The sequence below is a fragment of the Camellia sinensis genome, chromosome 5, assembly GCF_055761805.1.
Source record: "Camellia sinensis isolate YWXY chromosome 5, ASM5576180v1, whole genome shotgun sequence".
Taxonomy (NCBI): Eukaryota; Viridiplantae; Streptophyta; class Magnoliopsida; order Ericales; family Theaceae; genus Camellia; species Camellia sinensis.
Window position 1 is genome coordinate 155,696,496 of NC_138965.1, and position 72,089 is coordinate 155,768,584.

Here is a 72,089-nt window from a genome sequence, read left to right on the forward strand (position 1 = left end):
TGCAGATCTAAAGCTAAATCCAAGGTCAATGAATTAAACCTTGATCCAGACATTAAAGATCAGCTAATCCAAGCCTTAGAAGCTGAAGAAATTTCAACTGAAGATGAAATCCCTTCTGATGATGAGCTTAACCAGTTATACTCTTCCTCCTCCGATGAAGATGATCCAGAAGAACCATGTCCCTGTAGTACCAATCAGGACCAAATATCAGAAATTAATTACTGGAAATCCATAGTGGAAATGAATGATTTACACTTAGGAGAGCCAAGTAGTATTAATGTTTTAACAGACACTCAAAAGGATATGCTTGCTGTTGCAGACCAAATCCAAGATCCAGAAATAAAAATAAAATATTTAAAGATGTGTTATGAACACCAACAAGCAACAACAGAAACCCCTCCTATACCAGATTATTCTTATAATCTTCAAACAGTCATTAACAGAATCCAGACAAAATCCATAGTAGAACAGCCTACTACCCTCCAGGATTTAAAAATGGAAATTAATATCCTTAAAACAGAAGTTAAACACTTGCAAACTGCAAGTGCAGCCGCTATCAAAGATATTAAATATCTTCATACTCAAATTCCTAAACAGAAAGCAGAAGAAACTGAACAAAAACTTGATCTTAACAAGCAAGAACCAGAATCCTCAACTCCTTATTTATTACTTGTTAATCAGGTTACTTTTCAGAAATGGACTATAGCTTTTCTGATTGAAAGTTCTCTGTTTTTATTTAAATATGAATAGGCACGAGAATAAGCAACATGCCATTCATTAAATTCTGTTTTAACTGCTTCCGGTAAAATATCAAGGGAAAGTCCGAATTTATCCCACCAAACGAGGAACCAGGAAGGGACATCGGTTTTGAGAACATCGGACGTAATACGGATAAACCAAGAATGGTTCTTGATGGGGTTCTGGTAATAGAATACCTGAGTAAAGGCATCAATATAGTCCCAGTAAGAGTATTTGGTCTGTTTGTTCCGAAGATCAATATCTCGGGTAGTATGCGGATGCCACCGTGTTGTATATAAATTGAATGAAACCTATGCTCAAGAAGCAACTCCCCTTATTATTTTTATGTATATAATAATGTTATATACTATTAAAAATTAACTCAAAACTATTACAGAAGGGAAAACAATGTGCTTTATTGAGCAGTCGAAGAACATTCTCATAAAAAAAATATAAAAAAATATATTTATGCATCACATTCATTTCAAGTATTATTCGTATTACATTAATTTTAAATGTACATTATACGCTTTCAAGATAAAAATTTAGATAAATGATTATTTCTTTTTCTTTTTTTTATCTTGGAGAAATTACGAAAGTGTTTAGATTTTTCGTCAATTTTATTTTACAGAAATAGACAAATAGTTTAGATTAAAAACAAACCAAAAGTTTAAGATTTAAATTGACAAAATTAAAAACTCATGATTTATTTTATTACAATGGTCAAGTTCTGGATTTTTTTTATTTTTTTTATTTTGGTAATTTTTCCTTTATTTTTTTTTTTATACATAAAGGGGTCTAATTTTAAGAATTCATCTTGGGTCTCAAAGATCTCAGGGCTGGCCTTAGAGTTAGTCTTACCAGTGCAAGTGGAAATTCTCTCCAGATCCGTGGGAGATTAAACGCCGTTATCTCACCACCCAACAGTCACCTCCTCATTTTGACCAATACCGGTATATTTATGAACAGATACTCGTTGAAACTGGCGCTGCTGAAATCAAGCATACTTTGCATGATGCCAACAAGACTGCCAGTCCTATTCAATTCAGTAAAATGGTAATCCGTAATATTATGCCCATTTCTACCTGGGGCATTCATCCGCATACTACCCGAGATATTGATCTTCGGAACAAACAGACCAAATACTCTTACTGGGACTATATTGATGCCTTTACTCAGGTATTCTATTACCAGAACCCCATCAAGAACCATTCTTGGTTTATCCGTATTACGTCCGATGTTCTCAAAACCGATGTCCCTTCCTGGTTCCTCGTTTGGTGGGATAAATTCGGACTTTCCCTTGATATTTTACCGGAAGCAGTTAAAACAGAATTTAATGAATGGCATGTTGCTTATTCTCGTGCCTATTCATATTTAAATAAAAACAGAGAACTTTCAATCAGAAAAGCTATAGTCCATTTCTCTATCCGTTTTAGTATTCCATGGATCTGGAAATGGGACTTTGCATGTGACTACCAGAATAAGATCCCCCGATTAAAAAGAATTTATTTTATCAAATGGTGGGATAAAATGGATCTCAAGGATCTCATTCCGAAAATCCAACAGCATACTAAGGCTTGCTGGGAATCAGTTAAACAACCATCCTTACCAACATCCTCTTCTCCAGTTACCAATCCCTTTGTTCAAATGCAAAAGGAATTAAAACAGAAATTCCCTAACCTTTCAGATAATGAATTAATCCTTAAAAGTATGGATTATCTGAAAGATCAATTCCTCCAATCTGTTAATCCTGACGATGACATCTCGATGAGGTCAGGCACCAGTCATACCCAATCCGAATCAGAAGCAGATCCAGCCGACCATGTGTTAGCAGGAGAATCACAATCAGACGATGAAGCGGAGCCCACTCTTGGAGACTTTTGGGACTCCTTTACAGCTGCAGTTGCGGACAAGATGGCCCAGGACAAAAGTAATAAAGGAAAGGGCCCCGAGCTTTAGAGCGTCGGCACAACAGGACAATTCAACTTTTCAGAAAGCAGTTGCCCCATCAGTATCAGGGAAAAAGTTGTTCCCCTCTTCCGCCAACTTTGAAGATAAGGAGTCAGGTGTAATCTGTCGGTGCAATAAAAGACTTCCACCTGTCCTTATGTAATAATTATATCTTATCTTCTTTTATCTATTTAAGGGAAGGCCCTCACCCTTGTTGAGGCACTTAGAAATTTTCAGCTTTTCTTTTATTTTTACGTTTTCTATCTCTTGTACTCTTCTTCCAAACCCCCTCTTGTAAAATATTTTACTTCCTCAATAAAAGTTTACTAAGCGTATTTCAATATGTATGCCCTCTGTTAATTTACTAGAACAGTTATTAACATATTTAAATTTCTGGCAAACCCAAAAACAGCACTATCTTAATACTCCTGTAGATCTCTATACCCAACAGTATATATCAGAACGAATTGCCGAGTGTGATCAGAGAATTGCAGAGTTGCAGGTGCTGATCAACGAGAATCTGGTGGCTTGGGCGGCCAGAAGGCCTCCGCCACCCCAACAGTAAAGGTATTATGAGATCATATATGCTCTAATTTGTTTTATTTATGTGATTATTATGTGCATATTAATTCTTGGGTTTGTGCTTTTGTAAGGTTAATTAAATGTTAGGGTTAGTGGGACGTCACCCAAGTCGCGTAGGGTTTAGGTCGTGTTGCAGAGAGTGCGTTGACCGTTTGATGCCCGTAAGCCGTTGACAGACGTGCTAAACCTACCTTTAGTGAGCACCTTTCATGGTATCAGAGCCAAGTTTTAATTGACATATAATAATAATATAAATCTAGTAAATTAGACATATATGATCACAATACAACCATGTCTGAACAAAATGAAAATACCGTAGAAATACCAGGAACTGAATCAGTAACCACAGTAGGAAATACCGTTTCCTCATTAGCCGAAGCTGCAGAATTAGTTGCCTACCAGGATGTTAAACAGGCCCTAGATAAATGGACCATACCATCCGTCGATCCATATACCATATACAGAAAAGGAAAATTCCAATTCCTCAGTAGAACAATTATCAAGACATTTGAACATGCATCTTGTATCCAGAATAATGATGAAATTATTAGATTAATTCATGTTAATGATTTTGTCCCCTTTCTGAAAGATTATAAGTACATCCATATAGGATTGGTACAAATTGCTTTTAAACCCTTGACCCTTCTTGGTCAAAATACCAGTATTCAATGCACCCTTCGTGATGGACGCTGCCTTGATTGGCGAGCTTCACTTATGGGAGCTATTGAGACAAGTTTGTCTCATGGACCAGTATATTTTGACATATATCCGAATCTTAGCATTGCCCTATGCGATGCTAACCTATCCAATGTGTTAGAACTCAGGGTTCTCACTCATGGATATAATTATAAACCAGGTACTCCACTCTTCTCTGTACATTCCAGAATTTACATTAAGGCTTTAACAACTTTAAATCCTTATGTAAAAAAGAAAACTGAAACAGGTCAGACAGTCTTAATAGAGACCAATCTTTACAGTAGCCAAGTTGCTGTCCCCAAGATGATTGCTTGGAAAGACATCACTTTTCCAGATAGGTGGGAAATTCCTAATGCCGTACCACCCAAACCGATGATTCAGCATAACATAGACGATGTTATTCAGACACAAGGAGGACATGTGTATCTCCAATTCCAGAAACCCATGCTTACCAGAAGTAATTCTTCTAATGCTAGTTTTCGAACTGCCCCTAGAAGTTTTTCTAACAACAGTTTTAGATCCGTCCCTTCTGTCCCTCCTTATCAAGTGGACTATCCAGAATCCAGTCGTCAATCTGTAGACAATCTACCATCTAGAAGACAAATAGAAAACATTCTTCAACAGATACCCTCTAGGCCTCCTAGTAGACCACCCAGTGATCCACAGGAAGACCCTATGACATCAGAAATTCAAGGAATCCGTCTTTCCCAAAATCGTATTCCCCATGGTGTTTATACTGCACCCCCAGTTCCAACACCTTCTCCAGATAGCCCTACGGCCAGTGATATGAATTTTGATATTTAATGGATTTTACACCAGGAAGTGAAAATAGAAAAATTTTAAACCAGGAATTTAACCAGCAACAATATAAAGAATTTAGAGATTGGTATTTTACCAATCATACCGTTGACCAGTTAGCTAGTTACAAAACTCATTATTACCAACATCTTGAGTTACATCAGAAATTAATCCCTTTCGTGGAATGGTATCAGATTGTTACTCAGTCCCAATTAACAGTTATTGAAGACCAGTATAAAGTCTGGACTACTACAGAAGGACAAGTAATCCATTCAATACATCCTCCTCCTCAAGCTTTGGAGCTAGTACCAAATGGAGACACAACCAGACAACCATTATCAGCCACTGCATATATAGATGCTCAATCAGGACCAAATATCAGAAATTAATTACTGGAAATCCATAGTGGAAATGAATGATTTACACTTAGGAGAGCCAAGTAGTATTAATGTTTTAACAGACACTCAAAAGGATATGCTTGCTGTTGCAGACCAAATCCAAGATCCAGAAATAAAAATAAAATATTTAAAGATGTGTTATGAACACCAACAAGCAACAACAGAAACCCCTCCTATACCAGATTATTCTTATAATCTTCAAACAGTCATTAACAGAATCCAGACAAAATCCATAGTAGAACAGCCTACTACCCTCCAGGATTTAAAAATGGAAATTAATATCCTTAAAACAGAAGTTAAACACTTGCAAACTGCAAGTGCAGCCGCTATCAAAGATATTAAATATCTTCATACTCAAATTCCTAAACAGAAAGCAGAAGAAACTGAACAAAAACTTGATCTTAACAAGCAAGAACCAGAATCCTCAACTCCTTATTTATTACTTGTTAATCAGGTTACTTTTCAGAAATGGTACATAAAAATTTCTTTTATGATTAAACCGGATTTTATCATTAAGGATGCAATTGCCTTAGTTGATAGTGGAGCAGATATGAACTGTATCCAAGAAGGTATAGTTCCGACCAGGTATTTTGCAAAAACTACCCAAAGTCTTACCAGTGCAAGTGGAAATTCTCTCCAGATCAGGTATAAAATTCCAGAAGCTTATATTTGTAATGAAGATCTCTGCCTCCCCACATCTTTTGTATTAGTCAGAAATCTTGCTACAAATATTATTTTAGGCACACCTTTTCTTTGTCTTTTAATGCCTATCCAGAAAATTGATTCAACAGGTATTTATTCCCAAATACAGGGAAAAACAGTTACTTTTGAATTTATCACTCAACCGTATAACAAAGAATTAGATCAGATTCGTGATTTAATTTCTGTTAAACAAAACCAGATAAATTTGATTCAAAAAGAAGTCTCTTTTTTAACAACAGAACAAAGGCTTAATCAATCTGCTTTTCAACAGAAAATTAAATTAATTGAAAAGGAATTTCAATCAGAAGTCTGTGGTACTGTTCCTAATGCTTTCTGGAATCGTAAAAAGTATATTGTAACATTACCATACGAACCAGATTTTGATGAAAAATATATTCCAACTAGAGCTCGCCCAAGTCAAATGAAAAAGGAATATATGGAGATGTGCAAAACAGAAATTCAAGATCTTCTTATGAAGAAACTCATCCGTCCTAGTCACTCCCCGTGGAGTTGTACCGCCTTTTATGTGAATAAAAATGCAGAGTTAGAACGAGGTGTTCCTCGCCTTGTAATTAACTATAAACCGTTAAATGATAAATTGAAATGGATTCGTTATCCTATTCCGAACAAAAAGGATCTTTTAGATCGCCTCCAGGATGCCATAATTTTTTCCAAATTTGATTTAAAATCAGGATATTGGCAAGTCGAGATTGCAGAACAGGATCGCTATAAAACAGCTTTTACAGTACCTTTTGGGCATTATGAATGGAATGTTATGCCATTTGGGCTCAAAAATGCACCTTCAGAATTCCAGCATATCATGAATGATATTTTTAATCCTTTTACAGAATTTACTTTATCTTATATTGATGATGTTTTAATTTTTTCCTCATCAATTGATCAGCATGTTAAACATCTTAATATTTTTAAGAATGTTATTATTCGAAATGGTTTAGTTTTATCAGCACCAAAAATGCAGTTATTTCAAACCACCATCAGATATTTAGGTCATAATATATCTAATGGTAGTATTATACCTATTAACCGTAGTATGGAGTTTGCATCTAAATTTCCTGATGAAATTAAAGATAAAACTCAATTACAGAGATTCTTAGGCAGTCTTAATTATATTAGAGACTATTACCAGAATTTATCTGCAGATGCTAACATCTTGTATACCAGGTTAAAAAAGAATCCACCACCTTGGTCTCCAGAACATACTTTAGCTGTTCAGAAAATTAAAGCTAAAGTCCAACAGTTACCTTGTTTAAACTTACCCAATCCTGAATGGAAGAAAATTGTTGAAACTGATGCTTCCAATGAAGGATTTGGTGGTATTTTAAAACAGTTTAATCCCAAAACTCAGAAAGAAGAACTTTTACGTTTTCATTCTGGGCATTGGAATCAAGCTGCTTTAAACTATCCGACCATTAAACAGGAATGTTTAGCCATTGTCAAATGTGTTATGAAATTCCAGGATGATTTATTAAACCAGCATTTTATCATCAGAGTTGACTGCTCTGCTGCTAGACAGATATTTAAACAGGATGTTAAAAATCTTGTTTCTAAACAGATATTCGTAAGCTGGCAAGGTTATTTATCTAATTTTGATTTTGATATTGAATATATTAAAGGAGAAACTAACTCTTTGCCTGACTTTTTGACCCGTGAATATTTGCAGAAATCAGCAAATGACCAGTAGAGGCCAAAGAGGTCGAGGTCGTGGCCGGGGTTCTAACCCTCGCTATGATCCATCAGAATATCCACCCCTCTCTAGAGGAGGTCAAACCAGTAATCCAACGGCAAGGGATGTTCTCCTAAGGCCGGAAGATCCGTACACTCCTAACAGTCTTTCTGATGAAACGGTCCTCTGGATTGAACCATCGGATGATTGTATTGTGATCATATATGTCTAATTTACTAGATTTATATTATTATTATATGTCAATTAAAACTTGGCTCTGACAAAATGAAAATACCGTAGAAATACCAGGAACTGAATCAGTAACCACAGTAGGAAATACCGTTTCCTCATTAGCCGAAGCTGCAGAATTAGTTGCCTACCAGGATGTTAAACAGGCCCTAGATAAATGGACCATACCATCCGTCGATCCATATACCATATACAGAAAAGGAAAATTCCAATTCCTCAGTAGAACAATTATCAAGACATTTGAACATGCATCTTGTATCCAGAATAATGATGAAATTATTAGATTAATTCATGTTAATGATTTTGTCCCCTTTCTGAAAGATTATAAGTACATCCATATAGGATTGGTACAAATTGCTTTTAAACCCTTGACCCTTCTTGGTCAAAATACCAGTATTCAATGCACCCTTCGTGATGGACGCTGCCTTGATTGGCGAGCTTCACTTATGGGAGCTATTGAGACAAGTTTGTCTCATGGACCAGTATATTTTGACATATATCCGAATCTTAGCATTGCCCTATGCGATGCTAACCTATCCAATGTGTTAGAACTCAGGGTTCTCACTCATGGATATAATTATAAACCAGGTACTCCACTCTTCTCTGTACATTCCAGAATTTACATTAAGGCTTTAACAACTTTAAATCCTTATGTAAAAAAGAAAACTGAAACAGGTCAGACAGTCTTAATAGAGACCAATCTTTACAGTAGCCAAGTTGCTGTCCCCAAGATGATTGCTTGGAAAGACATCACTTTTCCAGATAGGTGGGAAATTCCTAATGCCGTACCACCCAAACCGATGATTCAGCATAACATAGACGATGTTATTCAGACACAAGGAGGACATGTGTATCTCCAATTCCAGAAACCCATGCTTACCAGAAGTAATTCTTCTAATGCTAGTTTTCGAACTGCCCCTAGAAGTTTTTCTAACAACAGTTTTAGATCCGTCCCTTCTGTCCCTCCTTATCAAGTGGACTATCCAGAATCCAGTCGTCAATCTGTAGACAATCTACCATCTAGAAGACAAATAGAAAACATTCTTCAACAGATACCCTCTAGGCCTCCTAGTAGACCACCCAGTGATCCACAGGAAGACCCTATGACATCAGAAATTCAAGGAATCCGTCTTTCCCAAAATCGTATTCCCCATGGTGTTTATACTGCACCCCCAGTTCCAACACCTTCTCCAGATAGCCCTACGGCCAGTGATATGAATTTTGATATTTAATGGATTTTACACCAGGAAGTGAAAATAGAAAAATTTTAAACCAGGAATTTAACCAGCAACAATATAAAGAATTTAGAGATTGGTATTTTACCAATCATACCGTTGACCAGTTAGCTAGTTACAAAACTCATTATTACCAACATCTTGAGTTACATCAGAAATTAATCCCTTTCGTGGAATGGTATCAGATTGTTACTCAGTCCCAATTAACAGTTATTGAAGACCAGTATAAAGTCTGGACTACTACAGAAGGACAAGTAATCCATTCAATACATCCTCCTCCTCAAGCTTTGGAGCTAGTACCAAATGGAGACACAACCAGACAACCATTATCAGCCACTGCATATATAGATGCTCAATCAGGAAAACTTTCTAAAGCAGACGGTTCTATAGTAAGACAGAATAATTATACAAATCTTATCTGTCAAACCATCAGCAAACAGTTAACCCGTGTTGAAGAAGCTGTTTCTACCTTTAAGGATAGAACCCTCGCTCCACCAGTCACAGGAGTCTCGACTCTCCATCCTGTATCTATTAAACCATCATTAGACATTACTAACTTTAAGTTAAAATCGTCTAATACTGAGTTTATGGACACTTTATTACAGAAAATGCAAACTCTTAATGTTCGCCCTCCAGAACCTCCTAAACCTCCAGATCAATCTAGCAGTGGCACTATTCACATGCTCAGAGCTGAAACCAATATTGATCAGGATACCCTATCTCCAGAACAAATTCAAAATATTCAATTGAACTTTCAGGAACCCTCATCTGTAAACAAGCTAAACTATTACAGTTCCGCTAAACCAGGATTTTTACCTCATACTAGAAACTACTATTCCAGACCTACTCCCCCAGATATTCTTTATGAAGAAGCTTATCTGAATGAACAGAATAGTTACCATGGTAAAACCATTTATGAATGGAATATTGATGGTGAATCAGAATTTGGTATTTACAAAAAGCTACATCAAATGATGATGTATGCTACTGTTTGTCGCCAATACAGTAATAATGATCAGGCCATAGCTAAGTTTATTATTAATGGCTTTACCGGTATTCTTAAAGGATGGTGGGATAATATTATGACTCCCCTCCAACAAACAGAAATCCTTACTGCTATCAAGCTTGAACTTGATCCCACTACTAACCAGCAAGTCCAACAGTCTGATGTTGTTTATACCCTTATACAGACTATCATTTACCATTTTGTTGGCACCAGCACCTCTACTCAGGACCGTGGCCGTGAGCTCCTCCAGAATCTGCGTTGTCCTTCCTTAACCCATTTCCGTTGGTATAAGGATGTTTTCCTTCTTAAGGTTACCCAACGCTCCGATGCTAACAGTACTCATTGGAAAGCCAAATTTATTGATGGCCTTCCTACCCTTTTTGCCGAACGTGTCAGGAAAAAACTTCGGGATCGCCATGACCGAATGTCTATTCCTTATGAACAGTATACCTATGGACAACTTGTGTCCATTGTTACCGATGAAGGTCTTTCTTTATGTAATGACCTCAAACTCCAGTATCAAATGAAACAACAAAACTTAACAGGAAGAAAAGAATTAGGAGAATTCTGTGACCAGTTTGCTTATGAACCTGGAATCAAATATCCTAACAAAACCAGGAAGATATCCCATAGGAAATCCACTAAACCTTACAGAAAGAAGTCTTATCAAAAGACTAGCCATCCGAAACCTACCAAGAAGTTTTATCCAAAGAAATCCACCAATAAATCCAAAGGTAAATTTAAATCTGAAGTAAAATGTTACAAATGTGGCCAAACAGGACATTATGCTAATAGATGCAGATCTAAAGCTAAATCCAAGGTCAATGAATTAAACCTTGATCCAGACATTAAAGATCAGCTAATCCAAGCCTTAGAAGCTGAAGAAATTTCAACTGAAGATGAAATCCCTTCTGATGATGAGCTTAACCAGTTATACTCTTCCTCCTCCGATGAAGATGATCCAGAAGAACCATGTCCCTGTAGTACCAATCAGGACCAAATATCAGAAATTAATTACTGGAAATCCATAGTGGAAATGAATGATTTACACTTAGGAGAGCCAAGTAGTATTAATGTTTTAACAGACACTCAAAAGGATATGCTTGCTGTTGCAGACCAAATCCAAGATCCAGAAATAAAAATAAAATATTTAAAGATGTGTTATGAACACCAACAAGCAACAACAGAAACCCCTCCTATACCAGATTATTCTTATAATCTTCAAACAGTCATTAACAGAATCCAGACAAAATCCATAGTAGAACAGCCTACTACCCTCCAGGATTTAAAAATGGAAATTAATATCCTTAAAACAGAAGTTAAACACTTGCAAACTGCAAGTGCAGCCGCTATCAAAGATATTAAATATCTTCATACTCAAATTCCTAAACAGAAAGCAGAAGAAACTGAACAAAAACTTGATCTTAACAAGCAAGAACCAGAATCCTCAACTCCTTATTTATTACTTGTTAATCAGGTTACTTTTCAGAAATGGTACATAAAAATTTCTTTTATGATTAAACCGGATTTTATCATTAAGGATGCAATTGCCTTAGTTGATAGTGGAGCAGATATGAACTGTATCCAAGAAGGTATAGTTCCGACCAGGTATTTTGCAAAAACTCCCCAAAGTCTTACCAGTGCAAGTGGAAATTCTCTCCAGATCAGGTATAAAATTCCAGAAGCTTATATTTGTAATGAAGATCTCTGCCTCCCCACATCTTTTGTATTAGTCAGAAATCTTGCTACAAATATTATTTTAGGCACACCTTTTCTTTGTCTTTTAATGCCTATCCAGAAAATTGATTCAACAGGTATTTATTCCCAAATACAGGGAAAAACAGTTACTTTTGAATTTATCACTCAACCGTATACCAAAGAATTAGATCAGATTCGTGATTTAATTTCTGTTAAACAAAACCAGATAAATTTGATTCAAAAAGAAGTCTCTTTTTTAACAACAGAACAAAGGCTTAATCAATCTGCTTTTCAACAGAAAATTAAATTAATTGAAAAGGAATTTCAATCAGAAGTCTGTGGTACTGTTCCTAATGCTTTTTGGAATCGTAAAAAGTATATTGTAACATTACCATACGAACCAGATTTTGATGAAAAATATATTCCAACTAGAGCTCGCCCTAGTCAAATGAAAAAGGAATATATGGAGATGTGCAAAACAGAAATTCAAGATCTTCTTATGAAGAAACTCATCCGTCCTAGTCACTCCCCGTGGAGTTGTACCGCCTTTTATGTGAATAAAAATGCAGAGTTAGAACGAGGTGTTCCTCGCCTTGTAATTAACTATAAACCGTTAAATGATAAATTGAAATGGATTCGTTATCCTATTCCGAACAAAAAGGATCTTTTAGATCGCCTCCAGGATGCCATAATTTTTTCCAAATTTGATTTAAAATCAGGATATTGGCAAGTCGAGATTGCAGAACAGGATCGCTTTAAAACAGCTTTTACAGTACCTTTTGGGCATTATGAATGGAATGTTATGCCATTTGGGCTCAAAAATGCACCTTCAGAATTCCAGCATATCATGAATGATATTTTTAATCCTTTTACAGAATTTACTTTATCTTATATTGATGATGTTTTAATTTTTTCCTCATCAATTGATCAGCATGTTAAACATCTTAATATTTTTAAGAATGTTATTATTAGAAATGGTTTAGTTTTATCAGCACCAAAAATGCAGTTATTTCAAACCACCATCAGATATTTAGGTCATAATATATCTAATGGTAGTATTATACCTATTAACCGTAGTATGGAGTTTGCATCTAAATTTCCTGATGAAATTAAAGATAAAACTCAATTACAGAGATTCTTAGGCAGTCTTAATTATATTAGAGACTATTACCAGAATTTATCTGCAGATGCTAACATCTTGTATACCAGGTTAAAAAAGAATCCACCACCTTGGTCTCCAGAACATACTTTAGCTGTTCAGAAAATTAAAGCTAAAGTCCAACAGTTACCTTGTTTAAACTTACCCAATCCTGAATGGAAGAAAATTGTTGAAACTGATGCTTCCAATGAAGGATTTGGTGGTATTTTAAAACAGTTTAATCCCAAAACTCAGAAAGAAGAACTTTTACGTTTTCATTCTGGGCATTGGAATCAAGCTGCTTTAAACTATCCGACCATTAAACAGGAATGTTTAGCCATTGTCAAATGTGTTATGAAATTCCAGGATGATTTATTAAACCAGCATTTTATCATCAGAGTTGACTGCTCTGCTGCTAGACAGATATTTAAACAGGATGTTAAAAATCTTGTTTCTAAACAGATATTCGTAAGCTGGCAAGGTTATTTATCTAATTTTGATTTTGATATTGAATATATTAAAGGAGAAACTAACTCTTTGCCTGACTTTTTGACCCGTGAATATTTGCAGAAATCAGCAAATGACCAGTAGAGGCCAAAGAGGTCGAGGTCGTGGCCGGGGTTCTAACCCTCGCTATGATCCATCAGAATATCCACCCCTCTCTAGAGGAGGTCAAACCAGTAATCCAACGGCAAGGGATGTTCTCCTAAGGCCGGAAGATCCGTACACTCCTAACAGTCTTTCTGATGAAACGGTCCTCTGGATTGAACCATCGGATGAACAGTGGATGACAGATCCGTGGGAGATTAAACGCCGTTATCTCACCACCCAACAGTCACCTCCTCATTTTGACCAATACCGGTATATTTATGAACAGATACTCGTTGAAACTGGCGCTGCTGAAATCAAGCATACTTTGCATGATGCCAACAAGACTGCCAGTCCTATTCAATTCAGTAAAATGGTAATCCGTAATATTATGCCCATTTCTACCTGGGGCATTCATCCGCATACTACCCGAGATATTGATCTTCGGAACAAACAGACCAAATACTCTTACTGGGACTATATTGATGCCTTTACTCAGGTATTCTATTACCAGAACCCCATCAAGAACCATTCTTGGTTTATCCGTATTACGTCCGATGTTCTCAAAACCGATGTCCCTTCCTGGTTCCTCGTTTGGTGGGATAAATTCGGACTTTCCCTTGATATTTTACCGGAAGCAGTTAAAACAGAATTTAATGAATGGCATGTTGCTTATTCTCGTGCCTATTCATATTTAAATAAAAACAGAGAACTTTCAATCAGAAAAGCTATAGTCCATTTCTCTATCCGTTTTAGTATTCCATGGATCTGGAAATGGGACTTTGCATGTGACTACCAGAATAAGATCCCCCGATTAAAAAGAATTTATTTTATCAAATGGTGGGATAAAATGGATCTCAAGGATCTCATTCCGAAAATCCAACAGCATACTAAGGCTTGCTGGGAATCAGTTAAACAACCATCCTTACCAACATCCTCTTCTCCAGTTACCAATCCCTTTGTTCAAATGCAAAAGGAATTAAAACAGAAATTCCCTAACCTTTCAGATAATGAATTAATCCTTAAAAGTATGGATTATCTGAAAGATCAATTCCTCCAATCTGTTAATCCTGACGATGACATCTCGATGAGGTCAGGCACCAGTCATACCCAATCCGAATCAGAAGCAGATCCAGCCGACCATGTGTTAGCAGGAGAATCACAATCAGACGATGAAGCGGAGCCCACTCTTGGAGACTTTTGGGACTCCTTTACAGCTGCAGTTGCGGACAAGATGGCCCAGGACAAAAGTAATAAAGGAAAGGGCCCCGAGCTTTAGAGCGTCGGCACAACAGGACAATTCAACTTTTCAGAAAGCAGTTGCCCCATCAGTATCAGGGAAAAAGTTGTTCCCCTCTTCCGCCAACTTTGAAGATAAGGAGTCAGGTGTAATCTGTCGGTGCAATAAAAGACTTCCACCTGTCCTTATGTAATAATTATATCTTATCTTCTTTTATCTATTTAAGGGAAGGCCCTCACCCTGGTTGAGGCACTTAGAAATTTTCAGCTTTTCTTTTATTTTTACGTTTTCTATCTCTTGTACTCTTCTTCCAAACCCCCTCTTGTAAAATATTTTACTTCCTCAATAAAAGTTTACTAAGCGTATTTCAATATGTATGCCCTCTGTTAATTTACTAGAACAGTTATTAACATATTTAAATTTCTGGCAAACCCAAAAACAGCACTATCTTAATACTCCTGTAGATCTCTATACCCAACAGTATATATCAGAACGAATTGCCGAGTGTGATCAGAGAATTGCAGAGTTGCAGGTGCTGATCAAAGAGAATCTGGTGGCTTGGGCGGCCAGAAGGCCTCCGCCACCCCAACAGTAAAGGTATTATGAGATCATATATGCTCTAATTTGTTTTATTTATGTGATTATTATGTGCATATTAATTCTTGGGTTTGTGCTTTTGTAAGGTTAATTAAATGTTAGGGTTAGTGGGACGTCACCCAAGTCGCGTAGGGTTTAGGTCGTGTTGCAGAGAGTGCGTTGACCGTTTGATGCCCGTAAGCCATTGACAGACGTGCTAAACCTACCTTTAGTGAGCACCTTTCGTGACTTTCCCTTGATATTTTACCGGAAGCAGTTAAAACAGAATTTAATGAATGGCATGTTGCTTATTCTCGTGCCTATTCATATTTAAATAAAAACAGAGAACTTTCAATCAGAAAAGCTATAGTCCATTTCTCTATCCGTTTTAGTATTCCATGGATCTGGAAATGGGACTTTGCATGTGACTACCAGAATAAGATCCCCCGATTAAAAAGAATTTATTTTATCAAATGGTGGGATAAAATGGATCTCAAGGATCTCATTCCGAAAATCCAACAGCATACTAAGGCTTGCTGGGAATCAGTTAAACAACCATCCTTACCAACATCCTCTTCTCCAGTTACCAATCCCTTTGTTCAAATGCAAAAGGAATTAAAACAGAAATTCCCTAACCTTTCAGATAATGAATTAATCCTTAAAAGTATGGATTATCTGAAAGATCAATTCCTCCAATCTGTTAATCCTGACGATGACATCTCGATGAGGTCAGGCACCAGTCATACCCAATCCGAATCAGAAGCAGATCCAGCCGACCATGTGTTAGCAGGAGAATCACAATCAGACGATGAAGCGGAGCCCACTCTTGGAGACTTTTGGGACTCCTTTACAGCTGCAGTTGCGGACAAGATGGCCCAGGACAAAAGTAATAAAGGAAAGGGCCCCGAGCTTTAGAGCGTCGGCACAACAGGACAATTCAACTTTTCAGAAAGCAGTTGCCCCATCAGTATCAGGGAAAAAGTTGTTCCCCTCTTCCGCCAACTTTGAAGATAAGGAGTCAGGTGTAATCTGTCGGTGCAATAAAAGACTTCCACCTGTCCTTATGTAATAATTATATCTTATCTTCTTTTATCTATTTAAGGGAAGGCCCTCACCCTTGTTGAGGCACTTAGAAATTTTCAGCTTTTCTTTTATTTTTACGTTTTCTATCTCTTGTACTCTTCTTCCAAACCCCCTCTTGTAAAATATTTTACTTCCTCAATAAAAGTTTACTAAGCGTATTTCAATATGTATGCCCTCTGTTAATTTACTAGAACAGTTATTAACATATTTAAATTTCTGGCAAACCCAAAAACAGCACTATCTTAATACTCCTGTAGATCTCTATACCCAACAGTATATATCAGAACGAATTGCCGAGTGTGATCAGAGAATTGCAGAGTTGCAGGTGCTGATCAACGAGAATCTGGTGGCTTGGGCGGCCAGAAGGCCTCCGCCACCCCAACAGTAAAGGTATTATGAGATCATATATGCTCTAATTTGTTTTATTTATGTGATTATTATGTGCATATTAATTCTTGGGTTTGTGCTTTTGTAAGGTTAATTAAATGTTAGGGTTAGTGGGACGTCACCCAAGTCGCGTAGGGTTTAGGTCGTGTTGCAGAGAGTGCGTTGACCGTTTGATGCCCGTAAGCCGTTGACAGACGTGCTAAACCTACCTTTAGTGAGCACCTTTCATGGTATCAGAGCCAAGTTTTAATTGACATATAATAATAATATAAATCTAGTAAATTAGACATATATGATCACAATACAACCATGTCTGAACAAAATGAAAATACCGTAGAAATACCAGGAACTGAATCAGTAACCACAGTAGGAAATACCGTTTCCTCATTAGCCGAAGCTGCAGAATTAGTTGCCTACCAGGATGTTAAACAGGCCCTAGATAAATGGACCATACCATCCGTCGATCCATATACCATATACAGAAAAGGAAAATTCCAATTCCTCAGTAGAACAATTATCAAGACATTTGAACATGCATCTTGTATCCAGAATAATGATGAAATTATTAGATTAATTCATGTTAATGATTTTGTCCCCTTTCTGAAAGATTATAAGTACATCCATATAGGATTGGTACAAATTGCTTTTAAACCCTTGACCCTTCTTGGTCAAAATACCAGTATTCAATGCACCCTTCGTGATGGACGCTGCCTTGATTGGCGAGCTTCACTTATGGGAGCTATTGAGACAAGTTTGTCTCATGGACCAGTATATTTTGACATATATCCGAATCTTAGCATTGCCCTATGCGATGCTAACCTATCCAATGTGTTAGAACTCAGGGTTCTCACTCATGGATATAATTATAAACCAGGTACTCCACTCTTCTCTGTACATTCCAGAATTTACATTAAGGCTTTAACAACTTTAAATCCTTATGTAAAAAAGAAAACTGAAACAGGTCAGACAGTCTTAATAGAGACCAATCTTTACAGTAGCCAAGTTGCTGTCCCCAAGATGATTGCTTGGAAAGACATCACTTTTCCAGATAGGTGGGAAATTCCTAATGCCGTACCACCCAAACCGATGATTCAGCATAACATAGACGATGTTATTCAGACACAAGGAGGACATGTGTATCTCCAATTCCAGAAACCCATGCTTACCAGAAGTAATTCTTCTAATGCTAGTTTTCGAACTGCCCCTAGAAGTTTTTCTAACAACAGTTTTAGATCCGTCCCTTCTGTCCCTCCTTATCAAGTGGACTATCCAGAATCCAGTCGTCAATCTGTAGACAATCTACCATCTAGAAGACAAATAGAAAACATTCTTCAACAGATACCCTCTAGGCCTCCTAGTAGACCACCCAGTGATCCACAGGAAGACCCTATGACATCAGAAATTCAAGGAATCCGTCTTTCCCAAAATCGTATTCCCCATGGTGTTTATACTGCACCCCCAGTTCCAACACCTTCTCCAGATAGCCCTACGGCCAGTGATATGAATTTTGATATTTAATGGATTTTACACCAGGAAGTGAAAATAGAAAAATTTTAAACCAGGAATTTAACCAGCAACAATATAAAGAATTTAGAGATTGGTATTTTACCAATCATACCGTTGACCAGTTAGCTAGTTACAAAACTCATTATTACCAACATCTTGAGTTACATCAGAAATTAATCCCTTTCGTGGAATGGTATCAGATTGTTACTCAGTCCCAATTAACAGTTATTGAAGACCAGTATAAAGTCTGGACTACTACAGAAGGACAAGTAATCCATTCAATACATCCTCCTCCTCAAGCTTTGGAGCTAGTACCAAATGGAGACACAACCAGACAACCATTATCAGCCACTGCATATATAGATGCTCAATCAGGAAAACTTTCTAAAGCAGACGGTTCTATAGTAAGACAGAATAATTATACAAATCTTATCTGTCAAACCATCAGCAAACAGTTAACCCGTGTTGAAGAAGCTGTTTCTACCTTTAAGGATAGAACCCTCGCTCCACCAGTCACAGGAGTCTCGACTCTCCATCCTGTATCTATTAAACCATCATTAGACATTACTAACTTTAAGTTAAAATCGTCTAATACTGAGTTTATGGACACTTTATTACAGAAAATGCAAACTCTTAATGTTCGCCCTCCAGAACCTCCTAAACCTCCAGATCAATCTAGCAGTGGCACTATTCACATGCTCAGAGCTGAAACCAATATTGATCAGGATACCCTATCTCCAGAACAAATTCAAAATATTCAATTGAACTTTCAGGAACCCTCATCTGTAAACAAGCTAAACTATTACAGTTCCGCTAAACCAGGATTTTTACCTCATACTAGAAACTACTATTCCAGACCTACTCCCCCAGATATTCTTTATGAAGAAGCTTATCTGAATGAACAGAATAGTTACCATGGTAAAACCATTTATGAATGGAATATTGATGGTGAATCAGAATTTGGTATTTACAAAAAGCTACATCAAATGATGATGTATGCTACTGTTTGTCGCCAATACAGTAATAATGATCAGGCCATAGCTAAGTTTATTATTAATGGCTTTACCGGTATTCTTAAAGGATGGTGGGATAATATTATGACTCCCCTCCAACAAACAGAAATCCTTACTGCTATCAAGCTTGAACTTGATCCCACTACTAACCAGCAAGTCCAACAGTCTGATGCTGTTTATACCCTTATACAGACTATCATTTACCATTTTGTTGGCACCAGCACCTCTACTCAGGACCGTGGCCGTGAGCTCCTCCAGAATCTGCGTTGTCCTTCCTTAACCCATTTCCGTTGGTATAAGGATGTTTTCCTTCTTAAGGTTACCCAACGCTCCGATGCTAACAGTACTCATTGGAAAGCCAAATTTATTGATGGCCTTCCTACCCTTTTTGCCGAACGTGTCAGGAAAAAACTTCGGGATCGCCATGACCGAATGTCTATTCCTTATGAACAGTATACCTATGGACAACTTGTGTCCATTGTTACCGATGAAGGTCTTTCTTTATGTAATGACCTCAAACTCCAGTATCAAATGAAACAACAAAACTTAACAGGAAGAAAAGAATTAGGAGAATTCTGTGACCAGTTTGCTTATGAACCTGGAATCAAATATCCTAACAAAACCAGGAAGATATCCCATAGGAAATCCACTAAACCTTACAGAAAGAAGTCTTATCAAAAGACTAGCCATCCGAAACCTACCAAGAAGTTTTATCCAAAGAAATCCACCAATAAATCCAAAGGTAAATTTAAATCTGAAGTAAAATGTTACAAATGTGGCCAAACAGGACATTATGCTAATAGATGCAGATCTAAAGCTAAATCCAAGGTCAATGAATTAAACCTTGATCCAGACATTAAAGATCAGCTAATCCAAGCCTTAGAAGCTGAAGAAATTTCAACTGAAGATGAAATCCCTTCTGATGATGAGCTTAACCAGTTATACTCTTCCTCCTCCGATGAAGATGATCCAGAAGAACCATGTCCCTGTAGTACCAATCAGGACCAAATATCAGAAATTAATTACTGGAAATCCATAGTGGAAATGAATGATTTACACTTAGGAGAGCCAAGTAGTATTAATGTTTTAACAGACACTCAAAAGGATATGCTTGCTGTTGCAGACCAAATCCAAGATCCAGAAATAAAAATAAAATATTTAAAGATGTGTTATGAACACCAACAAGCAACAACAGAAACCCCTCCTATACCAGATTATTCTTATAATCTTCAAACAGTCATTAACAGAATCCAGACAAAATCCATAGTAGAACAGCCTACTACCCTCCAGGATTTAAAAATGGAAATTAATATCCTTAAAACAGAAGTTAAACACTTGCAAACTGCAAGTGCAGCCGCTATCAAAGATATTAAATATCTTCATACTCAAATTCCTAAACAGAAAGCAGAAGAAACTGAACAAAAACTTGATCTTAACAAGCAAGAACCAGAATCCTCAACTCCTTATTTATTACTTGTTAATCAGGTTACTTTTCAGAAATGGTACATAAAAATTTCTTTTATGATTAAACCGGATTTTATCATTAAGGATGCAATTGCCTTAGTTGATAGTGGAGCAGATATGAACTGTATCCAAGAAGGTATAGTTCCGACCAGGTATTTTGCAAAAACTACCCAAAGTCTTACCAGTGCAAGTGGAAATTCTCTCCAGATCAGGTATAAAATTCCAGAAGCTTATATTTGTAATGAAGATCTCTGCCTCCCCACATCTTTTGTATTAGTCAGAAATCTTGCTACAAATATTATTTTAGGCACACCTTTTCTTTGTCTTTTAATGCCTATCCAGAAAATTGATTCAACAGGTATTTATTCCCAAATACAGGGAAAAACAGTTACTTTTGAATTTATCACTCAACCGTATACCAAAGAATTAGATCAGATTCGTGATTTAATTTCTGTTAAACAAAACCAGATAAATTTGATTCAAAAAGAAGTCTCTTTTTTAACAACAGAACAAAGGCTTAATCAATCTGCTTTTCAACAGAAAATTAAATTAATTGAAAAGGAATTTCAATCAGAAGTCTGTGGTACTGTTCCTAATGCTTTCTGGAATCGTAAAAAGTATATTGTAACATTACCATACGAACCAGATTTTGATGAAAAATATATTCCAACTAGAGCTCGCCCTAGTCAAATGAAAAAGGAATATATGGAGATGTGCAAAACAGAAATTCAAGATCTTCTTATGAAGAAACTCATCCGTCCTAGTCACTCCCCGTGGAGTTGTACCGCCTTTTATGTGAATAAAAATGCAGAGTTAGAACGAGGTGTTCCTCGCCTTGTAATTAACTATAAACCGTTAAATGATAAATTGAAATGGATTCGTTATCCTATTCCGAACAAAAAGGATCTTTTAGATCGCCTCCAGGATGCCATAATTTTTTCCAAATTTGATTTAAAATCAGGATATTGGCAAGTCGAGATTGCAGAACAGGATCGCTATAAAACAGCTTTTACAGTACCTTTTGGGCATTATGAATGGAATGTTATGCCATTTGGGCTCAAAAATGCACCTTCAGAATTCCAGCATATCATGAATGATATTTTTAATCCTTTTACAGAATTTACTTTATCTTATATTGATGATGTTTTAATTTTTTCCTCATCAATTGATCAGCATGTTAAACATCTTAATATTTTTAAGAATGTTATTATTCGGAATGGTTTAGTTTTATCAGCACCAAAAATGCAGTTATTTCAAACCACCATCAGATATTTAGGTCATAATATATCTAATGGTAGTATTATACCTATTAACCGTAGTATGGAGTTTGCATCTAAATTTCCTGATGAAATTAAAGATAAAACTCAATTACAGAGATTCTTAGGCAGTCTTAATTATATTAGAGACTATTACCAGAATTTATCTGCAGATGCTAACATCTTGTATACCAGGTTAAAAAAGAATCCACCACCTTGGTCTCCAGAACATACTTTAGCTGTTCAGAAAATTAAAGCTAAAGTCCAACAGTTACCTTGTTTAAACTTACCCAATCCTGAATGGAAGAAAATTGTTGAAACTGATGCTTCCAATGAAGGATTTGGTGGTATTTTAAAACAGTTTAATCCCAAAACTCAGAAAGAAGAACTTTTACGTTTTCATTCTGGGCATTGGAATCAAGCTGTTTTAAACTATCCGACCATTAAACAGGAATGTTTAGCCATTGTCAAATGTGTTATGAAATTCCAGGATGATTTATTAAACCAGCATTTTATCATCAGAGTTGACTGCTCTGCTGCTAGACAGATATTTAAACAGGATGTTAAAAATCTTGTTTCTAAACAGATATTCGTAAGCTGGCAAGGTTATTTATCTAATTTTGATTTTGATATTGAATATATTAAAGGAGAAACTAACTCTTTGCCTGACTTTTTGACCCGTGAATATTTGCAGAAATCAGCAAATGACCAGTAGAGGCCAAAGAGGTCGAGGTCGTGGCCGGGGTTCTAACCCTCGCTATGATCCATCAGAATATCCACCCCTCTCTAGAGGAGGTCAAACCAGTAATCCAACGGCAAGGGATGTTCTCCTAAGGCCGGAAGATCCGTACACTCCTAACAGTCTTTCTGATGAAACGGTCCTCTGGATTGAACCATCGGATGAACAGTGGATGACAGATCCGTGGGAGATTAAACGCCGTTATCTCACCACCCAACAGTCACCTCCTCATTTTGACCAATACCGGTATATTTATGAACAGATACTCGTTGAAACTGGCGCTGCTGAAATCAAGCATACTTTGCATGATGCCAACAAGACTGCCAGTCCTATTCAATTCAGTAAAATGGTAATCCGTAATATTATGCCCATTTCTACCTGGGGCATTCATCCGCATACTACCCGAGATATTGATCTTCGGAACAAACAGACCAAATACTCTTACTGGGACTATATTGATGCCTTTACTCAGGTATTCTATTACCAGAACCCCATCAAGAACCATTCTTGGTTTATCCGTATTACGTCCGATGTTCTCAAAACCGATGTCCCTTCCTGGTTCCTCGTTTGGTGGGATAAATTCGGACTTTCCCTTGATATTTTACCGGAAGCAGTTAAAACAGAATTTAATGAATGGCATGTTGCTTATTCTCGTGCCTATTCATATTTAAATAAAAACAGAGAACTTTCAATCAGAAAAGCTATAGTCCATTTCTCTATCCGTTTTAGTATTCCATGGATCTGGAAATGGGACTTTGCATGTGACTACCAGAATAAGATCCCCCGATTAAAAAGAATTTATTTTATCAAATGGTGGGATAAAATGGATCTCAAGGATCTCATTCCGAAAATCCAACAGCATACTAAGGCTTGCTGGGAATCAGTTAAACAACCATCCTTACCAACATCCTCTTCTCCAGTTACCAATCCCTTTGTTCAAATGCAAAAGGAATTAAAACAGAAATTCCCTAACCTTTCAGATAATGAATTAATCCTTAAAAGTATGGATTATCTGAAAGATCAATTCCTCCAATCTGTTAATCCTGACGATGACATCTCGATGAGGTCAGGCACCAGTCATACCCAATCCGAATCAGAAGCAGATCCAGCCGACCATGTGTTAGCAGGAGAATCACAATCAGACGATGAAGCGGAGCCCACTCTTGGAGACTTTTGGGACTCCTTTACAGCTGCAGTTGCGGACAAGATGGCCCAGGACAAAAGTAATAAAGGAAAGGGCCCCGAGCTTTAGAGCGTCGGCACAACAGGACAATTCAGCTTTCTATGAAATTCCAGGATGATTTATTAAACCAGCATTTTATCATCAGAGTTGACTGCTCTGCTGCTAGACAGATATTTAAACAGGATGTTAAAAATCTTGTTTCTAAACAGATATTCGTAAGCTGGCAAGGTTATTTATCTAATTTTGATTTTGATATTGAATATATTAAAGGAGAAACTAACTCTTTGCCTGACTTTTTGACCCGTGAATATTTGCAGAAATCAGCAAATGACCAGTAGAGGCCAAAGAGGTCGAGGTCGTGGCCGGGGTTCTAACCCTCGCTATGATCCATCAGAATATCCACCCCTCTCTAGAGGAGGTCAAACCAGTAATCCAACGGCAAGGGATGTTCTCCTAAGGCCGGAAGATCCGTACACTCCTAACAGTCTTTCTGATGAAACGGTCCTCTGGATTGAACCATCGGATGAACAGTGGATGACAGATCCGTGGGAGATTAAACGCCGTTATCTCACCACCCAACAGTCACCTCCTCATTTTGACCAATACCGGTATATTTATGAACAGATACTCGTTGAAACTGGCGCTGCTGAAATCAAGCATACTTTGCATGATGCCAACAAGACTGCCAGTCCTATTCAATTCAGTAAAATGGTAATCCGTAATATTATGCCCATTTCTACCTGGGGCATTCATCCGCATACTACCCGAGATATTGATCTTCGGAACAAACAGACCAAATACTCTTACTGGGACTATATTGATGCCTTTACTCAGGTATTCTATTACCAGAACCCCATCAAGAACCATTCTTGGTTTATCCGTATTACGTCCGATGTTCTCAAAACCGATGTCCCTTCCTGGTTCCTCGTTTGGTGGGATAAATTCGGACTTTCCCTTGATATTTTACCGGAAGCAGTTAAAACAGAATTTAATGAATGGCATGTTGCTTATTCTCGTGCCTATTCATATTTAAATAAAAACAGAGAACTTTCAATCAGAAAAGCTATAGTCCATTTCTCTATCCGTTTTAGTATTCCATGGATCTGGAAATGGGACTTTGCATGTGACTACCAGAATAAGATCCCCCGATTAAAAAGAATTTATTTTATCAAATGGTGGGATAAAATGGATCTCAAGGATCTCATTCCGAAAATCCAACAGCATACTAAGGCTTGCTGGGAATCAGTTAAACAACCATCCTTACCAACATCCTCTTCTCCAGTTACCAATCCCTTTGTTCAAATGCAAAAGGAATTAAAACAGAAATTCCCTAACCTTTCAGATAATGAATTAATCCTTAAAAGTATGGATTATCTGAAAGATCAATTCCTCCAATCTGTTAATCCTGACGATGACATCTCGATGAGGTCAGGCACCAGTCATACCCAATCCGAATCAGAAGCAGATCCAGCCGACCATGTGTTAGCAGGAGAATCACAATCAGACGATGAAGCGGAGCCCACTCTTGGAGACTTTTGGGACTCCTTTACAGCTGCAGTTGCGGACAAGATGGCCCAGGACAAAAGTAATAAAGGAAAGGGCCCCGAGCTTTAGAGCGTCGGCACAACAGGACAATTCAACTTTTCAGAAAGCAGTTGCCCCATCAGTATCAGGGAAAAAGTTGTTCCCCTCTTCCGCCAACTTTGAAGATAAGGAGTCAGGTGTAATCTGTCGGTGCAATAAAAGACTTCCACCTGTCCTTATGTAATAATTATATCTTATCTTCTTTTATCTATTTAAGGGAAGGCCCTCACCCTTGTTGAGGCACTTAGAAATTTTCAGCTTTTCTTTTATTTTTACGTTTTCTATCTCTTGTACTCTTCTTCCAAACCCCCTCTTGTAAAATATTTTACTTCCTCAATAAAAGTTTACTAAGCGTATTTCAATATGTATGCCCTCTGTTAATTTACTAGAACAGTTATTAACATATTTAAATTTCTGGCAAACCCAAAAACAGCACTATCTTAATACTCCTGTAGATCTCTATACCCAACAGTATATATCAGAACGAATTGCCGAGTGTGATCAGAGAATTGCAGAGTTGCAGGTGCTGATCAACGAGAATCTGGTGGCTTGGGCGGCCAGAAGCCCTCCGCCACCCCAACAGTAAAGGTATTATGAGATCATATATGCTCTAATTTGTTTTATTTATGTGATTATTATGTGCATATTAATTCTTGGGTTTGTGCTTTTGTAAGGTTAATTAAATGTTAGGGTTAGTGGGACGTCACCCAAGTCGCGTAGGGTTTAGGTCGTGTTGCAGAGAGTGCGTTGACCGTTTGATGCCCGTAAGCCGTTGACAGACGTGCTAAACCTACCTTTAGTGAGCACCTTTCATGGTATCAGAGCCAAGTTTTAATTGACATATAATAATAATATAAATCTAGTAAATTAGACATATATGATCACAATACAACCATGTCTGAACAAAATGAAAATACCGTAGAAATACCAGGAACTGAATCAGTAACCACAGTAGGAAATACCGTTTCCTCATTAGCCGAAGCTGCAGAATTAGTTGCCTACCAGGATGTTAAACAGGCCCTAGATAAATGGACCATACCATCCGTCGATCCATATACCATATACAGAAAAGGAAAATTCCAATTCCTCAGTAGAACAATTCTCAAGACATTTGAACATGCATCTTGTATCCAGAATAATGATGAAATTATTAGATTAATTCATGTTAATGATTTTGTCCCCTTTCTGAAAGATTATAAGTACATCCATATAGGATTGGTACAAATTGCTTTTAAACCCTTGACCCTTCTTGGTCAAAATACCTATGGACAACTTGTGTCCATTGTTACCGATGAAGGTCTTTCTTTATGTAATGACCTCAAACTCCAGTATCAAATGAAACAACAAAACTTAACAGGAAGAAAAGAATTAGGAGAATTCTGTGACCAGTTTGCTTATGAACCTGGAATCAAATATCCTAACAAAACCAGGAAGATATCCCATAGGAAATCCACTAAACCTTACAGAAAGAAGTCTTATCAAAAGACTAGCCATCCGAAACCTACCAAGAAGTTTTATCCAAAGAAATCCACCAATAAATCCAAAGGTAAATTTAAATCTGAAGTAAAATGTTACAAATGTGGCCAAACAGGACATTATGCTAATAGATGCAGATCTAAAGCTAAATCCAAGGTCAATGAATTAAACCTTGATCCAGACATTAAAGATCAGCTAATCCAAGCCTTAGAAGCTGAAGAAATTTCAACTGAAGATGAAATCCCTTCTGATGATGAGCTTAACCAGTTATACTCTTCCTCCTCCGATGAAGATGATCCAGAAGAACCATGTCCCTGTAGTACCAATCAGGACCAAATATCAGAAATTAATTACTGGAAATCCATAGTGGAAATGAATGATTTACACTTAGGAGAGCCAAGTAGTATTAATGTTTTAACAGACACTCAAAAGGATATGCTTGCTGTTGCAGACCAAATCCAAGATCCAGAAATAAAAATAAAATATTTAAAGATGTGTTATGAACACCAACAAGCAACAACAGAAACCCCTCCTATACCAGATTATTCTTATAATCTTCAAACAGTCATTAACAGAATCCAGACAAAATCCATAGTAGAACAGCCTACTACCCTCCAGGATTTAAAAATGGAAATTAATATCCTTAAAACAGAAGTTAAACACTTGCAAACTGCAAGTGCAGCCGCTATCAAAGATATTAAATATCTTCATACTCAAATTCCTAAACAGAAAGCAGAAGAAACTGAACAAAAACTTGATCTTAACAAGCAAGAACCAGAATCCTCAACTCCTTATTTATTACTTGTTAATCAGGTTACTTTTCAGAAATGGTACATAAAAATTTCTTTTATGATTAAACCGGATTTTATCATTAAGGATGCAATTGCCTTAGTTGATAGTGGAGCAGATATGAACTGTATCCAAGAAGGTATAGTTCCGACCAGGTATTTTGCAAAAACTACCCAAAGTCTTACCAGTGCAAGTGGAAATTCTCTCCAGATCAGGTATAAAATTCCAGAAGCTTATATTTGTAATGAAGATCTCTGCCTCCCCACATCTTTTGTATTAGTCAGAAATCTTGCTACAAATATTATTTTAGGCACACCTTTTCTTTGTCTTTTAATGCCTATCCAGAAAATTGATTCAACAGGTATTTATTCCCAAATACAGGGAAAAACAGTTACTTTTGAATTTATCACTCAACCGTATACCAAAGAATTAGATCAGATTCGTGATTTAATTTCTGTTAAACAAAACCAGATAAATTTGATTCAAAAAGAAGTCTCTTTTTTAACAACAGAACAAAGGCTTAATCAATCTGCTTTTCAACAGAAAATTAAATTAATTGAAAAGGAATTTCAATCAGAAGTCTGTGGTACTGTTCCTAATGCTTTCTGGAATCGTAAAAAGTATATTGTAACATTACCATACGAACCAGATTTTGATGAAAAATATATTCCAACTAGAGCTCGCCCTAGTCAAATGAAAAAGGAATATATGGAGATGTGCAAAACAGAAATTCAAAATATTCAATTGAACTTTCAGGAACCCTCATCTGTAAACAAGCTAAACTATTACAGTTCCGCTAAACCAGGATTTTTACCTCATACTAGAAACTACTATTCCAGACCTACTCCCCCAGATATTCTTTATGAAGAAGCTTATCTGAATGAACAGAATAGTTACCATGGTAAAACCATTTATGAATGGAATATTGATGGTGAATCAGAATTTGGTATTTACAAAAAGCTATTCATTAAATTCTGTTTTAACTGCTTCCGGTAAAATATCAAGGGAAAGTCCGAATTTATCCCACCAAACGAGGAACCAGGAAGGGACATCGGTTTTGAGAACATCGGACGTAATACGGATAAACCAAGAATGGTTCTTGATGGGGTTCTGGTAATAGAATACCTGAGTAAAGGCATCAATATAGTCCCAGTAAGAGTATTTGGTCTGTTTGTTCCGAAGATCAATATCTCGGGTAGTATGCGGATGAATGCCCCAGGTAGAAATGGGCATAATATTACGGATTACCATTTTACTGAATTGAATAGGACTGGCAGTCTTGTTGGCATCATGCAAAGTATGCTTGATTTCAGCAGCGCCAGTTTCAACGAGTATCTGTTCATAAATATACCGGTATTGGTCAAAATGAGGAGGTGACTGTTGGGTGGTGAGATAACGGCGTTTAATCTCCCACGGATCTGTCATCCACTGTTCATCCGATGGTTCAATCCAGAGGACCGTTTCATCAGAAAGACTGTTAGGAGTGTACGGATCTTCCGGCCTTAGGAGAACATCCCTTGCCGTTGGATTACTGGTTTGACCTCCTCTAGAGAGGGGTGGATATTCTGATGGATCATAGCGAGGGTTAGAACCCCGGCCACGACCTCGACCTCTTTGGCCTCTACTGGTCATTTGCTGATTTCTGCAAATATTCACGGGTCAAAAAGTCAGGCAAAGAGTTAGTTTCTCCTTTAATATATTCAATATCAAAATCAAAATTAGATAAATAACCTTGCCAGCTTACGAATATCTGTTTAGAAACAAGATTTTTAACATCCTGTTTAAATATCTGTCTAGCAGCAGAGCAGTCAACTCTGATGATAAAATGCTGGTTTAATAAATCATCCTGGAATTTCATAACACATTTGACAATGGCTAAACATTCCTGTTTAATGGTCGGATAGTTTAAAGCAGCTTGATTCCAATGCCCAGAATGAAAACGTAAAAGTTCTTCTTTCTGAGTTTTGGGATTAAACTGTTTTAAAATACCACCAAATCCTTCATTGGAAGCATCAGTTTCAACAATTTTCTTCCATTCAGGATTGGGTAAGTTTAAACAAGGTAACTGTTGGACTTTAGCTTTAATTTTCTGAACAGCTAAAGTATGTTCTGGAGACCAAGGTGGTGGATTCTTTTTTAACCTGGTATACAAGATGTTAGCATCTGCAGATAAATTCTGGTAATAGTCTCTAATATAATTAAGACTGCCTAAGAATCTCTGTAATTGAGTTTTATCTTTAATTTCATCAGGAAATTTAGATGCAAACTCCATACTACGGTTAATAGGTATAATACTACCATTAGATATATTATGACCTAAATATCTGATGGTGGTTTGAAATAACTGCATTTTTGGTGCTGATAAAACTAAACCATTTCTAATAATAACATTCTTAAAAATATTAAGATGTTTAACATGCTGATCAATTGATGAGGAAAAAATTAAAACATCATCAATATAAGATAAAGTAAATTCTGTAAAAGGATTAAAAATATCATTCATGATATGCTGGAATTCTGAAGGTGCATTTTTGAGCCCAAATGGCATAACATTCCATTCATAATGCCCAAAAGGTACTGTAAAAGCTGTTTTATAGCGATCCTGTTCTGCAATCTCGACTTGCCAATATCCTGATTTTAAATCAAATTTGGAAAAAATTATGGCATCCTGGAGGCGATCTAAAAGATCCTTTTTGTTCGGAATAGGATAACGAATCCATTTCAATTTATCATTTAACGGTTTATAGTTAATTACAAGGCGAGGAACACCTCGTTCTAACTCTGCATTTTTATTCACATAAAAGGCGGTACAACTCCACGGGGAGTGACTAGGACGGATGAGTTTCTTCATAAGAAGATCTTGAATTTCTGTTTTGCACATCTCCATATATTCCTTTTTCATTTGACTAGGGCGAGCTCTAGTTGGAATATATTTTTCATCAAAATCTGGTTCGTATGGTAATGTTACAATATACTTTTTACGATTCCAAAAAGCATTAGGAACAGTACCACAGACTTCTGATTGAAATTCCTTTTCAATTAATTTAATTTTCTGTTGAAAAGCAGATTGATTAAGCCTTTGTTCTGTTGTTAAAAAAGAGACTTCTTTTTTAATCAAATTTATCTGGTTTTGTTTAACAGAAATTAAATCACGAATCTGATCTAATTCTTTGGTATACGGTTGAGTGATAAATTCAAAAGTAACTGTTTTTCCCTGTATTTGGGAATAAATACCTGTTGAATCAATTTTCTGGATAGGCATTAAAAGACAAAGAAAAGGTGTGCCTAAAATAATATTTGTAGCAAGATTTCTGACTAATACAAAAGATGTGGGGAGGCAGAGATCTTCATTACAAATATAAGCTTCTGGAATTTTATACCTGATCTGGAGAGAATTTCCACTTGCACTGGTAAGACTTTGGGTAGTTTTTGCAAAATACCTGGTCGGAACTATACCTTCTTGGATACAGTTCATATCTGCTCCACTATCAACTAAGGCAATTGCATCCTTAATGATAAAATCCGGTTTAATCATAAAAGAAATTTTTATGTACCATTTCTGAAAAGTAACCTGATTAACAAGTAATAAATAAGGAGTTGAGGATTCTGGTTCTTGCTTGTTAAGATCAAGTTTTTGTTCAGTTTCTTCTGCTTTCTGTTTAGGAATTTGAGTATGAAGATATTTAATATCTTTGATAGCGGCTGCACTTGCAGTTTGCAAGTGTTTAACTTCTGTTTTAAGGATATTAATTTCCATTTTTAAATCCTGGAGGGTAGTAGGCTGTTCTACTATGGATTTTGTCTGGATTCTGTTAATGACTGTTTGAAGATTATAAGAATAATCTGGTATAGGAGGGGTTTCTGTTGTTGCTTGTTGGTGTTCATAACACATCTTTAAATATTTTATTTTTATTTCTGGATCTTGGATTTGGTCTGCAACAGCAAGCATATCCTTTTGAGTGTCTGTTAAAACATTAATACTACTTGGCTCTCCTAAGTGTAAATCATTCATTTCCACTATGGATTTCCAGTAATTAATTTCTGATATTTGGTCCTGATTGGTACTACAGGGACATGGTTCTTCTGGATCATCTTCATCGGAGGAGGAAGAGTATAACTGGTTAAGCTCATCATCAGAAGGGATTTCATCTTCAGTTGAAATTTCTTCAGCTTCTAAGGCTTGGATTAGCTGATCTTTAATGTCTGGATCAAGGTTTAATTCATTGACCTTGGATTTAGCTTTAGATCTGCATCTATTAGCATAATGTCCTGTTTGGCCACATTTGTAACATTTTACTTCAGATTTAAATTTACCTTTGGATTTATTGGTGGATTTCTTTGGATAAAACTTCTTGGTAGGTTTCGGATGGCTAGTCTTTTGATAAGACTTCTTTCTGTAAGGTTTAGTGGATTTCCTATGGGATATCTTCCTGGTTTTGTTAGGATATTTGATTCCAGGTTCATAAGCAAACTGGTCACAGAATTCTCCTAATTCTTTTCTTCCTGTTAAGTTTTGTTGTTTCATTTGATACTGGAGTTTGAGGTCATTACATAAAGAAAGACCTTCATCGGTAACAATGGACACAAGTTGTCCATAGGTATACTGTTCATAAGGAATAGACATTCGGTCATGGCGATCCCGAAGTTTTTTCCTGACACGTTCGGCAAAAAGGGTAGGAAGGCCATCAATAAATTTGGCTTTCCAATGAGTACTGTTAGCATCGGAGCGTTGGGTAACCTTAAGAAGGAAAACATCCTTATACCAACGGAAATGGGTTAAGGAAGGACAACGCAGATTCTGGAGGAGCTCACGGCCACGGTCCTGAGTAGAGGTGCTGGTGCCAACAAAATGGTAAATGATAGTCTGTATAAGGATATAAACAGCATCAGACTGTTGGACTTGCTGGTTAGTAGTGGGATCAAGTTCAAGCTTGATAGCAGTAAGGATTTCTGTTTGTTGGAGGGGAGTCATAATATTATCCCACCATCCTTTAAGAATACCGGTAAAGCCATTAATAATAAACTTAGCTATGGCCTGATCATTATTACTGTATTGGCGACAAACAGTAGCATACATCATCATTTGATGTAGCTTTTTGTAAATACCAAATTCTGATTCACCATCAATATTCCATTCATAAATGGTTTTACCATGGTAACTATTCTGTTCATTCAGATAAGCTTCTTCATAAAGAATATCTGGGGGAGTAGGTCTGGAATAGTAGTTTCTAGTATGAGGTAAAAATCCTGGTTTAGCGGAACTGTAATAGTTTAGCTTGTTTACAGATGAGGGTTCCTGAAAGTTCAATTGAATATTTTGAATTTGTTCTGGAGATAGGGTATCCTGATCAATATTGGTTTCAGCTCTGAGCATGTGAATAGTGCCACTGCTAGATTGATCTGGAGGTTTAGGAGGTTCTGGAGGGCGAACATTAAGAGTTTGCATTTTCTGTAATAAAGTGTCCATAAACTCAGTATTAGACGATTTTAACTTAAAGTTAGTAATGTCTAATGATGGTTTAATAGATACAGGATGGAGAGTCGAGACTCCTGTGACTGGTGGAGCGAGGGTTCTATCCTTAAAGGTAGAAACAGCTTCTTCAACACGGGTTAACTGTTTGCTGATGGTTTGACAGATAAGATTTGTATAATTATTCTGTCTTACTATAGAACCGTCTGCTTTAGAAAGTTTTCCTGATTGAGCATCTATATATGCAGTGGCTGATAATGGTTGTCTGGTTGTGTCTCCATTTGGTACTAGCTCCAAAGCTTGAGGAGGAGGATGTATTGAATGGATTACTTGTCCTTCTGTAGTAGTCCAGACTTTATACTGGTCTTCAATAACTGTTAATTGGGACTGAGTAACAATCTGATACCATTCCACGAAAGGGATTAATTTCTGATGTAACTCAAGATGTTGGTAATAATGAGTTTTGTAACTAGCTAACTGGTCAACGGTATGATTGGTAAAATACCAATCTCTAAATTCTTTATATTGTTGCTGGTTAAATTCCTGGTTTAAAATTTTTCTATTTTCACTTCCTGGTGTAAAATCCATTAAATATCAAAATTCATATCACTGGCCGTAGGGCTATCTGGAGAAGGTGTTGGAACTGGGGGTGCAGTATAAACACCATGGGGAATACGATTTTGGGAAAGACGGATTCCTTGAATTTCTGATGTCATAGGGTCTTCCTGTGGATCACTGGGTGGTCTACTAGGAGGCCTAGAGGGTATCTGTTGAAGAATGTTTTCTATTTGTCTTCTAGATGGTAGATTGTCTACAGATTGACGACTGGATTCTGGATAGTCCACTTGATAAGGAGGGACAGAAGGGACGGATCTAAAACTGTTGTTAGAAAAACTTCTAGGGGCAGTTCGAAAACTAGCATTAGAAGAATTACTTCTGGTAAGCATGGGTTTCTGGAATTGGAGATACACATGTCCTCCTTGTGTCTGAATAACATCGTCTATGTTATGCTGAATCATCGGTTTGGGTGGTACGGCATTAGGAATTTCCCACCTATCTGGAAAAGTGATGTCTTTCCAAGCAATCATCTTGGGGACAGCAACTTGGCTACTGTAAAGATTGGTCTCTATTAAGACTGTCTGACCTGTTTCAGTTTTCTTTTTTACATAAGGATTTAAAGTTGTTAAAGCCTTAATGTAAATTCTGGAATGTACAGAGAAGAGTGGAGTACCTGGTTTATAATTATATCCATGAGTGAGAACCCTGAGTTCTAACACATTGGATAGGTTAGCATCGCATAGGGCAATGCTAAGATTCGGATATATGTCAAAATATACTGGTCCATGAGACAAACTTGTCTCAATAGCTCCCATAAGTGAAGCTCGCCAATCAAGGCAGCGTCCATCACGAAGGGTGCATTGAATACTGGTATTTTGACCAAGAAGGGTCAAGGGTTTAAAAGCAATTTGTACCAATCCTATATGGATGTACTTATAATCTTTCAGAAAGGGGACAAAATCATTAACATGAATTAATCTAATAATTTCATCATTATTCTGGATACAAGATGCATGTTCAAATGTCTTGATAATTGTTCTACTGAGGAATTGGAATTTTCCTTTTCTGTATATGGTATATGGATCGACGGATGGTATGGTCCATTTATCTAGGGCCTGTTTAACATCCTGGTAGGCAACTAATTCTGCAGCTTCGGCTAATGAGGAAACGGTATTTCCTACTGTGGTTACTGATTCAGTTCCTGGTATTTCTACGGTATTTTCATTTTGTTCAGACATGGTTGTATTGTGATCATATATGTCTAATTTACTAGATTTATATTATTATTATATGTCAATTAAAACTTGGCTCTGATACCATGAAAGGTGCTCACTAAAGGTAGGTTTAGCACGTCTGTCAACGGCTTACGGGCATCAAACGGTCAACGCACTCTCTGCAACACGACCTAAACCCTACGCGACTTGGGTGACGTCCCACTAACCCTAACATTTAATTAACCTTACAAAAGCACAAACCCAAGAATTAATATGCACATAATAATCACATAAATAAAACAAATTAGAGCATATATGATCTCATAATACCTTTACTGTTGGGGTGGCGGAGGCCTTCTGGCCGCCCAAGCCACCAGATTCTCGTTGATCAGCACCTGCAACTCTGCAATTCTCTGATCACACTCGGCAATTCGTTCTGATATATACTGTTGGGTATAGAGATCTACAGGAGTATTAAGATAGTGCTGTTTTTGGGTTTGCCAGAAATTTAAATATGTTAATAACTGTTCTAGTAAATTAACAGAGGGCATACATATTGAAATACGCTTAGTAAACTTTTATTGAGGAAGTAAAATATTTTACAAGAGGGGGTTTGGAAGAAGAGTACAAGAGATAGAAAACGTAAAAATAAAAGAAAAGCTGAAAATTTCTAAGTGCCTCAACAAGGGTGAGGGCCTTCCCTTAAATAGATAAAAGAAGATAAGATATAATTATTACATAAGGACAGGTGGAAGTCTTTTATTGCACCGACAGATTACACCTGACTCCTTATCTTCAAAGTTGGCGGAAGAGGGGAACAACTTTTTCCCTGATACTGATGGGGCAACTGCTTTCTGAAAAGTTGAATTGTCCTGTTGTGCCGACGCTCTAAAGCTCGGGGCCCTTTCCTTTATTACTTTTGTCCTGGGCCATCTTGTCCGCAACTGCAGCTGTAAAGGAGTCCCAAAAGTCTCCAAGAGTGGGCTCCGCTTCATCGTCTGATTGTGATTCTCCTGCTAACACATGGTCGGCTGGATCTGCTTCTGATTCGGATTGGGTATGACTGGTGCCTGACCTCATCGAGATGTCATCGTCAGGATTAACAGATTGGAGGAATTGATCTTTCAGATAATCCATACTTTTAAGGATTAATTCATTATCTGAAAGGTTAGGGAATTTCTGTTTTAATTCCTTTTGCATTTGAACAAAGGGATTGGTAACTGGAGAAGAGGATGTTGGTAAGGATGGTTGTTTAACTGATTCCCAGCAAGCCTTAGTATGCTGTTGGATTTTCGGAATGAGATCCTTGAGATCCATTTTATCCCACCATTTGATAAAATAAATTCTTTTTAATCGGGGGATCTTATTCTGGTAGTCACATGCAAAGTCCCATTTCCAGATCCATGGAATACTAAAACGGATAGAGAAATGGACTATAGCTTTTCTGATTGAAAGTTCTCTGTTTTTATTTAAATATGAATAGGCACGAGAATAAGCAACATGCCATTCATTAAATTCTGTTTTAACTGCTTCCGGTGGGATAAAATGGATCTCAAGGATCTCATTCCGAAAATCCAACAGCATACTAAGGCTTGCTGGGAATCAGTATATTTTTTTGTATTTTTATGTATTTATTAATTTTTAAAAATATTTTTTCACAAATTTTTTACTTTTTAGATACATCTGAGTAAGGTACATCTAAAAAAGTAAAAAAAAATGTTTAAAAATTTAAAAATATTCACTAAAAACAAAAAAACACGAAAATAAAAAAACTCAGTTTTCAAAAAATTTAATCCAAAAAACTCAAACCAAACGCGTTTTTTTTTTTTTTTTTACAACCAACAACAACATGCAAATGTAAAGGGAAAAAAATTATACCTTCAACTTCAAACAACACCGATGGAAATTCAGTACTACAACAGATGGAAATTCAGCACAAAAAATAAATACAGCATAGCAAGTTGAAGGAAATTCAACCTTTCTCATAATAACATGAGCTGGAGAACATCTACATATATATAAAAGTCTTAACCATTCATCAACCATTCAATCATTCAACTAACATTCAACCATTCAACTAACAAAGTCTAACATATAATCAAAGTCCAACAAAATATTAATAAAAGTTCAAATAATGTGTCCAACATAAAATTCCAACATACTCAATATTAATAAAAGAAAAACAAAATTGTCCAACACAACAACCCACAATTAATAATAAAAGTCTTAAACATGAAATAATTAGGAAATTCAGAAAGAAAGAAAAAAAAAACTTCATAGACAATTATCCGCGATAACCTATGGTGGTCTTTTCCATCTCAATCTCCAACTTCAAAAACCTTAATCGAACTTCATCCATAGGAAGGGTCATGAAACACTCACGACACTTGTCTCTTAAGAACAATCTGGCAGCCCACACATACAGCTCATCATCCGGGGACACACTAGGGATGCTTTCCAACTTCGCCAAACATTCTGTAATTGAAGGATATCTTGATGAGCTCTGTGTTGAAGTTGCTAAAGATGACTCAGTCACATTGACTATACAACCAAGTGTCTTGTTAAGTAGAGCTGCACCAGTAAATTTCTTCTTTGTCTTGCTCTTGGTTGATGAACCATCAGTGTTTGATAAACGTTTTTTATTTAACTCGGAAGGATGAACCACCTCTAAATCATCATCATTTTGAAATTCCTCTAGAGTCTCATTGGTGTGAGGCATAACCCCTAACCTAGGAGTGTATGTCCATTCTCCTATAACAGCTGCATCTGAGAATAGTATGTCTAAGTCTTCAGTGAATTACTACGGCATATGCTGGAATTTAGCAGCATCAGGATACCTCTTACAAAGGAAAATTTCACAATTTCAAGTAACAAAATTTGGTCTGTTTAAACAAAAAACAAACAGAATATGTACATTAAGCAATTCACTTACCTCAAATTTCTTAGTCCACCACTCATCAGATGCAGATATAGCTCCAGTGAATGTATCACAACCTAAGTCTGTCTCACCCCTTAACATATTATTTCATAAAAGCCAATCTTTTTTCAATACATCGCAATGGTTTTTTATTTGTATTCGTTGGTATGCTTTTTCAGTCATAGTTTTAAACTTAGTTATCACATTTTCCCATCCGAACCTATCTAAGTGTGTACCAGGTTTGTGTCCAACCTTTACTTGCTTAACACAAAGCTTAATAAAAATTTCATTTGATTTTGCATCCCAATGAGCCTTAACAGATGGTTCTTGAGAGGATTTTTTTCTTGTTCTTCCTATTTTCAGATTGTGTTTCCTCTTGGGTACTCATTCTATGAAAGAAAAAAAAAAATTCTTTAGCACATACTCATTCATCATTGTTTGCATCAAAACATAAGATTAGTACAAAATAACCATACATGGCAACTACGATAGACATATTAACATTCATTGGGTACACAGCTTAGAACAAAAATACCTGATCTAAAAGCCACCTACAATCATTTGAAGAGTAATGAAACTGACAGAACAATACAAATTGTGAGCAAACCCACAACAAGCTGCTTCATGAATGTTAAGGATTGCTCAAGCATTTGGTTCTTAACTTTTAGTCCTACAGTCTCAACGTTTTGATTTTGATAAAGATTTGTCTCGTTCCTCTGCCTCTTTACCATTATCACAGATTTTGGGGTACACCACCTCCAAAATTGACAATTTCTCTTCTCAAAAATGACATACAGTCTTTCTTTTGATGGCTTGTCAAACTCGATAACCCTTATGGCAGCTCTTACACCACACTCATATTTCGAAGCCTCATACCTCAAGTCCAAGGCCTCAGCACTAGAAGAATAGTTACTAGAGAATGACATGCCTTTGCATTAATTAGGAAGAATTGAATCGAAATCCTCTAAAATTGATTAGGAAGTTAAAGATGTTATACATGACCACTGTCTTTAATTCTTGACACTATTGTGCACTTTGGTCTTAAATTCCCATCAAGACAATCAAACAAACAAAATAACTAGCATATAGTGGAGAGCATGCTTAGTGATGGGGAAATCAAAGTCCCAAATAGTATAAAGAATGGGCTTGTTTCTCTCAATTTAATAAATCAACATCCTACTCTGTTGTTCTACAGTTACAAAGAATGAAATAAACAAACAAATAGATGCACGATCAAACAAATCCCAAACCCCATGACAGATTACACTTGAAAGATTTCCTAAAGAATTGAGATTCATGACCCTAAATTGAACAAGGCTTGAACCAACTTTTCATAATAGATTGGGGCTATAGAAGTCCTATGATTCCATGTCTAATTATATAATTTACGTGTGTCAATTTTCACTCAAATATGCAGTAATTTTAACCAAGATTATCAAGAACAATATTATAGGCATTTTGATCATTTTAATGGGTGAGAAATGGACTTTTTGCAAAGATATTTGTGGAGCTAACATGTGACATACAAGAATAGTTAAGTTTGATGGAAAATTTTGCATTTTAGTCAAAAAAATCACATTGGGGTTATATGGTTATATTTGAATGTTAGGGGGTCATCTACACATGACCAAACCACAAGGGGATAGAATAAATTTTGCCTTAGTTTTTAAAAATGCCTATCAAACTAAGGAAGATAATGAAGAACTTGGAATGACACTTGGACCTCAACACAAAACATATGAAGATGTTACCAGGTTATTTACTTGCCACAGACAGTAATTAAATCTACATAAATAAAATAAAATACAAATAAATACTCACTTATATTTGATTTTTCCACATGTTCAGTTATAGACCTATTTATTTAAAACCCTCTGGATTCTAGTGCCTCTCTTCAAACTTCTAGTTTACCATTCATCTTACATTTGTTTAAATTTACTAAAACAAAAACTGCCAAGAACATCGCACAAATATTATTTGATAGCTTTATTTGATTTTTCAATCATTTTTCACTATAAACACAAGAGATGCATGACAAATACACTCTTTCATACTGTATTCATGTTCTTCAAGGATGAATTTTCACAACAATTGACAAAGCTTAGGTTTGGAGCTCAATGACAGTTTGCTTACTTTTTGGAAAATTAGATTTCAATGTCAGAAAATACCAGACTAAACAATTCCAATAAGAGAGAAATCAAAACCCAAAATGCATAATCCACTCATTAGCCTATCAAGAAAATGAGGAGAAAAAATTACACTCAAAATTACCAGCAAAAGGTTTCGAGTTTGGATCAACAAGTTACGATAAATAGAGTTGTCAAAAGTAAAAAATAAATAATAATAATAATAATAATAATAATAATAATAATAATAATAATAATAATAATAATAAAGGGCAACACAGTAAAAAACCAAAAGTGAACAAGAACACTGAACCAAATAGGCAAGGACATGCAATTGAGCAGAAATTTTGATTTAACACTACAAATCTACTCACATCCAAACAACCACCATTATAAATCCTTCCCAAGTATTAAAACAAATAAAAGACCTCTGACAAGTATCCATTGATAACAGAGAGTGTAATCTGATCTCTGTCCGGTGTAAACCCTAACTTGATGTGTGTATATATATATATAACAAACAAAATGCATGAACTTTTACCTTTTTGGTATAAATCAACGGAAAACAGGGAGGAAAGGAGTTTGATCTACTGATCTAGAGATATAGAGGAGTTTGATCGGTTGATCTTGGAGATGTGGAGGATCGTCTTTGGTCTCCAAGAGAGAAGATGAGAGGAGAGTGTGTGAGGAGAGGAGCAGCCTAGGGCAACGAAGAGGGTTTATATAGTGACAATTTCGTAATTGTTGAAGTTTTGGAAGGGCATTTAAGTTATTTCATCCCCCTCCAATCAGCTGCGCATTTAAGCTATAATTCTAAAGCATCCCCCAAGCAGCTTCCAAATTTACGCTAAAAATAGCTTTAAATAAGCTATAATACGATAATTTAAGTTGTACCAAACACAATATTATAGCTTAAATTAAGTCAAAAGCTAAAATAAACAGCTTTTAAGTTCTACCAAACAGGCACAATATCTTATTTTTATTCTCATGTTGGTTCCATGGGTATATGTGTATTTGCTTTTGGTGTGTGCGGGATGTAAGTAGAGGACTATCCATCTGGGCCTCCAAAAAGGCCAGAGGTTCATCCTCCTCAACAGCATCGCTGCCACCATCACCATCACCACCATCCTCGTCATTACCACCGGTTAAGTTGCCACGATCGGAGTGGGCTTCACGCCTACTTCACAAGCTCATACAGTTCAAGCTCAACTATTTTTAGAATGACCCAGTTACCTCTTGGGTCGTTAAGCAGCTCCGCCTCCTGCAATAGTTGGGCCTTTGCACTGTTATCGCGCTTACTTATCCTCATCTAGTATGGCTCTTCTACTAGAACATGTACGAGTCACTCACTGAAATAGGACTGCTGTCCACTGTTGATGGCCACCTTGTCAACATCCCAAGTGTTAGGGTTCTTTTCCAAGATGGATCAACAGCCCTTCCCGGAAGTTGAGGACCGACAATCAATACACAGCCTAATCTAAGAGTACTACTCGGCAACGGCACCAAAATTTGATGGGTCGTTTCACACACCAAAAATAAATATTAAACTATACCAAATTCATTTAAAATAATGAAAAATCCAGGTATTGATCCACAGGGACAAACGGGAAATTAAACTAACTGAATTGTTAAATTCCTAAATTAATTTTGATTAAAGAGATTGATGGGTATTATGACTAAGCAAGAATGAAATGAAATTAAGAAATTAAATTGACAATTAAACATAGAGTTTGAGATATTGATTTTTGGAAAAAATCCTAGGGCAAAGAATTCATCACTTACTACATAAATAAGATTTAACATCGGCCATCAATTGAAATTCAGTTTGAAATATCCAATATTTCACAACTATAAGTTTGAAATATTGTTCAAGAGGGTTGTTGCATTCAACGTACAGGCACAAATCATCTCAAGTAGCATGAGTCGTTTGCTCTAAACTATGATAGCAACATGACCCGTCTCTCATAGCATGACTTGTCTTGTACTTTGAACACAAACACAAAGAAAACCGATGTATGGAAAGTATTAAGCAATCACAGAGAGTAAAATGCTTGAAGAGATAAAAAGACCAATTATTATGAACTTCTAAATCATCCATACATTTATTCTCACCGTTTTACAATCAAAGCTTAAGAGAAATCCTTTTACATGGCTAGGGTTTCATCAAAACCCTAGAAAAGAAGAGCCTAGCCACTCATGGAGAAGTGGGAATAAGTGAAAGAGATGGAACCCTCCATAGGAATTTGCTTTGAAGATTGAGAATCACCTTTTTCCAAACCCTAGCCTTCTCTTTCTCCTTTAAAATTTTAGAACCCTAATCCAACCTATTTTCTGCCTTTTTTTATCCTTTTGCTCTCTTTCAAATAGGTTCAAAACAGCGGCACAAAATTCGAGGTACGACTGCATGTGCGGGAGTGGTCACCACACGTATGAGAAAGGGTGTCGCACGTGCGGGAAGCTAAGGCTTTGTTTGGCTGCAAGGTAAAGGCTACACATACGGGAATGGGCCTTCGTATGTGCGGGAAAGAATTTCCTGCTCATTTTATGCTCCTACTGTGTACAAACCTAATTGATATTAATCAGGCATAAAATGATGTATAGTTTGTCAAGCAAGTAAAGTTAAGAGATTCTAATTAACGGCCTTAGTGTTGCACAATTCGGCCTTAATCAGTTGAGGGCTCATAAGTTGATGGTTGATAATGATTAGATGGTAGATGTAGCATATGGAATGCATAACCATGCTCCTACTAAACATTTTGAAGCCCATTTATTTGCAGGGAGATTATCTGAGGAGGAAACATCATTATTAGTGGATATGTCCAAAAGCACGGTCAGACCAAAAGAGATTTTTGTTACCTTGAAACAAAAGAATGCTTTGAATGTAACCACTATGAAAACCATTTACAATGTACATTATATGAATAATGTTATTGAGAAAGCTGGGAGATCACAGATCCAATAGTTGTTTGGTGAATTAGAAAAGCATAATTATATTGAGCGGCATAAGTGTGACAACAATACGATGATTGTGACAGACTTGTTTTGGGTACATCCTGTCAGTTTAGATTTACTCCGTTCATTTCCAAAGGTGTTGATCATGGACTACACATATAAGAGAAATCGATATCGCCTTCCTCTTCTTGAGATAGTTGGTGTGACATCCACTGATATGTCATTCTCCGTGGCCTTTGCATATCTCCAATTTGAGTAGATTGATAACTACGTTTGGGTGTTAACTAGATTGCATAATCTCATGGATGACATTGCTATTCTTGATGTGATTGTCATGGATAGGGAGCTTGCTTTGATGAATGCTATTGGCAGGGTATTTTCTACATCTCGACATTTATTATGCCGATGGCATATTAGTAGAAATGTACTGGTGAAATACAAGAAAATGTTTAAGAGTAAGGAGAAATGGAACAAGTTTATCCAATCATGGAATTTCTTAGTACTTTCCTCAACTGAGCTTGAATACAATGAACACCTTGCTAGGCTACTTGCAGATTTTGATACATATCCTAAGGCAGTGCAATACGTCTTACAAAGTTGGTTAATTCCATATAAGGATAAGTTTGTTGCTGTATGGACAGATAGTTGTACGCACTTCAGGAATGTTACAACCAACTGGTAATATATATTTGTCTACCTTACACTATTAGTCATTATGATTTTGATTATTTAAACTTAATTATGTTAATTGTTTCCATTGTACACAAGGCTGAAAGTGCGCATGCAAAACTTAAACAGCAACTTGGTTCTAACCAAGTCAATTTTGAGTGTTCTTGGACCAAGATCCATAGTTTGCTTGAGTTGCAGCATGTTGATATTAAGGCATCGTTTGAGAAGAGTTTAACTGTTATACAACACCAGTTGAAACCATCCCATTTTAGAGAGTTCCGAAGCAATATCTCTATTATTCCATTAGATCATGTCTTAGCAGAGAGTAAGCGAGCGGATAATGTTGCCATTGATGCTTCAGTATGTGGATATGTTGTTCGACGAACACACGGGTTACCTTGTGCCCATGAGAATAGGGATTACATCCGACAAGATCATCCAATACCACTTGATAGCATTAACCCACACTGGAGGACTCTTGAGATAGTACAAAAGTTAAAAAATGATAAAGTGGAATTGAGTTATAAACCAAAGTTTGATCTCATACTTAAGTGATTCAATGCATCTGATTATACTATGAAGTTGAAAATTATGCATAAGTTAGGACAGATTGCAAATCCGCAAAGTACTTTTCTCATTGAGCCGGATGTGAAGCCCAACTCTCGAGGTGAGGGACATAAGAAGATAGATGTATCTACGCGTCAAGACCCATGTGCATTTGAGTTGGTTCAGTCTGGACATGATAGCCACTCTCCTATGGGCACCCAGATCCCCACACAAGATTCTGTCAAAGTAGATAAAAAATGGCCTACCAAAGAGAAAGTACATGTAACCATTTTTTACTTACATTTTTGTTGATGATAAATTATATGTTTTGTTGTTCATGTGCTAATGCCTTCCCTGTTGAATAGGCATATCGAACTCGTACAACTACGACTTATTCATATGTTGATGCCCTCCCAGTTGGATTGAAGCCATACATACGTCTTATCAAGGATGTAGATGCAGATGGCAATTGTGATTTTAGAGCCATTGCTGGCTTGATGGGGCTTACAGAGGATGAATGGGGTCAAGTCAGGCGTGATCTCCTACAGGAATTGCACACACACATGGCCCATTACACTCATCTATATGGTTCACATAATAGGATTGAAGAGCTAACCCATATTCTATCATACTTTGAGCCCAATCCAGGGTATCACCGTTGGATGACTATGCCTGACATGGGTCATCTTATTGCATCTTGTTATAATATGGTGTTGTACCACTTATCTGCACAACAATGCCTTACATTCCTTCCCCTACGATCAGTGCCAATATCACAAGTTCAACGGGCGTGAGATTGCTATTGGGTTTGTTAATGGGAATCATTTTGTCCAGGTATAGCATTTAGATTTGTGTAATACATTTATCATTTTGTACTGCATCACTCTCATACTTAAAGCTATGTCAATGTAGGTGTTCATGTTACCGGGTCATCCAGTTCCACCGATAGTTACCAATTGGTGCAAGTTTCATCATTCTTGTGCGGCTGGATGCGGTACTGCATATAGTCGCCGAATTGAGCATTTTAAAGAAGTTGTTCATTCAGGGGTAGCTACTAGAGAGAGATTTGATTGTATTAACCTTGATGAGTAATGATGTATGTGAGTTAAGTTGTAGTTATGCAATTCAAATTATTACCGATACATTTTTTTTGCGAATTAGCATTTAAATAGTTGAGTTGGATTAGGCTTTGAGTTAATTTAATGCACATGGTACTACTTGCTCATTGTTGTGTATCAAACGCATTGGCATAGTACTTCCTATTCAAGACCAAAAATACAAACCATGAAAAGTTGTTCATTACAAAATATTGGTAAAGTAATTCTTGTTCATTACAAAACAAAAAAAAAAAAAAAAAAAAAAACATCAAAAGAGTACTCATCTTCCATTACAAAATAACAAAACAATATTACCACAAAACCAACTACCTATCATCTACTCGTCTTTTACGATTGTATGTTCTAAATGGAATAGAACTAGGTCCAGCCTCATCGATTTGTTGACCCGGAAGAACACGTGTCATCCTCTCAATGGCCTCATATAACCTATCTGGCTCACGAACACTAGCATCATGGCCTGCCTCGATGATAGGATGCGTAATCTGTAGTACGTGTTCAATACGTTGCATTAAGAACAAATACGATTGTAATTAGCTAAACGTCTTTAAAAAGTTTAAACAATGTGTGCGCAATATTGTCATACCTCAGCATCTTGCACATCAGATCGACTATTGTGTGCACGTAGGTTAAAACTAGACCGATGTGTGGGGTGCTGGATATATAAGTGTGTGATACTTGTATACCACTGCATGTAACCATCAACACAATCAGCTGGACGTCTTACTACGGTACTCCTCCTTCGAGTAAATAAAACATGATTATCCCAACTCTCTCATATCTAATCAAGATACTGATACATCACTCTATATCGGCCTGTTGTGACACCTCTAACAGCACGAACAGGGTCGAGTGGCGCAGTGGGATGGTTTGAACCCTACCAAACTGTCTAAGAATCCTTTCAGGATGAGAGGGTTCAACTACATCCAAACACTTCAAACAACCGCTGTAGAATGTGATCTTATGACATGGGTGATGTTGACGGCAATCTCGATATGGATCCCAAGTAACCTATGAGAGAAACACAAAACAAATCTAGATAAGTGACATGTAATAAGAAAACCTAATTAAACTAAGAGTAATTGGTATACCTCATCAAATGCCAATCTGTCAAGCTCCTCCCGTAATGCCTGTAGGTGTGATACTGTTGAACCAGCTTCCTGACAAGGAGTCCATCAGTTGCTTCAGTATCATCAACTCCTAAGGCAGCTACCACAAGTGCTTGTGCCTAGGGGTGGGCAACGGTTTATCCGAACCGCTCAAACCGCCCAATCCGCCCAACCCGCATATAAATGGGCGGTTTCGCAAACATAATGCGGGCGAATGCGGTTTGAAATATGACAAATTTGCGGGTTGCGGTTTAAACCCGCAACCCGCAAAAACTGCCCGCACTTTAATTATTATTATTATTTTTTTTTTATATACCAACTTTGTAACTTTTACAGGAGCACCATTATATTCTCTATGACACTAGGATCCTTATTTTTAAGTATTTCTCAACTTTCTTAATGCCGTAGTCCTAAACTTGGTTTATTATATGATTTTCATTGGTGATTCATCCACTTTTTCCTAATAAAATTTTCCTTCTAATGGTCGATAGAACTTATAGTTTGATTATTGATTACTGAACTGGCAATTCTAATTGAGTACAACCTTTAATGCATTGATATACATTTTTTTCATGGCAAAAATGCTAATGTAGGGTCTCTTTGTTTTGGGTACTTTCATTTAATGCATTGATATTCAATTTTTATTTGTAAAATCATCAAAAAATTGTTATCACAAATATATAAAATGAATCTGATGCCTAAATTCGCTGGAAAAAAAAAACTCGAAAATTAATTTTTAAAGAAAAAAGTGTAAACCGCAAACCGCTTGCAACCGCCCGCACATTTGCAAACCCTATCCGCACAAACCGCAAACCGCACTGCGGGCAGTTGTGGGTTGACTTTTTCCCAAACCGCATAGATGCGGGCGGGTCAAAACCGAACCGCAAACCGCACAAAACCGATCCGCGAACACCCCTACTTGTGCCTGTTAATCTGTCAAAGTTGCAGCACTAACTGATCTACCTGTGATGGGGATCCCCAAGATGGTACCCATATCATCCAATGTCATTGTCGTCTCACCAACTGTCAAATGGAAAGTATTTGTCTCTGTTGCCATCGCTCAACAAATATAGATATGACAATCCTATTCACGAATTGATATGTGCAATGGACCAAAGAAGATAGGCCTAACTGTTGCACAATGTCTCTAAACCTTCTATTGTCGGTTCTTGACCACCACCGCCATTCAAGAATCTTGGACGCATGATTATAACACCTAAAGGGATTTCTTTCCTGCAAGGTAAGTAATAATTTACATAAATAATTTGGTTCAATAAATAATTAAATGAATCAAACATGGAAAACAGTATATATTACCTTTTGCTCCCATATAGTTGCTGTAATATGTGCCTTGAAGCTTTTCAGTACTGATGGATCTGATGGCCCCCCGGGAAACGAACCAGTGAGTACCTTCTCAGCCTAATCAACATCAGCAGCATCATCATCATCCCCTGAACCATTATCAATCACATCCTCTTCCAAGATTTGAAGTGCTTCCTCCAACACAATATCATCACCCCGACCTCTACCCTGACCCTGATCTCGACCTCAACCTTGACCTCGGCCACGAGCAGGATTTGTTAATGCACAATGTCGTCTCTTTGAGGCAGTGGATGGAATACGCGAAGGGTCATCCATTTCTAAAAATGAAACGGAAAACAATAAAATTAATAGAAGGAACACAAATCATTTATGTTAAAATACTCACAATCATTCAAATTATTGTTTGTTTAAGTTTGAAATAACCCATCATTTTTACTTTTATGTAGAAACAATTTTTGAAAATGTAGAAGACAGCAAACTGTTTAGTCTTTTAAAAAGATGTGAGTTGTGTTGGGAAAATACTCCTAAAACAGCTAACATAAGGGCACAACATTGATAGTAGGAAAATAAAGTTCAAAAATTGTTTAGCTTCAAGAGTTTATTCTTCTTTTGAGCCCTGCTTGTCAAAGAAAACAAAAGAAGCTTTACTTTCCAAATTTCCTAGTTCTCACTTGGTTTGATTTAGTTTGGTTTCTAAATTTTTAAAACCACAAGATTGCTGCAATTTTTAATTCAACAATCTCAACTAAGTTTCTATGAGGATAGACCATTCCAATGAAAAATGAAACATCTCATATGGTAATAAATATTTCTCTGTTAATCTATTGATTGGCTGCATAGCTGGTGCAGCTGCTCGTAGATAAATTATACACTGCTTTTTAGAAATTGAGCATCTGCAATTTCTAGGAATTCCTTCTCTTTTTCTTTTTTTTTCCTTTTGTTTTTTGGGGTGAAGAATGTATAGTTGTCTTTGTTAGTTACCCTATAAATAACAAATAAATTATTTATTTATGGCATGCTGATGAAACATCAAGCTATAGAAGTCTACAATCACTAGTTCATTTACTTGTTAGTGATATAAATCTGAATCATTTCTGTGTGAACTAGATTATGCAACTGGGACCGTTGGTCTAGCTATTTTCTGATCAAGTTCTCACAAAGTTTTGTGAAGATTCAAATATTGGAATTCCTATTGTCTAGGTTACTTTCTTTTCTTTTCTTTTTTTCAAATTTTATATTCCCGACTATCTCTTATTATGGATACCTCTGATCATTATTGGAACTGCCATTCCAGACCATGAGAAAAGTGTAGTACTCTTCTGTGTGGTTGTAGTATATTCTTCAGCTTTACTTTGTTCCACTGTTTAACCAAATATTGCAGTGTTCAGTTTTGTAGTGTTCAATTTTGGATATGGACGTAGAACACCTGTGTGCTTTACATATTAAAACATAGAGACTAGTTCCATTTCATCAGAGGAATAGATCTGGCCCTCTAACTACTGTTCACAACAAATAAATCAATAAGACAGAAAAAAAAAATTTGTAGTGTTCAATAGTACAACATCGAACATGTTGTTAGTGTTCGACATTCTACATCTGAATTAAATATCAGATTTGACGCTAAAGTGTCGAACATGTTCGACAATAATAGACGGAACAAAATGAAATCGTTCAAAAGTCAAGTGTCGAACCACATGTTGTTCACCAGAAATCGACCGTACAGATGTTTGGGGTTCGAAATTCCAGTGTCGAACGGTTCGGAAACTAAATCATGCAAATACAAATTTCATGGCAATGGAAAAAACTACATAAAATCCTAAAATCTAAGTCAAATGAGAACTCACTTACTGTATCTCCAATGTGAGTTGTTTCTAACTGTGTTGAGCACCATAGACGACGTCTTTGACTAGGAAAAAAGTGTATTCAGCAAATGGGTCTTCATCGGTTTAAACAGAGAATTGAGGGGGAGATGGAACATCGTAGATGGGTGGGTGGGTAGGGTGTGTGAGTGAGAGTAAAGACGGAAGATTGTGAGTAGATTGTGAGTAGGGTGTATGAGTGAGTGAGTGAGGATAAAGATGAAAAATTGTGATGTGTATTGAACAAAATATTTATTTATTAAATTATTAAAAGTGACCTTGAGTAATGGTTTACCTTGAGATAAAATGTGGTATGTGAATATAGGCTCCCTTTAATTAATTTATATCCTACGCTAGTAATTTACGTGTAAGTTCCACGTGCAACTTACATGGGAATTTCAATAATTTTTCACAAAAAAGATAAATAAAAAAGTTATACTAATAATTCTCATAGTTTTTTTTTTATTCCTTTTAAATTCCAATTTGCTCCTCTAGTTTTAACGTATTATTTTGACCTCCAAAATGTGTGACAACTAAAAGAAGGAACATATATTTGAAAAAAAATTAAAATTGTGAGATTTAAATTGATAAAATTAAAATCATAAAAGCCAAAGTAAAAAAAAAGGAACAAAAAAACAAAAAACAAACCCAAACAAAAATTTCAAACTAGACGGAAAAATATTGTATTACTCTCGTAAATATGTCTTGAGAAAGGCTTATGAAAAAGATACTGGTCTTGATTTATAAAATTTACTTTTAGCTTTAAAATGTTTTAGATATTATCTAATAGGTCTGCTACTTTTCAATTCCGTTGAAACCCATGTAACTATTTACTCCTATTTTTTAAGATTTTTTTTTTTTTTTTTTTTAATTTTAAGGTGGGCACATATAATAACTTCCAATTTTTATTTGAGATCAATAAAAATGTTACACAAGGCTGCTTTTTTTTAAAAAAAAAAAAATCAATAACTTCCAATTTTTATTTTAACTAAAAAAAAAAAACAATCAAACCAACACAACCTAACAAATAAAATAAAATTAAATTAAAAAAAAATTGAACAGTCAATTTTATTACCCAATCAGTCCAACCCAACTCACTTGCAGAATATCTAATTTTTTGGCACACCCCTATACATAACCACCCCTGCAAAAAGAAAAGAAAAGAAAAGAAAAGAAAAGAGAGGGAGAAAAAAAAAAAAAACCAAACTAACACAGCTTTAGGGGAAAAAAAAATTTTGAATTCGAGGTAAATTCGAGGCCTCAAGCATTATACATATATATATATATATATATATGTCCATCATCATTTTATTTGAACAAAATGTTACACAAGGGGTGTTTTTTATTTATTTATTTATTTTAAATTTGAATGTTGCACACTGGTTGATAATTACGAATATGATAGTAATATAATTTCAACATGAATTTTGTTGAGAAATTTAAATTTAATAATATGTTGAGACCCATTATAACTAAAGAATAAAATAGTATAATTTTATATTTTCTGAGTTATAACTAAAAAAATATATATATACTCAAATATTATGTGAGGCATAACTAAAAATCTTATGAGTCATAATTAAAGAAAAAAATAATATAATTAGAAGTGCATGGTAAGCTACTTTCAAGGGGTGTGTATAATAAAATTTCCCCATAACTAAAGATGTGAAGTGATGTATTTGTTTAGGGCGGCTTATGTTTACAATATAATTTTTGAGACAAAAATAACTTAAATAAATTAAAAAAAAATGATATTCATAAAAAATATTGAAAAAGAATACTATTAACTTCTATTATTTTTTACAATGGTGTTACATGTATCAATTAATATATCAATTAGTGTACCAACATATACTATGACATTATTATTGACCCTACCCATTATACAAATTACAAATATCCAAAATTTCTAAAATTATGTTATATCATCTGTAAATATATTAATTGGTATACCGATTGATCCAAATAATATTATTCTATTTTTTTATTATCAACTTTTGACTTAGGAAAGATTACACTAAATAAATCCTAAATTAATTTTTTTTAGGGTGAATTACACTAATAGTCCCTAAAGTTTGGTGTTTGTGTCACTTTGATCCCTAACTTTTCAATTGTGACACATTTGACCCTGAATTTTAAATGTTGTTCCAAATAAAGACAATTGAAGATATCATTAGATTTTTCAAGGGTAAAATCGTCAATTTGATAAAATATAAACTAATTTGACAAAAATAAAAATCAAACATATATTTTTGAATTTTTTAAAATTTTTCTGCCCACTAAAAATAAAATTATGTAAAATTGATAAATTTTTTAGACATTTATTTATTTTTTTATCAAAATAATTTTTATTATGTATTTGGATAATGATCATGTAAAATTAATTTTTAAAAATTAATCTTGTAATTTTTATTAATTTTTATCAAGTTTACATAATTTTATCATTGGTGGATAAAAATAATTTTTTTAAAATTAAAAATATTTTTTTGACATTTACTTTTATCAAATTAGTTTATATTTTAGTAAATTGACGATTGCCCTTCAAATTTAACAATGATATCTTCAATTGTCCTTATTTGAAACAAAATTTAAAATTCAGAATCAAATGTGTCACAATTGAAAAGTTGGGGACTAAAATGACGCGAGTCTCAAACTATAGGGACTGATAGTGTAATTTATTTATTTTTATTAAAAAAAAAAAAAAAAAAAAAAAAAAAACTTCTATAACCACTTGTGAGGCCTCGTTGTTATTATTATTGTCGGTCACATGGTAGGTCCAGGCCCAAGAAGGGAAAAAAAAAACCATAGAAGACTTAATAATGGTCTTGTCCCTCAAGAAAAGGAAACATCATAAAATAAAATTAAAAAATTTCATAAAAGCAAATACATTTCTTTGTAGTTGTAAATTTATTAATTAATACTCTTATTATATATAGAATTTTCATAATAGTGTGTGTCAGGTAACCCATAAATATTGCATTCGCAACATCTTTCAATGTGCAAATTAATGTCAAGTACAAATATTATATAAAGGGAAGCCGTGCAATTCGGACCGATTTAGTTAGATCAGTTCTATTGATAGTTATCCAACTCCAACTTAGATTGGGTGGTTATTTGGGCTCAACTTGAATTATATTGATTGTTATTGAACCCTGACCTGAAATCCGAGTTTGTATGTCCAAAGTCAATCAAACTCAACAAATAAACTTGGGTAGAATTACTCACAAATTTGAGTTGAGTGTTTTATTTTTTTGCAACTAAACTGGTTGATTAGTTAAAGTTGGACCCTACTAATATTTTTTTTTGGACAAAATAAAAAATAATATTAAAACAAATAACCTACAACAATAATTAACACAGCAAATTAAAAAAAGAAAGAAAGATGCTTGTGTCTAAATGTGGGGTTTCTAGCTCTCACATGTAAAACTATGTGAGTCCGGATCCTCTGCCATTGTTTCCTGCCATGTTTCTTGTCGTGGTACTAAAATGGCGTCATTTTGGCCTTCTTTCTTCTTCTTTTTTTTTTCTTTTCCTTTTCTCCTATTTTCTTCTCTCTCTAAGCTCTCCAACGAGAGAGACGATAAGAATCCTAACCAACTTGAGCATGAACAACAGAAAAATCAAAAAAGAAAATAAAATTGAATCAGTTCTCAATCATTTTTACCCCACCACACACACACACACACACATATATATATATATAGAGAGAGAGAGAGCGAAGTAGATCGAAGAAAAAGAAGAGAAGAGGATTGTTGGGCTTTCTCTTGATTGGGTTTTGTTTCTAGGTTTTAATTGGTTTTTTCAGGTTATCAATGCAAATCGGTGGTGCTGTTTTGCTTTAGAAAATTGATGTGTTGGTTTATCTCTTGATTCAAATTGATGTTCAAAATGTCAAAGTTTGTGTGTTTAGTTTACAGGTTCAAAAAATCCAACCAAACGAAAGATCAAAACACAAATCTGAGATTATTTTCTTTGTTTCAAAAATCTGAGATTCCAATTTCTATTCATCAATTTTCACCAATATCAAACCAAAAGGGAAAAAGAAAGTAAACCCAAAATTACAAACAAAAAATCAGTAGAGGTTATTGGGAAACTTCTTTATCGCGGCAGAGGAAATCGAACCTCTTGGTTTAGAGGCTCCCAGAAAAGTTACCAAACTTCCTGTTTGGACTATTGGGCCTCCTCTCCCTCCAACCATGCTTAAGCTCTACTTCTTCTTCTTCTAATATAAAATCATTAAATATTAAGTCAACAGTGGAAACGAATGTGAAATATCTCAACAAAAAAAAAATGCCTTGAATGGCTAGACTTGCATCCACAGGGCTCTGTTCTCGACATTTTATTTGGGTCACAGAACACGATCAGTGCTTCCCAAATGATGGAATTAGCCAAAGGTTTGGAAGATAGCGGAGAGAAAAGGCTCTGCTGTGAAAAAAAAAAAAAAAAAAAAAAAAGTCAAAACGACGCCGTTTTAGAACCACGGCATGAAGCATGGCAGGAAACAATGGCAGAGGATCTGGACTCAAACTATGTATCACATAGGAGCTATGGACCATTGTTAAAATTTACATTAATGCAATTTGTCAAAGATTTTTAACAGCTTGTCATATGCTCAATGGAACACAGTTGGTGGATCATACAAAAAATATTTTGAAATTCATCCCGAAATTAATTATATGATGTAAATTGAAAGTTGATGAGGTGCGAGTTCCATCTAAAATGATTATGATATATGTTTTTGTGAGTAACATTATAAAGAATTTTTCTAAATTTGTAGTATTATTGACAATTAATTTCCAACTACATGCCAAGGGTAGCTAGAACATTAGGATATTTTCTTGTTGTAAGTTGTTTGTATACATGGGATGGAGGACCACTAACAAAAATCATAAGTGAAATCTATTAATGCGTGCATTAGGTACATTCTAAGAGAGACTTGTTGAGAAAGGGTAGCTAAATGCACGAGATTCACGCTATTGTTTGTATTGTGCAAAAAATTAGATGCCTTTAAAAAAAAATGAATAAATAAATAAAATAAAATTGTAAAGGAAGAAACAAAACTAAAAAGGAAAGTTGATGATTTATTACTTTTATTTTATAATTTTATAATTTTTTTTTTGGTAACATTGGATTGCCAAGAGAAGAGTTGGAACAAAACAAACTAACACAACTAATTCTTACTATTTTTAAAAGCTTTGTTTTAGATATAAATTTCGATTAGGAATTATTTGTTTTTAGTGTCACTCGTTTTGAAATGTTTCCAAAACCAAATTGCATTTCAATTTGGATTTATGACTCAAATTTGTTATTTATTAATTATTAATATATTTTTTTAAAATTTTCATGTCTAGCAAGAACTTAGCTTAGTTATTTTCTAATTGATCTGATTTGTCTTTTGATGTACGCATTAAGACAAAAATAATTTTTAAAAATGAAATGAAGTTTTCTTATGTAAGAATTTTTTTCTTTGCCTGGTGAATTCAAGACTGTTTCTGGTGGATTTGTTATTGTTTTGTTTAGTTAAACGATATCTAGTATCTATGTGATATTTCACTGTTGAATTTGTATGGTTACAATGATGTAATGTAGTTCTTTGTGATGTCATGGAATTCAAGAACACTTCTATATTTGATTGATATTGGTTGGATAATATGACAATTCAAATAAAAACATATGAGTATAATTATCTGTCTGCCTTGATCAATTGCTCAATACCTCTTGTGGCATTGATGACATTATGGGAAACGGGGTCATTGTTGTTGTGTGTTTGATGAGGCTCGTTTTAGGTACTAATTCAATGATTTGAATTTTCTAAATTTTAAAATACATTGTACACATCTTATCCATAAAAAGGTAAGTTGGTCATTTCGGATGCTAATTTGAAACCTGATCGAGTATATTATGCTCAATGTTTTTTTTAAAATGAATAATTTAAATTATCAAATCAAATCTGGAATGATCCCGTCAAACACACCACAGTGGCACATCAATCACTTCTCTTCATTTGTATGGATTTCAAACAAGACTCATACAAATAAATGCGAAAAATTAATTTGTTATATTGTTACAATAGGCAACAACTCATGGTCTACCCGAGTATCGGCAACACATAGTAGAGCCAATACTAATTACTTCTCCAAACACACGGATGTCTTAAGGGTAAATTATACTTAGCACTCTCGTATTTTTACTAAAATTTTATTTTAATTATTTCACTTTTAATAATAACAGTTAACCTTTTACAAGCAATCTCAACCATCCATCCATCTAACATTAGTAAGGTTAACAAAAATTTTAAATTGTGGAACTAAAATTCAATTTTGGTAAAAATATAAGGATCAAAATGAGATTTTAGTAACAATGTAAAGGTGATATTCTGACGAGAAAAATGTCACATAAGCTTCCAATAACGACAGATAGACGGAAATGTAATATTGTAACTTGACTTAAAATATAAGAGATTGATTATTATAATTAAAAGTGAAAAAACAAAGTAAGATTTTATAAAAATACAATAGTGTTAAATATAATCAACCCTAATCATAATTGAAATGGAACAACCCCTATTCATCAATGGCAACTAATGACCCTTTGTGTTTTATCATTCTTTTGAATGGGCCAATAATTAAATTCCATAAATGACCTCCAACTAATTTGACAAGGTCCATACAAATATGTTGGGTCCTTTAGAAATATGAAATCACATAGACAAGTTTGTTTATAATGTGCTATTGGCCAAATTTGTACTAACATATTTATTATTGATGACTTTCTTAACATAATTGATATGGAACAACCCCTATTCATCAATGGCAACTAATGACCCTTAGGGTGTGTTTGATTGGGGGGATAAGGGGGGTGGACTATCCACTGTTTGGACTCCATGTCCGGCCTCCCTCCTTATCCGTCGTTTGATTTTTTTTTAGTCCGGCGGACTCCATGTCCGGCCGGACTCCATGTCCCCCATATGGGGGACTATCCTATCCCGGGGGGGGGGTGGGATTGTTTTGGGGGGACTAATCACTGTTTGGATTAGATGCGAAAATGACAATTTTGACCCTCTACTATTTAATTATGTATTATATTTAATAAAATTTAATAAAATTTAAATGTCTCAATTTAAAAATAAAATAATTTTATTTAACTTTTTATTAATGTTTTATTTATTTAATTTTTTAAAATAATTTTTTATAGATATTTTATTGATGTTTTATTTTAAAATTTTGTTTATGTTTTATTTAATTTCATTATTTAAATTTAATACATGTTTTAATAGATGTTTTATTTAAACAATTAAATGTTTAATTTCAACAATAAATAATTTCATTTATTTAAATTATGTTTTATCTAAACATTTGTACATCAACATGTTTATTAAATTATTTCAACATCTGTACATCAACATGTATATTTATTTAACATCTATTAAATTATGTTTTAATACGTCAACATTTGATTACATCTACATTTGTTAATTGTTAATTACATCAACATTTGTTAATTGTTTAAACATAATCTGTACATCAACATTTATTTAATTGTTAATTGTTAATTGTTTAAACATAATCTGTACATCAAAATAATTTCAATGTTAATTGTTTAAATAAAAATTTAAACATTTAACCATTAGTATGTTTAATTTCAACAATAAATTTTTATTTGTTTAAATAAAAATAATCTGTACCAGTCAAATTTTTTTATCAATATTAGTATGTTTAAATATCTTTAAACAAAATTTAACCATTAGTATGTTTAATGTTTAATTGTGTAAATAAACAAACACAGTAAAGTTTTGCATGTAAAAAAATAATGATTTGTTATACAGTAATGATTTAAAACAAATTTTATTGATATTTTATTTATTTATTTATTTAATTTTAAAAAAACGAATTTATTTAATTAAAAATAATTAAAATATTAAAGATATGTTTAATATTGCTATTACTTAGAAAACAATTGAAAAGGGTAAAATAGTCTTTTGTTCATTTATCCTATCCAGTCCGTCCAACCAAACGTTGGATTCACTGAAAATAGTCCTATCCAGACATCTAATCCCATGAAAAAACAAACACAGGATACATATCCAATCCGACCAAATAGTCCGGGGGATTCACAGTCCCAGGACTCAAGTCCGATGGATTCTAATCCCCCCTTTTCCAGTCCGTCCAATCAAACACACCCTTAGTGTTTTGTCATTCTTTTGAATGGGCCAATAATTAAATACCATAGAATGACCTCCAACTAATTTGATAATCCATATAAATATGTTGGGTCCTTCAGAAATGTGAAATCATATAGTTTGTTTATAATGGCCCTATTTGACAGAGATATGGGAAAGTGATTATAATTTATAACTTAACAGCTTATAACTTATAACTGTGACCATAAATTGATTTTTGACTTATAAATTAAGCTTCTCCTCCCTCATTCAAAGAATAAATTGATTTTTGACTTACAAAAAGCTATAAGCTGTATTGTTAAGCTGAATCAAACATATCAAAATAGCTTAAATTAAGATAAAAGTTGAAATAAGCTGAAAATAAACCCTACCAAACAGGACCAATGTGCTATTGGCCGAATTTGTACTAACACATTTATTATTGATGACTTTCTTAACTAATTTGATAAGGTCGATATATAATATGTTGGGTTTTGTCTCAAAAAAAAAAAAAAAAAAAAAAAAAAAAAAAAAAAAAAAAAAAAAAGGGGTTGGGTGACGATTCTTTAGGTATGACCTCTATAATGATAAGAATTAATTCTTAAATATTTTTATAACAAAATTTTTACATATTTTTGATAAAAAATATTTGGTCCCTAAAATCATTAGATATTTGGTCCCTAAAAATATTTGGTCCCTAAAATCATTTGACAGAACCAGAGTAAAATTTTACTTTTATACAGAGTAAAATTTTACTTTTAGCTTCAGAGTCTTACAGTTTACTTATTTTTCAGAGTAAAATTTTACTTTTATACAGAGTAAAATTTTACTTTAAGTTTCAGAGTGTAAAATTTTACTCTCATTCATAGTAAAATTTTACTTTTATACAGAATAAAATTTTACTTTCATACAGACTAAAATTTTACTTTCATACAGAGTAAAATTTTACTTTTAATTTCAGAGTGTAAAATTTTACTTTCATACAGAGTAAAATTTTACTCTGAAATACATAGTGAAAATGTCTTAATAGGAGAGCTGATAGATATGGGGTAATATAGTAAAAGAAACAAATTTTAAAATATCAGGAGATTTTGAAAGTACTTATATAATTTTTATCCTTTTAAAAGAGAAATTAGATAGTGAGAGGACTATGACCAAATTCCCTTTTAAATTATCAAAACAAAATCAATAACAAACCATTGCGAGTTTACCAATCCTCTCTAATCCGGTCTGGACGGAAGAAAAGCGAGTCCCTTTGTAGAATGAGTCCGGATTCTCGGCCGCCCTACCCGGAAGCCCCCAAAACGACGTCGTTTTGGGGGCAAATTTTCAAAAAAAAAAAAAACGCAGAGGAAGAGAGAGAGAAAGGAGAGGATGAGGGAGGAAGGAGGAGGGAGGAGGAGGAGGAGGAGGAAGGGAAGTAGGGGGTCATAACCAGTGGGGGAGGAAGAGGAGAAGGCGGCGGCAGAGGCGGGGCTGGAGGCGGACGGCGGTGCAGCTGCTGCGACGAACTGGATCGGGCGACAATCGGACGGCTGCGACGGCCGGCGACGAGGCGACGAGCTGCGATGGCGAGCTCGCAGCCTCCTCCCTCCTCCTTTCTCCCTCTTCTCCCTCTCCCTCTCCCTCTCCCCTCCCCTCTGATTTCTGCTCGAAGAGAGAGAAGGCAAGAACGAAGAAGAAGAAAAGAAAAAAAACAAAAAACAAAAAACCCCCAAAACGACATCGTTTTGGGGGCTGCCGGGGAGGGCGGCCGAGGATCCGGATTCTTGTAGAATTAGTCATGGACGGTACCACTATTAGGCCCCGTTTGTTTTGGGAGATAGAATGGAGGGAATTGATAGTGAGGGGATTAATAGTGAGAGGATTGTTAGTGAGGGGATTGATAGTGAGGGGATTAATAGTGAGGGATTGATAGTGAGGGGATTAATAATAAGGAATTGTTAAATTATTTTTATATAAAATAATAAAACAAATAAAAAAATATAAAAATTAAAACATTATATTTAAAAAAAAATTCCAGTATAAAAAAAATAAAAAAATTTCTAATCCCCTCACTATTTTCTAATACCATCTCTACCTCCTCCTTACCAATCCCCCTTCCAAGGGTATTAGTAATACCAAGGGACTAATAGTTCCAAAGCTATCTCTGCAAACAAACAAGAGCATTAATAATACCTTGGTATTACTAATCCCAATATCCTCCCTATAGTTTAAAACAAACGGGGCCTTATAGGTGTGAATTCTGCCTTTTGAACGTAAGCCGTAAACGACAGAATTTACGGACAACAAGTTAAATGGCGACACGTCAACAAAACTGTGGGTCCTATCAAAATTTCTCTCTTCAAAATATACGCCCGTCCTTATGCAATCTCTTCCCTTCCCGTTTGTCCCCAACTTTTCTGCCTTCCCTCTTTCTGTATCTTCAGTGATTGCCGGAGAACCCATCCTCCATCATCCACCCTCTCACAGTGCAAAACGGACAAGTGGTTATTAAAATGCTCAGAATTTACAACAATACTGTTAAATATTATGTAAATGATCTAAACCCCTCATGTTCTATTGTAATTTGCTATTGGCTTCAGATTCAGACTACTCTTAAAATCTCTCCTGTCTAAATAGAATAGTTATTTCCAACACACTCCTTTCTGGGTTTCATGGATATGGTGGATGTAAACCCATTTCAAACATATTGATTTTTCATATAATTTAAGACTCTGTTTGATTTATGAAATTAGGAAAGAATTTAAAAAAGAGAAAAGTTTAACAGAGGCCGTGGGAAGAGGGAATGAGAAGGTAAGTGATCACATGGTTAAGGGTGTATAATCAACAATGATACATCCCTCTAAAATAAGAATTCTAATTGAACTCTAGTGAGTTAAAAAATTTAAAAAAAAACACAAAAGAAAAAAAAAATACACAAAGCCAAAATATCTTATCAGATAGGCTCCACACCCACATTAGAGCTATTAAAGCTTATAAATTAGAACTCCAAAATATTTTTGGTGTATGAAATAGGAGTGATGAGATTTTTTTGGGGTTCATAATTTTAGGCTTCGTTTAGGAAGTTGTTATTTTAGTAGGTTATTTTAGTTTTTGACTATTTTAGTAGCCTAAAATTTTTGTGTTTGGAAAGATGATTGGATTTTTTTGTGGTTGGATGTGATGTTTGTGAGAAAAAAAGTGAAATGATTATGGGATTGATGTGATATTTTGTCTTATTAACTATTTTAGTCTATTTTATTTTTTTGTGAATTTTAGCCTGAATTAGGCTTTTTTTTTTTTCTTGCCAAACACCCCTTAGTGAGGTGGCTTCATTTGATTTGTTGTCCGTTAACTCAAAGGTATACCGCAGCGCCGTATATAATGTACACTCTCATACTGACAACGCCATTTCAAAACATGTGTTAAAGGATAAATTTTGTAGTTTAAATGATCTGAAATTGTTAAAATGATCTTGTTTTACATCGTTTTGCATTTAAAATGATGTCGTTTGGAGTGTTTTGAGCCATTCGAGCCATAGAATTTAAAATGATGTCGTTTTGAGTGTTTTGAGCCATTCGAGCCATAGAATTTATGGTCATCTAGAATTGCTGGTGTTAAAATCTATAATATTAGGGTATGTTTGGTTGTTAGATTTGTGAAAGATTTTTTTGGAGAAAAAAAATAGAAAATTTCACTTGCCTTTTAAATTATCACTTAAAAATTAATTTAATAATTTTACACTTAAATTATTTGATTTTGACTTTTTTTTAAAAAATTATTCGGTTTTGAATCATTTGTAATCACACTGTTAAACTACCGTTTATAATTAAACAAAAAATTGTTGATCTAGCACAAAAACTTTATTTTAGTCCTCAAACTATTCTTAAAATATCAATTAAACCTTTGAATATTAAAAAAATTAATTTAAATATTTAATAATAATTTTTATCTAAAAAAGCTTGACAAATAAAATTTACAAAAAATTATGCTTCATTTAAAACTACCTTGAGTGGACTAAAAAAATTTGTTAAGCTCAAAATTCCGAGTCTACTCTGTCACTCACAACAATCATAGATAACTTATCTTTCAAATTAATTTCAATAGGTCTTATTGATCAGCAGTAGGTTGAAAACCACGTAGATAAAAATATATTAAATGATGAAGATGAATATCTCAAAATCTCATCCAACAAAATTGGCGTTAGTAATAGTACCTTTATGGTTAGGGGACCAAAAAACTATGAAAAATACTCAATAATAGAAATACTTAAAAATCCTTTTATTTAAAAAAAATTTCTCACTTTTTTGGTTGAAATTATTATTACATATTTAAATTTTTTTTTTTATATTTTCAGGAGTCTAATTGATATTTTAAGGATAATTTGGAGAGTAAATGAAATTTCACGAATTTTGTTGTTATGTCAACAACTTTCATTTGATTATAGATGACAGTTGATGATGAATGTAAAATTGATCCAAATGAGTAAGGGTTGAATTGATTTTTGAATGATAGTTTTGGGGTTTCTTAAAAAAAATTAAAAGAAAAAAAAGAAAAGATGTAGAAAATACTTATTATTGTTATTGTTGGATTGATTAGAAAAATGAAATAAAACGAATATATATTTGTAATTTTCTTTTCTTTTTTGGATTAACTACTGAAATTAATATGTGTATATAATTTTATTTTCCTTTTCTTGAATAAATCCCAAATCCAAACATGTACTTCTTGTGTAACAGAAAAATACTCTACATGACTACAAACTGAAACTAACAATTCTTTACTAACCTTTTACATGCTTTCATGAAACTTTGATGATTAAAATAGAATAATACTATGAGCACAAAAAATTTTACAGAAAAAATAATGTGACCTAGTTTTATTTTGAATATGATTCCAATTACTTTTTGACTAAAATATGAGTTTAAAAAAATTAGTATATTGAGATATTTTTAGTTTTTTACGAAAAAATGTGCAAGAAATATAGTGAAAAATGAATTTTTGACTTTTTAATATAGTTTGTTACATTTTTAATTTTTTTAGTGACTTTTTAACTTTTAGGCTAAAAAGTAATGTTCTCAAATAAGATCTAGAATGAATAAGTATAACATTTTTTTTTTTTTTGCACTTTGTATAAAAAGTAGCAATATTGAAGATTCGTTCAGAAATTGTTTTTTTAAGTGATTTTTTTTAACTTTTTGTGAAAACATGTTTAAAAAAAATATAAAGAAAAAGTTAGGTTGCGTTTGGTAGAGTTTTGTAAATATGATTTGAGAATATGAGTTGTATTTTGAGTTTATGAGTTGTAGAATTATGATTTGAGTGTAGAAAATTTATTTGGTTATGGTTTTTGAAGAGAGTGTTGAATTGAGTTTTGAATTAAGTATGAAATTGAATTTTGAAAGTTTGATTTGATATGTGAAGTAAAAAAAATTATTTGGTTATGAGTTTTGAAAAGAGTTTTCAAAACTTAATTCAACTTGTTATAATTCAAAACAAAACACACTACTTTCATACTATTGAAAATTCTGATCAACACTCTTAACCAAACTCTTTTTAAAATTCAATTAAAAAAATTTATTATTAACAGAAAATAACATTAATCAATTTTTTAATTGAAAATACTACAAATGAAATAATTTTTTTTCTTCAAAATAAATATTCAAAAAATCTAAATCATAAATATTTAAATAATCTAAAAAATCTAAAAAATTTAACAAGTAAAAAATTAAAATAAATATTCAAAAAATTTAAATCGTAAAAATTTAAAATATTCAAAAAATTTAAATAATTGAAAATGTTAATATTTTAAATTTAAAAACAACTCTACACTCAAATCGTAACCAAACACATAAAACAAAACTCAATTAATAAATTATTTTTAAAACTCATAACCAAATACATAATTCGAAACTCCATATTACTTTCACAACTTTACACTCAAATCGTAACCAAATACATAACAAAAAAAAATTAAAATATTTAAAAATATATTTATAAAATAGAGTTTGAATTTATTTTTATAAAATATTTTAAAATTTAAAAAATTAAAATCGTAATATTTTGAAATTAAAATATTTAAAAATATTCAAAAAATTAAAAAAGTAAAAAAATCGTAACATATTTAAATATTAAAATATTTAATATCTTAAAAAAATTAAAATATTTTTAAAATATTTAAAAAAATTAAAATATTGATTTAAATTGAGTTTTGAAAAGAGTTTTGAATTATGTGTTTGGTTATGAGTTTTGAAAAGTAATGATTATGTTTTGAATTAAGTTTTAAGAAATGGGTGTAGAATTATGATTTGAAAACTCAAAACAAATAATACACTCAAATCAATGGAATTCAAGAACACTTCTATATTTGATAATATCTAGTATCTATGTGATATTTCACTGTTGAATTTGTATGGTTACAATGATGTAATGTAGTTCTTTGTGATGTTATGGAATTCAAGAACACTTCTATATTTGATTGATATTGGTTGGATAATATGACAATTTAAATAAAAACATATGAGTATAATTATCTGTCTGCCTTGATCAATTGCTCAATACCTCTTTTGGCATTGATGGCGTTATCGGAAACGGGGTCATTGTTGTTGTGTCTTTGATGAGGCTCCTTTTAGATACTAATTCAATGATTTGAATTTTCTAAATTTTAAAATACATTGTACACATCTTATCCATAAAAAGGTAAGTTGATCATTTCGGATCCTAATTTGAAACCTGATCGAGTATATTATGCTCAATGTTTTCTTTAAAATGAATAATTTAAATTATCAAATCAAATCTGGAATGATCCCATCAAAAACACAACAGTGGCACATCAGTCACTTCTCTTCATTTGTATGGATTTCAAACAAGACTCATACAAATAAATGCGAAAAATTAATTTGTTATATTGTTACAATAGGCTGTTGGACAATCTTCACTGTATTTAAAAAGATTAAATTCTGTTGTGTACAAAACAACAACAAGAATAAAAGAAATAGAGAAAAAGAGAGAATTTGTTTGATTACAAAAATCAAACTCGAAATAAAAATAAATAAATAAAACCACAGATTTTATTTTGTTACAAAAATAAAAAATAAAATCTGATTAAATAAACAAATAAAAAGCAGAATAAAATTAAACAACTTACTTGGTTAATTTATTTGAATAACTTTTCTGATCAAGTCCAGTGTTTAACACTGTGTCCTTAAGACAGATTCGTTCTCTCTACGGTGCTTTCAGAATTTGGACGTCTATCTCCCAGGATGAAATGATCTTACCACAAACAATAGCAGCACTACAAATTGTTTGCCTTACGAACACACTAAGTGTTTACACTCTTTCTTTCGGAAATAAAATGCAGCAAGATGAAGAATATAATTTGCAGAGTATGGAGTACGAAAATTGGAATGAAATCCAAATGGGAGGCTAGTCTATTTATAGATGTAAAGGTGGCTTATGGTTTTGAATTGAACAGGTATGAAACCTGTTAGATTCAAATTTAAACAGATTTGAATCTGTTTATTCAAACAGATAGAAACGGGAAGGGCTCTGTTTGGATGAGCAATAAACCCAAAACAGTTTAATTCTGTTTGAAAAGGGGAAGGGCCCTGTTTGGATGAGCAATAAATCCAAATCAGTTTAATTCTGTTTGAAAACGGGAAGGGCCCTGTTTGGATGAACAAAAAATCCAAACCAATTTAATTTGAATTCTGGATTTTATTTTAATAAAAATAAAATTAAATTCAAATGTTTTTGGCCCAAAAAGATTAGAAACCCAACCACGCCCAAGCCCAGCCGGACGGACGGCGGCGGCGGCGCGCGCGCGTGTGTGGTGATTTTTGGGTCCAATGGGCCTAGCCCATTTTGCCCATAACCTCTCCCTCTAAAACACTTGGGTACCCCTTGGGGCACACCCCAAGTATCTCACCCTAAGCCTTATAAACCCTTTCAAAACTTCCCACCAAATCAATGTGGGACAAGCCAATTTACCACCTTAAGTAATTTCCACCAAAACTCCATTTCCATAGAGCACACTTTGGCTTCAATTTCCCATTCACTCGGTAATGGTTTTAAGCAACCAAATATACCACGTGAATCACAACGCGGCATAGAACGCGTTACCACTTTGACCCGAGTAAATCGACACTCGGGGCCCACCTAAAAAATAGACCGAACTTAGGAAAAAATTCTGGTTTTATCCAGAATTTTATAACCATTTCCAACAATCCCCCACATGAATGGAATTTGATGACAACGGAAATGCAACAATATGCAGACCTTAACGAAAGAGTATAAGTCGAAAATATCTTGCATCAGGATAGGTAGTTTTCGGCTTTGAACCTTCCCTAGTGATAACCTATCGGACTTACTGGCTAACCAATGGACGCGATGCCTTGAATTGTTCAGCCGTTTGTGTAAGCCAAGACAATAGATTTCACACAAAATATCTTCTAACACGTCGTGGTTCTCACTGTTGTGTTCATTTTGGCCTTGAACGCACCTGGTTTTCATAAGTGTTTCTAGAGAATTTAGCCTCTTCATTCTCGTAGAACCGGCCCCAGTTCAACACTCATATAGGTGATTCTTATTGTGAGTATCTCCTTATACTCATCTTGATTTTATGTCTTAATCAAGATATAAGTAATCATTAAAAGCAAAGCTTATCCTTATACCCCTGCAGACAACATATGTTGCAGATATCACTCTCACCATAGGAATGGGCAGGAATTCTAATCCCTTGGTGATTTCTGGCGAGCCATACATAACTTAGTTGTCCCTTTGAACTTAGTTCTTGGGATCTCCAGTCATATAAGTAGGGTTACCATTATGACGACTCTTATGTAATAGGCTTTAATCCCATCCCCTTCGATGAACTATACACTAGCTCTTTTGTCAAACCTTTTGTTAACGGATCCGCAATATTCTCTTTAGATTTTATATAATCTATTGAGATTATTCCGTTTGACAACAATTGCCTTACGGTATTATGTCGATGACGTATATGTCGTGACTTACCGTTATACATGTGATTCTGTGCCTTGCCTATTGCAGATTGACTATCACAATGAATGCAAATAGCTGGCACAGGTTTTAGCCACATTGGAATGTCTTCTAAGAAGTGACGAAGCCATTCTGCTTCTTCACCTGCTTTGTCTAAAGCAATGAACTCGGATTCCATTGTGGATCGTGCGATGCAAGTTTGTTTCGTGGACTTCCAAGAAACAGCAGCGCCTCCTAGAGTAAAGACATATCCACTAGTGGATTTTGAATCTTTAGTATCCGATATCCAATTTGCATAATAACCTTCGAGTACTGCTGGATATCGCGTAAAGTTCAAACCATGATCACGAGTAAATCTTAGATATCTAAGAACCCGAATGATCGCTTTCCAATGGTCTTCTCCAGGGTTACTAGTGTACCTACTCAATTTACTTATAGCATAAGCTATATCAGGACGAGTACAATTCATTAGGTACATTAGGCTTCCAATGATTTGGGAGTATTTTAACTGAGACACTGCATCACCTTTATTTTTTGATAAATAAAGACTGATGTCTACAGGTGTTCTAGCTAAATTCAAATCATCCCTGATAAATTTATCAAGAATTTTCTCAATATAATGAAATTGAGATAATGCATATCCGTCAGATGTTTTAGTAATTTTCATTCCTAATATAACATCTGCGACCCCCATATCTTTCATATCAAATCTTTTGTTAAGCATCTGCTTAGTTGATTTGATCATGTTTTGACTGCTTCCAATGATAAGCATGCCATCCACATAAAGACAAACTATGACATATCCTTGGTCAGTGTTTTTAACATAGACCCATTTGTCACATTCGTTTATCTTAAACCCATTAGTAAGCATTGCATGATCAAATTTTTCATGCCATTGCTTAGGTGCTTGTTTTAATCCATAAAGGGATTTTACAAGTCGACAAACTTTCTTTTCTTGCCCTGATACTACAAACCCTTCGGGTTGTTCCATATAGATCTCTTCATTTAGATCACCGTTTTAAGAAAGCTGTTTTAACATCCATTTGATGTATTTCTAATTTAAACAACGCTGCTATAGAAATAAGCATGCGAATGGATGTTATTCTTGTCACAGGGGAATATGTGTCAAAATAGTCCAGACCTTCCTTTTGTCTGTAACCTTTAACAACAAGTCTTGCTTTATACTTGTCAATTGAACCATCTGCTTTCATTTTTCTCTTGAATATCCATTTATATCCAAGAGGTTTAGAACCTGGTGGAAGATCTACCAATTCCCAAGTATGATTTTGCATAATGGATTCAATTTCATTATTAACAGCCTCTTTCCACAAAGGTGCTTCAGGACCTGTCATTGCTGCCTTAAAGCTTTGAGGTTCATTTTCTAACAAGTATGCCAGAAAATCTGGACCAAAGGATTTTGATGTTCTTGCTCTCTTACTTCGTCTAGGTTCATCATTAGTTAAATCCTGTTGGTCAAGACTATTACTAGTCTCTTGTGTTTGATTGTCATTAGTCTCTTGACTTTGTGTACAATCATAAGTTCTTTTCTGTGAACTTAATTCCTGTCCTTTCTTGTAAGGAAAGACATGTTCAAAAAAACACAGCATTCCTTGACTCTATAATAGTGTTCACATTTATATCAGGTATATCTGATTTATAAGTCAGAAACCGAGATGCACTACTATTCTGAGCATAACCAATAAACACACAATCTACTGTTTTTGGTCCAATCTTAGTCTTTTTAGGAACAGGTACTTCAACTTTTGCCAAACACCCCCACACTTTTAAGTATTTGTAGGAAGGTGGTCGACCTTTCCACAATTCATAAGGAATGCTTTTGGTTTTCTTGTGGGGTATTCTATTAAGAACATAATTAGCAGACAATATTGCTTCCCCCCACAAGTTCTGTGGTAAGCCTGAACTTAGTAACATGGCATTCATCATTTTTTTTTTTAGGGTTTTATTCTTCCTTTCAGCAATTCCATTTTGCTGTGGAGAATAAGGGGCTGTAGTTCGGTGAATAATGCCATGTTGTGCACAAAATTCATTTAATGGTGCATCATATTCACCACCCCTATCACTTCTAATATAAATCAATGAATTTTAAAACAAATTCAAGAAAAAACCAAAATAATTATGACTACTCCAGGCAGAATTAATGTTTTGACAAAATCATATCCTCATAAAAAATTTTGCCTAAGAATCAAAAAATCTATTTGATTGTATACATTCTTGCAACTCAATAACAAATAAATGTTACTGTCATAAAAATATTTGTGACAGAAGAAAATTAAATTATCTCAACTAATGCAAGAGATACACCCTCATATAAATAAAATGGTTCATGGTTTAACAAATTCTACTACGCAAGTAAAATAATTATTAATGACATCTCATGTCACATAATTCAATAATCAACATAAAAGATTTCTTAAATTACCTTCCAATTAAACGGACCGATATAATTACATACATCTTCATGTTTAAATTTCTCTGGTGTTTAAACACCCATTCAAAATTGATTAGAAATATTCAAATTAACATGCTTATGTCCAAAGTCAACATAACAATTTATCATTCCAAATCACTTGAAATTATTGTTAAGAAATAACTTGAGTAGATATCATACATGCATATCAAACGTATCAACTAAAAATAATGAATTAACAAAATAAATTAATCATGCACGATCCCATCACTTGCATCATGAAATAAAAAGATTCTACTCATAAATAAAATCCAACGCATTCAAACTTTAAACTTCAAAATGATAAAACATACATTCATTTAATAAGTTTGATTTGTACATAAATAAACAAATTAAATATGCATTCCGATTCAAGTACAGAAACAATTCAAGACTATGAATCCACATTGTAATAAAAATAAAATTAGTTTGTAAAACTAATATTTTACTCTAGAAACAAATTCTACCAAACGAAACCATAAGTTACTTACAAAATTAACAGATTGTGACCGAGTCACAAAGGTTACATGATAGATTAACAAAATTAATTTTCTAGTTACTAAAACTAGAAAATAAATTACAATACAAAATAATTTTATTTTCCTAGTTACTAAAACTAATAAAATAAAATACCGAAATAATATCTGATTACAAAAATCAGAAAACCAAACCACAACTTAATTTTCTAGTTACTTAAACCAGAAAATAAATTATAACACAAAATCATTTTATTTTTCTTGTTACTAAAACTAGAAAATAAAATACCACAAAACTATCTGATTACAAAAATCAGAACAAACACAAAATAATTTTCTAGTTACCAAAACCAGAAAATAAATTAAAACACAAATTAATTTTCTAGTTACTAAAACCAGAAAATAAATTATAACAACAAAATAATTTTATTTTCCTTGTTACTAAAACTAGAAAAATAAAATATCACAAGAATTTTCTGTAATACCAAATAATATTCTGAATTGTTAATGACACCAGTATCGTACTACTAGTTGTTGTCAAAGAAAAGAGACAGTATATTACTACTATCTGTCAAATAGCATAAATCACTATTTATTTTTCCAACCAGAATATTAATTTGAAAAACAGAAAATTAAATACAATGAAGATACCCAAAAAGGAATCTGTCTTAAGATTGTTGGACAATCTTCACTGTATTTAAAAAGATTAAATTCTGTTGTGTACAAAACAACAACAAGAATAAAAGAAATAGAGAAAAACAGAGAATTTGTTTGATTACAAAAATCAAACTCGAAATAAAAATAAATAAATAAAACCACAGATTTTATTTTGTTACAAAAACAAAAAATAAAATCTGATTAAATAAACAAATAAAAAGTAGAATAAAATTAAACAACTTACTTGGTTAATTTATTTGAATAACTTTTCTGATCAAGTCCAGTGTTTAACACTGTGTCCTTAAGACAGATTCGTTCTCTCCACGGTGTTTTCAGAATTTGGACGTCTATCTCCCAGGATAAAATGATCTTACCACAAACAATAGCAGCACTACAAATTGTTTGCCTTACGAACACACTAAGTGTTTACACTCTTTCTTTCGGAAATAAAATGCAGCAAGATGAAGAATATAATTTGCAGAGTATGGAGTACGAAAATTGGAATGAAATCCAAATGGGAGGCTAGTCTATTTATAGATGTAAAGGTGGCTTATGGTTTTGAATTGAACAGGTATGAAACCTGTTAGATTCAAATTTAAACAGATTTGAATCTGTTTATTCAAACAGATAGAAACGGGAAGGGCTCTGTTTGGATGAGCAATAAACCCAAAACAGTTTAATTCTGTTTGAAAAGGGGAAGGGCCCTGTTTGGATGAGCAATAAATCCAAATCAGTTTAATTCTGTTTGAAAACGGGAAGGGCCCTGTTTGGATGAACAAAAAATCCAAACCAATTTAATTTGAATTCTGGATTTTATTTTAATAAAAATAAAATTAAATTCAAATGTTTTTGGCCCAAAAAGATTAGAAGCCCAACCGGACGGACGGCGGCGGCGGCGCGCGCGTGTGTGGTGATTTTTGGGTCCAATGGGTCTAGCCCATTTTGCCCATAACCTCTCCCTCTAAAACACTTGGGTACCCCTTGGGGCACACCCCAAGTATCTCACCCTAAGCCTTATAAACCCTTTCAAAACTTCCCACCAAATCAATGTGGGACAAGCCAATTTACCACCTTAAGTAATTTCCACCAAAACTCCATTTCCATAGAGCACACTTTGGCTTCAATTTCCCATTCACTCGGTAATGGTTTTAAGCAACCAAATATACCACGTGAATCACAACGCGGCATAGAACGCGTTACCACTTTGACCCGAGTAAATCGACACTCGGGGCCCACCTAAAAAATAGACCGAATTTAGGAAAAAATTCTGGTTTTATCCAGAATTTTATAACCATTTCCAACATAGGCAACAACTCATGGTCTACCTGAGTATCGGCAACACATAGTAGAGCCAATACTAATTACTTCTCCAAACACACGGATGTCTTAAGGGTAAATTATACTTAGCACTCTCGTATTTTTACTAAAATTTCATTTTAATTATTTCACTTTTAATAATAACAGTTAACCTTTTACAATTTAAGTTCAGTTGCAATCTCAACCATCCATCCATCTAGCATTAGTAAGGTTAACAAAAATTTAAAGTTGTGGAACTAAAATTCAATTTTGGTAAAAATATGAGGATCAAAATGAGATTTTAGTAACAATGTAAAGGTGGTATTCTGACGAGAAAAATGTCACATAAGCTTCCAATAACGATAGATAGACGGAAATGTAATATTATAACTTGACTTAAAATATAAGAGATTGATTATTATAATTAAAAGTGAAAA

The 72,089-nt window shown here is 34.5% G+C and overlaps 1 protein-coding gene and 1 long non-coding RNA gene across 3 annotated transcripts; one reads left to right on the forward strand and one right to left on the reverse strand.

The window, feature by feature from the left end:
- Window positions 1-43,296: 43,296 nt before the first annotated feature.
- Window positions 43,297-45,302, forward strand: LOC145791799 (uncharacterized). Its single transcript, XM_082872243.1, has 6 exons — window positions 43,297-43,626; window positions 43,764-44,150; window positions 44,247-44,486; window positions 44,576-44,920; window positions 44,976-45,044; window positions 45,123-45,302. Exons 1-6 carry the CDS (start codon window positions 43,297-43,299, stop codon window positions 45,300-45,302), a joined length of 1,551 nt encoding a protein of 516 aa, XP_082728369.1.
- A 202-nt stretch (window positions 45,303-45,504) lies between these two features.
- Window positions 45,505-49,771, reverse strand: LOC114300820 (uncharacterized). Of its 2 annotated transcripts, none has more exons than XR_014328927.1 (5): window positions 49,602-49,771; window positions 47,752-48,074; window positions 46,417-47,667; window positions 45,912-46,336; window positions 45,505-45,810 (listed from the first exon to the last, which is right to left on the reverse strand). It is a non-coding gene; the product is annotated as an uncharacterized LOC114300820 (long non-coding RNA). The 2 variants fall into 2 exon arrangements; XR_003642783.2 differs by having other exon boundaries at window positions 45,506-45,810; window positions 49,606-49,771.
- Between the last annotated feature and the right edge of the window lie 22,318 nt (window positions 49,772-72,089).

Excerpts from the sequence above, each read along its gene's own strand:
- LOC145791799 (XM_082872243.1), top strand. The coding sequence starts at position 43,297 with ATGGATGACATTGCTATTCTTGATGTGATTGTCATGGATAGGGAGCTT. Across the intron at positions 43,627-43,763 it reads ATAAGGATAAGTTTGTTGCT|GCTGAAAGTGCGCATGCAAA; the intron begins GTATGGACAGAT and ends ATTGTACACAAG. Across the intron at positions 45,045-45,122 it reads ATGGGAATCATTTTGTCCAG|GTGTTCATGTTACCGGGTCA; the intron begins GTATAGCATTTA and ends ATGTCAATGTAG.